This window comes from Lotus japonicus, chromosome 3 (assembly GCF_012489685.1).
Source record: "Lotus japonicus ecotype B-129 chromosome 3, LjGifu_v1.2".
In the NCBI taxonomy this organism is placed as follows: domain Eukaryota; kingdom Viridiplantae; phylum Streptophyta; class Magnoliopsida; order Fabales; family Fabaceae; genus Lotus; species Lotus japonicus.
In genome coordinates this window covers 53,470,914-53,543,002 of record NC_080043.1, presented here as the reverse complement: position 1 = coordinate 53,543,002, position 72,089 = coordinate 53,470,914, and the positions used below count along the sequence as shown (strand labels likewise).

The 72,089-nt window shown below is 39.3% G+C and overlaps 2 protein-coding genes across 2 annotated transcripts; both read right to left on the bottom strand.

Annotated features, from left to right (window-relative positions):
* Positions 1 to 30,304: 30,304 nt before the first annotated feature.
* On the bottom strand, positions 30,305 to 52,245 carry LOC130743297 (V-type proton ATPase subunit a1-like). The gene is made up of 18 exons (XM_057595477.1): positions 51,868 to 52,245; positions 49,871 to 49,915; positions 40,286 to 40,408; positions 39,976 to 40,083; positions 39,536 to 39,649; positions 39,248 to 39,421; positions 38,951 to 39,088; positions 38,407 to 38,514; positions 38,152 to 38,259; positions 37,908 to 38,056; positions 34,159 to 34,312; positions 33,629 to 33,789; positions 32,862 to 33,068; positions 32,593 to 32,776; positions 32,420 to 32,503; positions 31,644 to 31,837; positions 31,499 to 31,558; positions 30,305 to 31,017 (listed from the first exon to the last, which is right to left on the bottom strand). Exons 1-18 carry the CDS (start codon positions 52,027 to 52,029, stop codon positions 30,813 to 30,815), a joined length of 2,478 nt encoding a protein of 825 aa, XP_057451460.1. The 5' UTR covers positions 52,030 to 52,245; the 3' UTR covers positions 30,305 to 30,812.
* Positions 52,246 to 56,224: 3,979 nt separating this feature from the next.
* Positions 56,225 to 57,175, bottom strand: LOC130744311 (uncharacterized). Its single transcript, XM_057596500.1, has 2 exons — positions 56,890 to 57,175; positions 56,225 to 56,469 (listed from the first exon to the last, which is right to left on the bottom strand). Exons 1-2 carry the CDS (start codon positions 57,173 to 57,175, stop codon positions 56,225 to 56,227), a joined length of 531 nt encoding a protein of 176 aa, XP_057452483.1.
* Positions 57,176 to 72,089: the final 14,914 nt, after the last annotated feature.

Here is a 72,089-nt window from a genome sequence, read left to right as displayed (position 1 = left end):
TTTGGGCGGTCGGCCTGCTGCCAGATGTCGATGGTCGACTGGTTCTCGACGGTCTCTCCCTCGGGGGGGGATCAGATATGAGCTGCTGAATCGGGATGCCCCCACCGCTTGGGTGATCGATGTTGCTGGTCACCGGGCGACGTATCAGGGAAGGGTCATGGAGGACCGGACTGACGAGCGTGCACGTCTGACGAAAGGAGTTCTATGGCGCATGGAGTTGAGCTTCAACTTGCCGACTTCAGATCGTTGTGGGTTTGGCACTGGGAGGTTAGGTTTGGGCAGGCGTCATGTTTTGTGTAGAGCTCTGATTCGTTTTGCTTTTGGGATCGGGTAGGTTTCCGACACATGACTTTTCGTGTGGTTCTCTTACTGAGGGATCACAGTGAGTCAGTTGGACCATAGGGGTCTTTGCTTAGGCCATATTGAGGCCGACTTTCTCCTAGTGGTTTGTAATTATAATTTTCTCACTTACACTTCTGGGTCTGTATATATTTGCCTACGGGCACACTGCTTTGGAGTCACTGCGAGTGCGCGTGACATGGAGTGCAGCTGAGGCTGTACATGTATATATGTTGTATATCGGTTAGTTTAGTAGTTGGGTTTTGTCTTTACTTCCTTATCGTTTTGATTTAAAGGAAAGAAAAAAAAAATTACCTGTTTTCCGCGTAAGGATTATTTTTGGTTACTAAAGTGACACCTGGAAATCGGGGTGTTACATCATACTTGTAACTGAAACCAATGCCTTTCACACATCTTCCTTGCTTGCTAGTTTCTTCCAAGATCTCTTCTAGCATGTTGGATCCACTGTTCATCATACGCACTGATTTATATGTAGTTTCAAGTTTTCCTGTCAGAGTGGACACCTTTTCTTGAAGCTCAGCAATTGTTAGGAGAAGTTTGGCCTTTTCTACAGTTTCAACATCTTTCAGTTTTGTATTCCATTCCTTAAGATCATCCTCTAATTTATCAATGGTTCCCCTCAGGTTTTCATTTTCAGTCTTGAGTAGTTCTACCTCATCCCCTTGCTCCTTCAACCTCTTGCAATTTTCTTTCCATTTGATGTGCTTGTAGGTCTCCTCTAGCTCTTCATATGTCATCTCATCCCCACTGGAATCTGAGTCATTAACAGCTCTTGAAAAAGCATTTACTTTGTTGGCAGATAATTCTTCCTCATCCTTAGTATCCTCATCTGACCATGTAACAACCATGCCTTTCTTCTGTTTCTTCAAATAGGTTGCACACTCAGATCTAATGTGACCATACCCCCCTCACATTCATGACACTGAACACCCTTGCCTTGGCCTGATTTGTCTTCCTCTTTGGCCTTTCGCTGGGAATTGAAGGATTTGGAGTTGTCTGACTTAATGTCCTGGACATTAGGCTTATTTCTTCTGTCTATCTTCCTTAGAGCTCTATTGAATTTTCTAGCAAGAAGAGCCAAGGCCTCTGATAAATTCTCACTTTCACTGTCAGCATCATCTCCTTCAGCAGTGTTGGATACAAAGGCAATACTTTTGGTCTTCTTCTCAGGTTTCTCACCCACTTTCAACTCATACGTCTGCAAGGAACCAATCAGCTCATCCACTTTCAAACTGCTGATATCTTGAGCTTCTTCAATAGCAGTGACCTTCATTGCAAACTTGCTGGTTACAGACCTCAAGATTTTCATCACAAGCTTTTCATCTGACATGGGTTCTCCTAGAGCAAATGAAGCATTTGACAGATCACGAACACGCATGTGATATTCAGAAATTGTCTCATCTTCTGTCATTGCCAAGTTCTCAAATCGAGTGGTAAGCATCTGGAGTCTAGACATCCTTACCCTGGTTGTGCCTTCATGAGCAGTTTTCAAAATCTCCCAAGCATCTTTAGCCACAGTGCAAGTATTAATCAATCTAAACATGTTTTTGTCAACAGCATTAAAGATTGCATTCATTGCTTTTGAGTTTGCCAGAGAAGCTTCTTCTTCAGCACTTGTCCACTCATCCTTAGGTTTTTCTTCAGGAATAGATGTGCTTCCCACAGCTTGAGCTTTGATAGGATGTTTCCAACCTTTGACCACAACCTTCCAAGTTTTGTTGTCAATAGACTTGAGAAAAGCTGTCATGCGAACCTTCCAGTAATCATAATTGGAGTCATCCAAGATTGGTGGCCTGTTAATCGATCTTCCCTCCTTACTGTCCATGAGATCAAGAAAGTATCTGCCTGGAGCTCACCCAAACAGAACAGGGGTGCCTGCTCTGATGCCAATTGAAATTCTAGATCCCTTAGAACAGATGTCCTGCACGATGCTGGGACAATCGATTAGGACAATATGACTGAAAACGCACAAACACAGGTACAAATAAAAAGAACAAGTTGTTAACCCAGTTCGGTGAAACTTCACCTACGTCTGGTTAGCTTTCGCCCAAAGAATAGGAATTCCACTATCTCAAGATCTAGGTGTTACAGACACACATGAACACATTAAGTTCATTGTTCTTAACCTAATCTACCTAGTGGTCTTCTACTTAGAACCACAGCCTAAGTATGAGAGCCCCTCTCACTTTTCCTCAATCACTGCCTTAGTGAATGGTAACAACAATAACTCAAAGTTTGTTTGACACTAAAACGTAACACAGAACAAGGTCTTACTTTATAGAATCAATGAGCAAGACTTGTTCACAATCAACAATGACAAAGAACAACTTACACTCTCAAAAACACTCAATCTTCAATATAATTCTCTGCCACTTCAAGCTGAAGGTATGAAAAACGGTAGAAAGGGGGGGGGGTTTGAATAACGTTTTCAGAATAAAACTTCCACCTTAAAGATTTTAACAAATCTTTCGAGAACAAAGTGCTTAAAATAAGAGATAGAAAAGCACACAAGGATTTTATCCTGGTTCACTTGATGAATCACTCAAGCTAATCCAGTCCACCCGTTAAGGTGATTTCTTCCTTCTTAGAATGAAGGCAATCCACTAATCAGGTAAATGTTACAACTGCACTTGAAACCTACAAGTGACTAACAATACACTGACTTAGCTCACACTAAGATTCACTCTCTTAGTCTTCTCTAGGATCCGATCAAACTTGATTTCCTAAAGGTAACTAAACAACTGTTTAAGAAAGAATGTTTACAAAGAATTTGCTTCTGAAAAGCTAATAGTAAACACAATGGATTCAGATGAAAGAATGCTTAGATGGTTTTGAATATAGCTTGCGCGTGTGAGATTCTTTCAACCGCATCTTTCAATCTTCAGCCTCTATTTATACTCCAAGGATTAGGGTTTGAACGCTGCATGGAAATGCTACCGTTGGAGGGCAGTTCTGGAAATTCCAGCTTCTGCTGTGGCTGAGAATGTTAGGTAGGTCGTCAGGATAGTACATTTGCTTTTGTACTTGGATAGTGACTTGACCTTTAAACCTAGTAGACTTCTGATCAGGGGAATGCTTCATGTTGGAACTTGTGAAGCTAGTTGATCAGAGTCAGAGGGAAGCACAGATCCTCTGACCGTTGTATCTTCTGATTCTGAACTCAGAGGGAAGTACATGGTCTTCAGAGTCATCTTGCTTCTGGACATCAGATTTTCCACTTTTCAGCTTCTGGATCTTCAGAGTCTTCTACACCAGCAGAACATCTGAACCTTCCGAGTTTCTTGGTTGTCAGAACGTCTGGATCTTCAGAACTTCAAGTGACTGAGTCCATATCAGAGCTTGTATGACTTCAGATCTTCTGAAGCATTTCTACTGTTCAGAGTGAACATAGAAGTTGCGAAAGCGTTGCTTGGGTCACTCTTTATACACAGTGCTTCTGATTTGTGTGAGATTGAATTGAGGTCAGAGCCTGTAAATAGCACACTCAGAAAAACACGTTAGAGTACCATAATTGTTCATACTAAAATGCTAACTTGTAATCATCAAAACCTAGAGTTGTACTACTCGATCAAAACTTGATCTTACAATCTCCCCCTTTTTGATGATGACAAAACCAAGTATTTTGATGAACAATTCTTAAACAATAAACTGAATTCACTCAGAGTTTAGAGATATAGAGTAAGACTTATCCTGACGTGAATAGTTTATTTTGCTCATTCTGAATCCAAGTCACAGCTTGATTCTGAGCATAGCTCCCCCTGAATCTAAGACTTAATGAAAACGTTAGAAATGTCTAGATTCTGAGCTAAGTAAAGTAAGAGTTCAGAGTGAAGGCGCATGACATAGATGAAATAAAATAATCAGAGCGCATAAGTATTCAGAGTCAACAATAAGTGGTATCAGAGTCAAATAGAATCACTTCAGAAGAAGTGAAATGTATTCCTTGTATTTGCCCAGTGACACATCTATGGTCATAAAGGTGGAACTCTTAAATTCTCCAAAATAAATCACACTAACACAGCTTACACATCAAAAACTGGGTGTACTCCCCCCTTTTTGTCATAAGCAAAAAGTATGGGGTGTGAAAAACTCAGCATGAAGTACAAGGTACTCCCCCTTAGAGAAGGTCTGAGTGAAAAGATGGAGAAATAAACGATGTAGGAATGTGAGTTATGCGAATTAAAGAAGGGAGTTAATGCAAAAGAAGAACGTTTACCACCGGCCACGGGAGTAAAGAGAAGCTTCAGTTACCAAAGACTTAACCTCGAGAAACTGTAGGAGCAATAACTTCCAAGGAGAGAATGAAGCTTATATAAAGCGATTTAGAAGAGGGTAAGCTTCGTGGAGGAAATCCAGGAACTCAGCCAGCTTGAGCTGAATTTGCTAAAAGAGAAGGAGTCAGTTGAAGGAAGAATCAAAACTATAGAAGATAGTCTGGAGAAAACCGAGCTCAGCATCAAGCTTTGCAATATAGAGTATGCACTTGATCGGCTGGAGAAGGAAAGAGCAGAGCAACGCCGGGAGTGCAGAAGAATGAGGAAGGATCCTCCATTCTAGATGTAGGGAATAAATTGTATGATGTAATAAACATGAATTATCATGAATAAAGAAAAATTTTGCAAACACAATGTTATATATATATATATATATATATATATATATATATGTATGTATGTATATGCAATGATAAACGACAAGTAATCAAAATATAGCAAATAATGCAAAATAAAAGAAATAACATAGAAATAAAAATAAATTAAGTTAAGAAGGAAAAACGAAAGAAATCCTAAAACTAAGGCTTGTCAGAGCGACGCAGGAGTTCTTGAAGAACTTGCTTCATTTCCACCAGCAGAGTCTCATGAGAATTGAGACGTTGTTCCATGAGGTCAAGTCTGGAAGAACTTGGCTGTGCAGAGGTAGAGGGAACATTCTGAGCAGATGGAGGTGCTTGAGTGGAATCAGAAGCAGCAGGAGTGAAGACCACTGGTGCAAGAGCTTGACATCTAAGAGCTTCAGCTTCAGCTTCTAGTCTCTCAGCTTCTAATCTTGCATTTTCAGCTTGTGCAGCCGCTTGACGTGCAGCTTCTTCTGCTTGCTCTTTCTTTCTTCTGGCCTCTTCAACAGCTTCAAGTAACTTAGTTCTTTGCTGTTGTTCATGCAGAGCCACTCTTCTGTTAAACCGCTGCCTAGCAGCCTCAATCCTCTGATCCCTTTCTGCAGTGAGATGACTCATCATAACAGGAACCTGAGCAACTAACCAAGTACTCAGACGATTCCATTCTTCAGCAACAGAGTCAGAGTTCTCACTCAGATCAGTGTGACCTTGCACATTGCGTAGCATCAGTGAAGCTTCATGATTAAAAACACTGATGCACTCAGAGAGAGAGGTTGGCCTGAGGTATGTGTAGAGAACAATGGAGAGATTGGTTTCGGGAGAGGTTGGGTGGTTGCTGCTGTTTGCCTCAGAGACACCTTGAGGAGAACCAATATCAAAAGTTTGGACATTTGGTTCAGAGGTTCCAAGGTTTGGTTCAGAGGTTTCAACCTGAGGATGTGGTGATCTAACCGAAGAGTGGTTAGACACAGAGTTTTCTGGTTCTGGTTGAATGGGTTCTTGGTGAACTTGGTCTGGTTGGACTTGTTGGGCTAAAGGGTCAGCTTCATGCAAGGGGTCAGCCTGGATAGGATAATCTAGGCCAACTAGACGTTATGGTCTAGGTCTAGGGTATCTCCTAGGGCTTGGTACTGTGAGGTAGTACTCTGGAATGGCAGACACCTTTTCTTTCCTAACTTCGTTAAATTTACGAAGTGACTCAGAGTTGTTGGAAGGTGAGGAGTCAGCAACGTTGGTAGGAAAGGATACAGAAGTATAGGGAGTGGAAGAATCTGTATCAGCAGTTCTACGATCAGGACATTCTGATGCTCTGGGGACAGAGTGATCAGAAGTTATGGGTTCAGGTTCAGAAGGTTCAAGAATAATGGGTTCAGAGGTTAGTGGGTTGTATTGAATGGTAATGGGTGAGGTTGGTTCAGAGGGACGTGGAGTCTGAAGCATATTCCACAGAGGTGCTTCTTCTTGGGAAGGTTGGAAAAATGAAGACCTTGGTGAATTTGGTGGAGATGTGGTTTGGGCAGCTGGTTGAGACTCTGGGATAGGAGTGAGTTGGGTGGCGGTGCGGTTAAGAAGTGTAGAGATGGGGAGTGCATCAATTGAATTTAAATCATCATCAGATTCAGTGACAGCAGACTTACTTGATGAACGCACGGCAGACCGAGTCACTCTGGCAGAAGTCTCCATTCTGATGACTGCAGCAGCAGGTTCCATCATCATTATCACCATCATCACCATCATCAGGCTTGGTGGTTTCATCGTGCTTCCTCTTAGGCTTGTCAGCCTTCGTCTTCTTCTTCAGAGGAACATCAGACTCCTCAGAAGATTCCTCCAAGACCATTTTTCTCTGAACTTTCCTCTTGGGAGGAGAGTCAAACTCTGGAGCTGGTGGCAGTTTTCTGAAAAACTCGTCCACATCAATCTCATACCCTTGTTGCTTCAGATCATCAATGTAGCACAAAATAGCCTCTGGGTTATCTGCTTGGGACCACATAGGGTAATCATTCAGAGGCACCCTTCGTTGTCTTACTTCATCAGAAGTATCTTCATGAGCAGGGGCTACCTTCTTCTTGACCAATCCCATCTTCTTCAAAGATGTGGATGTGAAGACATCACTGACAATTGTTGACAGATCCTCTGTGCATCCTGCCTTGATCAGATCTTCTATGAATTTGCTCTCAATGAAGAGATCTGAGAGCAGTCTCCCAAAGGGGATGTACTTGATTGCAGACTTGATGGAGGCAGTGGTTCTGGACTTCCTGATGCATTCTTTCAGGTAAGAGAACAGGAAGAAGGGGAGGCAGATCTTCCTATGATCCTGAATGAAGAACAACATCGCCTTCTGGCAGAAGTTGATGTAATCAGGAGAGCTTCCCTTTGGCCTCTGGTTGATGCAGTGGAGCAGAATCTTGTGCCAGATCCTTAGCTTGGGATGAAGGTCCACCACTTTGTAGTCGCTCTTGCCCGGTTTGTAGGTGGTGTAAAGAGCCTTGTTGGTTTCATACTTGGTTCTGGGTTTCACCTTTGACTCCGTCAGTTGGAATCTATACCCAGTTCCAGTGTTTGCACCCAGAAGATTCACAATGGACTTCTTAGTGATGATTATTCTTCTTCCGGCAATGTAGGAAACCACTTGTGTGTCATCGCAGTCCGCATGTTTCCAGAATTCCTTGACCAATTTGTCATAGATTGGACCTCTAAGTCTGTTGAAGTACTCTTCCCATCCTTGAACATGAACTTCAGGACGAAGATCATACCCATTTGCAGCTATATTATCCAGGTCGAATCTCCATTCAACAAGCACCTGGAGTTCTTCCGGAGCAAAAACGCAGTGAACGGCACAACCCCGTTCTGCAATTGGAATCATCTTCTCTGAAGCCTGACCTTGACTTGGGGTTTCAGGACCCAATTGACCTGTAGCTTGGCCTACTACCATATGAGGAAAACTGGTTGCACCTGCAGCTTCGTTTCTGATTTGTCTCACCATCTTGAAGTCGGTTGAAGGTTTTGGGTAGAAGGAGAAGGATGAATAGAGAGAGAGAGATCGTGGGGATAAGTTTTTGAAAAACTGAAGAGAGAGAAGGTAAAACCGTAAGTGTAGGAGAACGTGTGTGTATAGTGGGTTTTGACAAATAACCGTTGTTGATCAAAAAGCAATTTAAAATCAACGGTTAAAAATTAAAGACATGATAGTAACAGTTAATACACCTATCACACGCAGGAGAGAAGCACATCAACACTCATTACAACAGACTGTCAGCACGGGCACAAGGAACTATGTATCAGAGATACTGACACACGTTTACTGTCTCAGCTTCAGAGTCAGTACCAATGGGTACATAAACTCTGATAGAGTTACCTTCTGGACTAGACATCTTCTGATAAAGAAGTATCATAGTCAGAGGTTCTGAACCATCTTCATGCTGGACAAAAGTCCATATTCAGATTTTTCAGAATGAAATTAAATCTATCTTCTGCTAAGGGCTTTGTAAAGATATCTGCCCATTGATGGTCAGTATCAACAAACTTCAGAAGAAGTACTCCCTTCTGTACATAATCTCTAATAAAGTGATACTTTACCTCAATGTGCCCTTGAATGTAAGATAGGATTCTTACTCAATGAAATTGCAGCAGTGTTATCACAATAGATTGGGATATTGCTCTCAAGGATTTGATAATCCTCCAGCTGATGTTTCATCCAGAGCATCTGAGTGCTGCATATTGCTGCTGAGATATATTCTGCCTCTACAGTAGATAGTGCAATGGTTGATTGCCTCTTGCTTGCCCATGAGACTAAGTTGCTTCCCAGAAATTGACAATTTCCAGAAGTGCTTTTTCTCTCTGTTCTATCTCCAGCATAATCAGCATCACAATAACCTGAAAGCTTATACTCTGATGTTTTCTTATACATCAAGCCAAGGTTAGTGGTACCTTTCAGATACCTTAGGATCCTCTTAACAGCAGTTAAGTGGGTTTCCCTTGGATCTGATTGGAAACGAGCACATAAGTGAACACTAAACAATATATCTGGCCTAGATGCAGTTAAGTATAGAAGTGATCCTACATACCACGATAGAGCTTCTGACAAACTTTACCACTTACATCTTCTTTCTCCAGAATGCATGTAGGATGCATTGGAGTCTTGGCAACTGTAGAATCCAGCATATTGAACTTCTTCAGAAGTTCTTTAGTGTACTTGCTCTGATGGATATATGTTCCTTCTGGTGTTTGATCAACTTGTATTCCCAGAAAGTACTTGAGTTCTCCCATCATACTCATCTCAAATTCAGCCTGCATCATCTCAGAAAATTCTTTGCATAGAGATTGATTAGCAGAACCAAATATAATATCATCAACATAAATTTGCACAATTAAGATATCATCTTTGTAAGTTTTGCAAAAGAGAGTTGTATCTACTCTACCCCTTACAAACTCATTCTCCAGAAGGAATGAGCTGAGTCTCTCATACCATGCTCTGGGAGCTTGCTTCAGACCATAGAGTGATTTCTTCAACTTGAAAACATGGTCTGGGTTCTTTTCATCCTCAAAACCTGGGGGTTGATGAACGTAGACTTCCTCTGATATGTATCCATTTAGGAAGGCACTCTTAACATCCATCTGATGTAGAATTATGTTGTGATTTACTGAGAAGGAGATCAACAGTCTGATTGCTTCTAGTCTTGCTACTTGAGCAAATGTTTCTGTGTAGTCTATTCCTTCCTGCTGGCTGTGTAGCCTTGAGCAACTAGCCTTGCCTTATTTCTGACTACATCTCCTTTCTCGTTCAACTTGTTTCTGAACACCCATTTTGTTCCAATTACATGGACACTTTGAGGCTTCTTCACTAGGGTCCAAACATCATTCTTGGAGAATTGATTCAACTCTTCTTCCATAGCCAGAATCCAGTCCTTGTCCTGAAGAGCTTCATCAATTGACTTGGGTTCAATTAAGGACACCAATCCTTTCAGACTAAGCAAGGTCTCTTCAAAGGGTCTGAAGGCTGATCTGGTTCTGACTGGTTCGTCTTTGTTGCCCAGAATCAATTCCTTAGGATGAGCTGCAGTGATTCTGCTCTTCTTCTGAGTTTGTGAATCAGAGGGACCACAGCTTCTTCTGGTTCAACTTCCTCTGGCTCAGCTTCCTCTGGAGCTTTGCCTTTGTCAGAAACACTTATACTTAAATCTGCAAATTTCTCAACTAGCTTTGACTGGTCAGAGTCAAGCTTATCGTCAAATCTAACATGAATAGATTCTTCAATTGTTTTAGCATCAGTATTATAGAATCTAAAACCTTTAGATCTCTCAGAGTAACTAAGTAATAGACATTTAGAAGACTTAGCATCAAATTTATGCAATCTATCCTTAGTATTAAGAACATAACAAACACAGCCAAAAGGATGAAAGTAAGAAATGTTGGGTTTTATATTTTTCCACAATTCATAGGGAGTCTTATTCAGAATTAGTCTCACAGAGATTCTGTTCTGAATGTAACATGCTGTGTTTACTGCCTCTGCCCTTAGCCATGCCAGTTTCTTGGAGCATGGTTCTTGCCATCTCCTGAAGAGTTCCGTTCTTCCTCTCAACAACACCATTTTGGTGAGGAGTTCTGGGACAAGAGAAATCATGTGCAATTCCATAGGAATCAAACAGACTCTCAAACTTGTCATTCTCAAACTCTCCACCATGGTCACTTATGACACGCACAATCCTACAAGCCTTCTCGTTTTACACTTGGGCTATGAAGGTAGAGAACACAGCATGAGACTCATCCTTGCGGGTTAGAAATTTTACCCATGTCCAGCGGCTGTAGTCGTCAACAATGACCATCCCATATCTCTTGCCACCTATAGACTCAGTTTTCACTGGTCCAAATAGGTCGATATGCAGAAGTTCCAACGACCTTGAGGTTGAGACAACATTCTTTGCCTTGAAATGGACTTTTGTGAATTTTCCTTTCTGACATGCTTCACAAAGAGCGTTTGAAGAGAACTTCAGAGTGGGTAAGCCCCTGACAAGGTTTAGCTTGCTCAGCTGAGAAATCTTTCTCATACTAGCATGCCCTAACCGTCTATGCCATACCCATTGCTCTTCATTAACAGACAGAAGGCACTTCACATTCTGAGCCTCCAACTCAGATAATCTCATCTTATAAATGTTGTACTTCCTCTTGCTGTTAAACAAAACAGAGCCATCGATCTGACTTACAGCCCGGCAGGACTTTTGATTGAAGATAACATCATAACCCTTGTCAGCTAGTTGACTTATAGACAATAAGTTATGAGTTAAGCCGTCTACCAATAAAACATTGTCAATGCATGGACTACTATCTACACAAATAGTACCAATACCAACAATTTTACCCTTTTCGTTGCCACGAAAGCCAATTTCACCTCCAAGCTTAAGTTTTAGCTCTTGGAACATACGCCTTTCTCCCGTCATGTGACGCGAGCATCCACTGTCCAGATACCATGATTGGTGTTTCAGTGCAGCTATCAAGGATATCTGCAACATAGATAATCTTATCCTTAGGTACCCATTTTCTGGGTCCTCTCTTGTTAGTTACCCCAGAGGTTCTGATCACCTTGGGTTTCTCAACATGGTAATGTAAAGGAATTTTTGCATTATATTTAGACATGGAGAAAGATCCCTTTTTAAGAGGAGGTTTAGCAACTTCAGCAGGTAAAGGATCAGGAAATATGGTAGCAGAGGGAACAAAGCATTCATACAAAGATTTAGCTTTAGGCATAGAAGGCTCATTTCTAATTGGTTTAGAATAGTCAATGCCATGCATTCCATTTCTGCTTACGCCATAGATCATTGAAGCCATTAAGCTTCTATCTACGCTTTTAGCCAGGAATCTTTGAAAGGATTTTTCATATTTAGATTCATGCTTACTATTAGAGGCATCGCAGGCAATAACTTCTTCTAACTTAGCAATTTGATTCTTAAGCACAGAGTTAGAGTTCACTAAAGCATGGTTATCATTTTTCAAATCAGAAATGATTTTCTCATGTTCAGAAGGAGTCTTAGAAGCAGCAGATAAGTTCTTTTTCAACTTTTTATGCTTAGACAATAAACAGTTATACTTATCCATGATATCAGACAAAGCATGTTTCAGTTCAGAGGTTGAGAAAGAAGCGAATACCTCATTTTCATCGTCTGAGTTAGGATCTCCTTCTGATTCTGAGTCAGAGTCAACATCCTCTGACTCTGATTCATCAAAAGTCACCATCAGACTTTTCTTGGTCTTGAAGTGCTTCTTTGGCCTCTTGTTCTTCTTCAACTTTGGACAGTCACTTTTGTAGTGCCCTGATTCTTTGCTCTCAAAGCATGTGACTTCCTTAATTGAGAACTTCTTCTGACCTGAGGATTCAGACTTTCCTTTGGCCTTTCTAGAGCCTTTGTACTTGCTCTGCCTGTGCTTCCAGATACGGTTGAGTCTTTTAGAGATCAGAGTCAGCTCATCTTCATCAGAATCTTCTGATGCTTCTTCAGATTCTTCTGCTTCAGCTTGGAGAGCTTTTGACTTCTCAGCTTTAGCCTTCTCAGATTTGGATTTCAAGGCTATTGACTTCTTCCTCAGATCTTGCATCTCTGAGTGCTTTAGCTCATGGCACTTCAGTATGCTGATGAGTTCTTCTAAACTCATACGCTCAACATCTCTCGTAAACTCTATTGAAGTCACCAAGGGCATCCAGCTTTCAGGAATACTTCTGATGACCCTTATGACATGATCTTTTGTTGTGTAGCTCTTGTTGAGAGGTCGTATTCCAGCTACAAGCAACTGAAATCTGGAAAACATTTCTTCAATGGACTCGTTTGGCTCCATGATGAAGGATTCATACTTTTGGATCAAAGACAATGCCTTTGATTCTTTGACTTTCTTGTTTCCTTCATGAGACATCTTCAAGGATTCAAAGATGCCCTTTGCATACTCACGATCTGTAATCTTCTGGTACTCTTCATAAGAGATAGCACTTAGAAGAATTGCTCTAGCTTTGTGATGTTGTGAGTAGAGCTTCTTTTGATCTGCAGTCATCTCTAACCTTGGGATCTTCTTGCCTTCTTCATCAACTGGACGCTCATAGCCATCCACAATAATATCCCAGAGATCTGCATCAAAACCCAGAAAGAAACTTTCAAGTCTATCTGTGAGACCCAAGTTTTTAAGTTTGGAATAAACCGAATAAAATTCCTTTTCACGATTAATTTAATGTAACGTGAAGGAAAAACCTGAACAAGTGTTTATTGAATGGAATAAAGTTGTGAAGGAGAAAGTTCAGGAAAAAGCTAAGGATTACATCAAAGTCGATAAAGGTTATAGCACGGTTAGTATTCGCTTTAACCTAGGTCAAAAACGCTAGTAAATAGCTAATTTACGTTTTAGGACACGATGGGACTTAATTCCAAAAGTCTTTAGAGGAATGTTAGAATTTCTCTTATTCCTTTCCATGACAAGCGTTTCGATACGAAACCCTGGAATGTAAGAACGTCAAATTCCAATACTCGGAAGTTTGCCGAAACCGAAACCCTGATAGTTCAGAAACCCTAAAATCAACAGATGATGAAGACTTTTTCTATTCGGAGCTTCAAATAAAGATTTCATCCGCGTGTGCTCACTCTAATCGACGTTCCGAATCTTTCTTCAGAAGGAAGTTTCTGCATCCGAGGTCAAAATCATAAAGTGCATAAAGTGCATTTTGAGCCGGTACACATTAAAAACAAGCCTCGAAAACCAAAAATCATACTGATATTTCTTTGAAGAATTAGAAGATTCAGCGGGAAGATTATCGTGTCTAAAATACGTTGGAATCAGTAGGAAAAATCGGAATCGCGAAATTTTCATTTTTCCGCATTTTCCATTTCCTATATATAGTATGAAAAATGAAAAAAAAACAAAAAAATTCACAAACACACACACACGGCCGAGGGGTGCAAGGAGGAAAAAGGAAGAAAAGTGATTTTGCCAATTCTTGACCGATCGTCGTTCCGTTCGTTGCTACGCGTAGACCTCGAGGTACTGATGCTTTTCCCTACTTCTGATCGTTAGATCTGTCGACTTTTTCTATGTCTTTCTGTGCTCAAAGTTTTGAGCTTTTTGTAAAACTGTCCAAATAAGCTGATTTTGGTGTCTAAACTTATTGCCTACGTGTTCTAGAGCGTGAATATCCGGTTGTTTTCTGCTGAATGTCGCCGAAATGCCGCCGGGATCAATTTCTGTTGGAAAAACCCATTTCCGGGTAAAGTTCCGTTCTTTAAGCTGAAAGTTCACGACTGAGCTTAGCTTTAGTAGGATTAGTTGTTATAAATGTCGTTAGGATCGATCCCATCCAATTTGTTTTTCGAAATTCCAATTTTGAAATTCTGAGTTGAAAATAATGACCAAAATACCCCTGCGACAGTTTTCGACCCGATAATTTTTCTGAGAGTTTCCCTGGCCTAGATATCGCCTAAGAATACCTTGGAATTGATTTAGATCGAAGAAAAAGTTCGAAAACCCTATTTTCTATAGTGGCCGAAACCTATTTGGTTGGGTACCGTGTCCAAAAATAATTTTCGGGTCTCTATGACCTGAGCCATTGCGTAGCTCTTTCAATTGTCGAAATTTTGGCGCCGGTTTCGTGTCATTCCGAGTTCTGTAGCTCGAGTTATGCACGTTTTAGCGAATAAAGTGTTTTTGTACAAAACTTGAATCGAGTCAAAACTCATCCATTCGGGGAAAGCCCTTCCATTCGTGCCTAAATGTTGTACTCTGAAGCTTCTTGAGCTTCGTCGAACATTAGTTAGGATTGTTTCGACTGTATCGACTTGTTTTGATTCATTATTGCTTTGCTTGCTCAAAGGTTCAATTGTGGAAACTTTGGGATTGGCTGAACTAGCTTGTGAGCGAGACCTACACCGCGAGACTGGAACAACTCGAGGTTAGGGCAACTTACTTACTAGCTATTTGTATTGTAGGCGTCGATAACTTCGACTTGAGTATTGCTTGATATTGAATATTGCTTGGATATTGTTTATCGCTTTGAATTGGAAAATGTTTTCTGGAGGCTTCGGCCGGGTGAACTTATATGAGACGTGTGTCTCCGTTTTCTGAGAGGCTTCGGCCGTTTACTGGTTTCTGTCTTATCGCTTTCTAGTGGATATGACAAGGTTATGTTTACAGCACTGCCATATTGATTCATCGCTCGATAGAGCTTGATGTATTTGCGTTTATGATTAAATTGTGCTGACTATATTCGTGCATTTTGATGCCACTTTTGGAGTGTAGAATACACTTACCTTCGTCATGACAAGGACGGGTTTGTTTTGGGAACGTTTGTTAGGTCGGACCAAGGTTCGAACCTTCATTGTTCTAGGGGATCTAGTGTTTTCTGGGGGAGTTGTTTGGGTTTGATGGAAACTTTGAACTTATAGAGTTTTGGACTGAAAATAATCATAATCTGTTTTATGTAAATAAATCCATAATATATTTATTAAGAATATAATGTTTTTAATTAATGACGATGATTCAACGGAAAAGACTTAGGAATGAAAGTGAGTTGGAAAACGGGAATGGGTCGGTGATCCTAGCTTTGGGAACTTTATTTTGAAAGGTGTTGGAAATGAAAAACTGAACTTTGGAATTAACGACATAATGGACTAATTCACGATGGAACATTTTACCTAATAAGAGAACTATTGTTTTAAGGGAACTCATTTTATGGGGAAGAATTTGAAGACGGGCTTTAGCCAAGGGTCTGGGCGTTAGTAAGGTACCTAGTAGAGTACACTTGGCACAACAGGTAGTGACGGTCAACCGTGTAGAGTTGTATCGTGCCTGTTGATGTCTGGCGTAGCAAGCAGAATGGTTAAACCCGTGGGGTCACAACCGACTTGACTATAGCCTAGGTTTCTCGTTGTAGAAGCCTTTGGTCAATGAACCAATTTTTACCTGTGAGGACGAATCGTTGTTTTGCTAATCATATTGCACCCATGCATACACGCGATGAAGTGCCAAGTGGAGTACTTCGGTATAGCAGGAAGCAACGATCAGCCGTGTAGAGTTGAATCGGTCCTGATTATACCTGGCACAACAGGAGGTAACGATCATCCATGTAGAGTTGTATCGTGCCTGTTGATGTCCGGCATAGCAAGCAGAAATGGTCGAACCATGTAGAGTTTGTACCGTCTTGACTATAGCCAAAGGTGATAAGTGACGCCCGAGCAGAAATGGTTAAACACGAGGCCAGTGTTACGACCGTCTCGAGGTGCCCAGCCTTTAAGTGGCAATACCACTGGTTTGTCCCGTCGCCAAGCAGAGTGACGTTATTCGGGTTTGTGTCAGCATATTCTGCATTGGCACACCATGCATCTTATTATGATTACCGTTGTATGACATATCATGCACTCTAACTATAATTGTTGAGACTTGATGATTTGATGTTGATAAACATCGTTATGTGTTTTGATGATTGAATTGTGTAAGAGATTTGATAACATGTCATGTATATACCTTAGGGTAGGCAACGCATAACTTATATGTATAAATACAACATATATATACCCCCTTTATCGCATGTTGGTTGTATATCTATTGTATTCTGAAAGTTGACCCTAGCGCCTTGGCTTTGTTTGTATGTTTGTGTTTGGGCGGTCGGCCTGCTGCCAGGCGTCCGTCAGCCGATTCGTGATGACTCGTCACTCGAGGAGGACCAGGAGCGTAATGACTATTACTGAAGCTTTCGACGAGGACCCGGACTTCAGGCCTGATCGAGGAAGGGTCGATGAAAGTAGTGTGGGATATGGGTGGTTAGAGTCTTTGAGTTGGTTGTTAGAGTCATAGCTCTGATTGTCATTCCTTATTTTGGGGCAGGGCAGGTCCCCGACTATTAGCTTTTCGTGTGATTCCCTTCCATGAGGATCACAGGGAGTTTGTCGGACGTAGGAAGTCTTTTGAGGCCAATTTGGGCCGACTTACTTTCGTTGGAGGACTGTATTCAGAATACTTGACCTTTTGTTTTAGTTTGTACATAATTGCCCACGGGCACTACCTTTCCGTCACTGGAGGTCACTCGTGACGATGTTTTTAGTTGCAGCGAGGGCTGTGCTTGTATTGTATATTAATCGCTGTTAATCGCGATTGGGTTGAGTCTTTATTTCGACAAGTCTTTTTATTTAAACAAAACGAAAAAAAATACCTGCTTTTCCGCTTTATTTTATTCTTGAGTTACTAAAGTGACGCCACCGAAATCGGGGTGTTACACTATCTTTCCAATATTCGAACCTTTGACCGTCGAACATGGGAGGCTTTGCATTATAACCAACTTTTTGCGTTTCACTGGTGGTAGCCATTGTTTTTCACACCGGCCCGGATCACTGAACACTGTTAGGTGTGGTAATCAGAACTTGCGCTCTGATACCAATTGAAGGTATGAAAAACGGTAGAAAGGGGGGGGTTGAATAACGTTTTTAGAATAAAACTTCCACCTTAAAGATTTTAACAAATCTTTCGAGAACAAAGTGCTTAAGATAAGAGATAGAAAAGCACACAAGGATTTTATCCTGGTTCACTTGATGAATCACTCAAGCTAATCCAGTCCACCCGTTAAGGTGATTTCTTCCTTCTTAGAATGAAGGCAATCCACTAATCAGGTAAATGTTACAACTGCACTTGAAACCTACAAGTGACTAACAATACACTGACTTAGCTCACACTAAGATTCACTCTCTTAGTCTTCTCTAGGATCCGATCAAACTTGATCTCCTAAAGGTAACTAAACAACTGTTTAAGAAAGAATGTTTACAAAGAATTTGCTTCTGAAAAGCTAATAGTAAACACAATGAATTCAGATGAAATAATGCTTAGATGGTTTTGAATATAGCTTGCGCGTGTGAGATTCTTTCAACCGCATCTTTCAATCTTCAGCCTCTATTTATACTCCAAGGATTAGGGTTTAAACGCAGCATGGAAATGCTACCGTTGGAGGGCAGTTCTGGAAATTCCAGCTTCTGCTGTGGCTGAGAATGTTAGGTAGGTCGTCAGGATAGTACATTTGCTTTTGTACTTGGATAGTGACTTGACCTTTAAACCTAGTAGACTTCTGATCAGGGGAATGCTTCATGTTGGAACTTGTGAAGCTAGTTGATCAGAGTCAGAGGGAAGCACAGATCCTCTGACTGTTGTATCTTCTGATTCTGAACTCAGAGGGAAGTACATGGTCTTCAGAGTCATCTTGCTTCTGGACATCAGATTTTCCACTTTTCAGCTTCTGGATCTTCAGAGTCTTCTACACCATCAGAACATCTGAACCTTCAGAGTTTCTTGGTTGTCAGAACGTCTGGATCTTCAGAACTTCAAGTGGCTGAGTCCATATCAGAGCTTGTATGACTTGAATCTTCTGAAGCATTTCTACTGTTCAGCATGAACATAGAAGTTGTGAAAGCGTTGCTTGGGTCACTCTTTATACACTGTGCTTCTGATTTGTGTGAGATTGAATTGAGGTCAGAGCCTGTAAATAGCACACTCAGAAAAACACGTTAGAGTACCATAATTGTTCATACTAAAATGTTAACTTGTAATCATCAAAACATAGAGTTGTACTACTCGATCAAAACTTGATCTTACACAAGCTTCAGTTCTTTGTCCTTTTATACTTCAGCAGAGGCGGCACTAGGGTTTCTTGGGCTGAAGAACAAATCTAATCCAACTCATATCAGCACAGAATCTTCCAAGATATGATATGAGTGATTAACGACTTAAGAATAGAAACAAATCTCTAATCACTGATTTGTTCCAACAATAAACAACCCGCGTATATCTCCCTTTAATAAGTTACTTGAATCTCAAGTAATAACAAATCACATCCTCTAAACTAATAATAAAGGGACCCACATTGCACGCCAGTAAGGACAAATGTCCTGGCCTTCACAAAAGCAGATGTCACAACATCGGCTAGGACATCAGGTTGTTTTTAACAAAATGTATGACAACAAAGGAACAACAGGTTCCATTTGTTGTCTTTCTTTGATGGACCTTTTCCTCTTTGCTGTTTAATCTACATTCTCTTGAAACTTCTGTTGATAAAGGCTTGCTCATCATCTGATATTTCTTCTGAGGTCTCTTCTTCATCAGACGGTTCCTTAGCTTGAACAACTTTGGAACTTTTGGCCTTGAATGCAACGTTCTTCTGCTTCTTCAGTCCTTCATCATAGGTAAGTTCTATTTCATGAAATTTTAGTGATTCGAGGAGATCTTCAAGCTTCAAGGTGCTAAGATTCTTAGCCTCTTGAGTAGCAGTAACTTTAGGTCTCCATTTTCTGGGAGGACATCTTAGAATCTTTGTGATCTGATCAATGTTCTCATATTTGCGATCAAGATTCTTAAGACTATTAACAACGGTTTGGAATCTTCCAAACATGTCATCAATGCTTTCATTCTCTTTCATCTTGAAGGTTTCATATTCAGCCACAAGCAAACTGACTTTGGCTTGTCTTACATTTGCAGTACCTTCATATGCAACTCTGAGAGCATCCCATACTTCTTTAGCTGTTGTTAGCTCATCAACTTTGTCCAGTTGAGCTTTACTCAATGCACATAGGAGAAATAGCTTTGCTTGGGCATTGAGTTGGTATTCTTTGCATTGTGCTTCCGTTAGCTGATCTTTCTTGATAGGTTCTCCAACGTCATCTTTGTGGACAATGTTGCCATTTTCAATGATGTCCCATAACTTATAGTTTGAGGACTCAATGAATAGTTGCATATGAGTTCTCCAGTAAGGATATTAAGTTCCATCAAATAAGGGAGGTTTGTTGGTGGATGAGCCCGTAGCGATAGCTAGATCTTCTACCATAGATCTTTACTCTACACCAGTTTAAGATGTTAGTTCTAGAGACTAAGCTCTGATACCAATTGAGATGCAATTAAATAACACAAGAAAGGGGGTTTGAATTGTGTACTTGAAAATTACTTTTTTAAAACTTAGGTTTTTGAAAAGAATATTAGTTCTTGAAAATGTTTAGTAAAACTTTTCGTTTAAAACTTAGGTTTTTGAAAAGAATACTAGTTCTTGAAAATGTTTAGTAAAACTTTTCGTAAACCGTTTAGTGCAGCGGAAATATAAGCAATGTAAAGCAGACGATCAGCACACATATATTTATTCTGGTTCGCCCTAAACGATTGGCTACGTCCAGTACTTGGCCACCACCAAGATTTTCACTAGAAAGTTTCAAGGACTTCTCCAATAAAAGTATTCTCAAGGACTTCTCCCACAAGTATTATCACGGACTCCTCCTATATTCTATAGGACTCTTCCTACAAGTATTGTTCAGGACTTCTCCTATAATCTATTCAAGATCGTTTAGCTCTACAGGGTTTCTCTTCGTGCAAGAGTAGAGGTGGAGAATTTAAAGCACTGGAACTCTAAGTGTTTGGGTTCAGATTTGACTTTGGATCACTCAAGAGTTCTAGATCTAAGAGAGAAATGAATGAAGATTTTTGACTCTTTTAAGGTACGAGGTTCTCTCTTTTACTTTGCAGAAGTAGTGGCTGGGATTTGACACTTATGCAATTTTCTGCTTTGAGCTTTGAATGCTTTGAAGAATGTTGAAATGAATCCTTTGAGTTCTTGTGCATGCAGCGTTAATTCTCTTAGTCTTCATTCTTCATGAATGTCTTAAATACTCGTTTGCTAGTGTTGTAGCCGTTCTGAGACATGATCTAATCGTTGTTCTAGCCGTTGAGAGATAAGATTTTTCCGTTGATTCAAATGACTTTTGTTGGTAGCTTCATTGAATGCATGCTCAGAATCAAGTCTATCCTTTAGCCAAAAAGGTGATGTTTGACAGCTAGTTGGAGGCAATAGACTTGGCCTACTTTTCAGACATGAGACAATTGGGAAATTTGATGTTGACAACTTGTCCTTTTCCCTTGTTGGTCAGCGCATCTTTAACAAAAGCTACATAGTCTTGACGTGATCTCTTTTGAAAGAAAGTCAATTGGTTGCAATCTGACTTTGTCTTTGGCGCCTAAAATTTGTCTTCAATTTTTCTAACTGATGAGTTGACATTGGACGGTCAGAATAAATGTGCCTTGACTTGAGTTCGTTTGCTTGCCAAACAGTCTTGTGAATTCTGAAGCTTTTTCTTTTTGTGGTGATTGAAAGTTGAAGCATTTCGCGCAAATTGAATTTCTCCTAAAATTCGAATTAATTAAGAAGCTTAGTTGACACTGAGAGTGCTTCTATAAAAAATTTATAATCAAAATTAGATTTTAAAAACGTTATGATGTGTTTGAACTTAACAAGTACAATGTCATGACATCTTGTTCGACATTGTATTCTTTCAACATCTGCTTCATCCATAACATTTGAGTACATCCACTTACAACAGCTATATATCCAGCTTCAACAATTGATAAAGAGACAATTTTTCTTCTTTCTGAATCAAGATATAAGATTATTCCCCAAAAAGAAACATCCTCTAGAAGTTCTTTTTTTGTCATCTGCATTTCCTACCCAATCTGCATCACAATACCCTATCAACTTTGAATTAATGTTGTGAGCATAAAAGATACCATAGTCACCAGTTCCACTAATATACCTGATGATCCTCTTGACTTGCGTGAGATGACTCTCTTTAGGTGCAGCTTGATACCTAGCACACACACAAACTTCAAAGGCAATATTTGGTCTGCTTGCAGTGAGATATAATAGGCTTCCAATCATGCTTCTATATAAGCTTTGATCAACATCACTCCTCTATCATCCTTGGTCAGTTTGATATGAGTGGCTTCAGGAGTACTTTTATGAGCAACATTTTCAAGACCAAACTTTTTTACTAACTCTTAGCATACTTGCTTTGAGAGATAAAAATTGAATCCTCCATTTGCTTTACTTGTAGCCCCAAGAAGTAATTCAGTTCACCAACCATACTCATTTCAAACTCAGATTTCATATGATTGACAAATGTTCTACCATCTGGTCTGACATCCCACCAAAAACAATGTCATCAACATATATTTGAGCAATCATAAGCTTTCCCTTGGCATTCTTCACAAAAATAGTCTTGTCAATTCCACTTTTGTTGTACCCATTATTTGTCAGAAATTTAGTGAGTCTTTCATACCAAGCTCTTGGTGCTTGTATCAACCTGTAGAGTGCCTTCTTTAACTTGTACACATGTTCTGGATTGGATGAATCAACGAACCCTTTTGGTTGTTCAACATACACTTCTTCACTCAGATATTCATTCAAGAAAGCACTTTTAACATCCATTTGATACAGTTTGAACTTCAATAGACATGCCACTCCCAGCAAAAGTCTGATTGATTCAAATCTAGCAACTGGAGCGAAAGTTTCATCAAAATTCACTCCTTCAATCTGGGTGTATCCTTGAGCTACCAATCTGGCCTTGTTTTTTGTAACAGTGTCATTCTCATCAGACTTGTTCCTGAAAATCAACTTAGTGCCTATGACATTTACTCCATCTGGCATGGGAACTAAGTTCCATACCTAATTCCTCTTGAACTGAGCTAGTTCCTCTTGCATAGCATTGATCCAGTATTCATCTATCAAAGCCTCCTTGATGTTTTTAGGTTCAATTTTGGAGTTAAAACAACCATTGGAAATGAATTATCTGGATCTAGTAATAACACCTTCATTAAGATCCCCTATAATGTTTTCCTTAGGATGAATCTTCTATATTCTAATAGAGGGTCATTTATTCTGAGGGGTCAAGCTTTCAATCTCTTATTCATATTCATGGTCTGACCAGATGTCTAGACATGTGGTCTGTCAACAGTTGGCTGAGGTAAAGGATCATCTAGAACCCAATTCTGCATTTCTCTCAATTAGATAGATGAGATCATCACTATAAGAGAGAAGTAAATTCACTTGAGCTAGAGTAAGTCATTCCTGTGATATGGACACGATATGACCCAATTAAGTGATGAGGGAAAAAAAATGTCTGAAGCAGTCGGTATGATTTTAATGCTAAATCCCTCCACTGGCATCTCCGTATGTAGTAAAGGCGCGCATATTCAGCAGATCCACAAAAAACAATGTAATATGGATTTCTAGGGTCAATCGCGATGGAGTTCAACTCTATTATACTTGGAACAATCAGATGCAAATAAACATATGGTCAAGAAAAAAACCTCAGATTTTAAATTTTCAAATTAGCCAAAATTTTCTCAAGATTTACATTATTAAATTAGCCAAGATTGTTTCTGCAATAAAAGTCAGGTGTAAGGAGTAATCTAGGTAAATCTTAGATAATTATGATAAATCATTTAAAATACGGTTTCAAGATTTGTTGATAGTAGTTGTTCTTTTCTAGTATAAAAAAATATAAAATAAGATTATAAGTACTTGTACGCAAAATACTTTCTTTACCATTATAAAAAATTCAAAAAATATATAAAGTATTAATAAGGTTAAAGGTGCAAGCTTTAATGATGAAGTAGAGCTCCCAGTTCGTTCTCTTCACGTGAACAGAATGAACATCAAATTCTTAATAAATTTCAGCAATTAAATTTTTTAGCCTTCTACTTTTTCCTCTACACTACATTTTCGCAATTTACATTAAGTTGTTATGGCCAAAGTGGTGTTGTGCACCCATTCTTTGGTTGACTTTGGCTCCTTTGGGAATTTAGTTAATTTGTGCTCATTGAGCAATTTTGATATGACTTGGATATTTAGTCTTTGTGGTTGAATAAAGCGTTCTTATCCTCTTTGTGATTGATTTTAAATAGAAGATTTTGGTTGCTGAAAATCTTTAAAAAAAACACGTGGACTAATAATATTTAAAAAAAAGAACTTGACCAATATATTGCAATAGACCATGACTCCAAGCTAATATTTTCATGGATTCAAAAATTCTGATTTCGATCAAAACTAATATTTTCTAAAGAGTGCATGTTTTAAGGAACGAACTTTCTATCTCAGTGGTTTGAAAAAATAGTCACTTTTAACCACTGTGATCGGCACCGCTTGAATTTAATAATGAACTATTTATTATTTTAATTAACTTTAAATTTACTTTTCCAACGTAGCAAACAACCTAATGTTAGTGTAAAAATTTTATATTGCGGATACATTAAATCCAAAATCTCTAACTATATCAATGTATAATAATTTACAATTATATTATTTTGCAGTACCAATGGTTAAATCCAGAAAATATTCGGAAACAAATAATCAGTCATAATCTTATTCCTCTTACCTAAAAGAAAAACAAATTCTCCTGTATTGATTTAATAGGCCATTTATAAGCTCTTTATTATTTTAAAGAGACACAACCCTCCTTTCTATCAGGGCTTGATCGTGTTATTTAACATAAATAAATATAGACTATAAATGTATTAATATTTTTTAATTCCCGTACAACATATTTTGGCTATCAAATTATTGTACTTTTATACATATTTACTCCTAAAATTTATCTAAAAAATTTAATATAATTAATTTTAGTATTTTTTCATAATTTCCTTTAAAAAAATTAACTCATCGAATCTTGTAGATGGAAAAAACTCCGTTTGGAGAGTTAGCCCCACCATGATGTGGATTTTCCCGGCTCAAACAGAATTGTCTTCGAAGAAGGACACCTATCTTACACCAGGAGTAAAATAATAATCAATTTATTCCTTTTTGTTACTCTGCTTATTTCTCCCACTATTTCTCTTTGTTCATCAACCCATGTAAATTACGTTCTATGTAAGTTATTTTTACCATGTCTACTAATTTATTTTAGACATAGTTCTCATGGAAGTATAGTTTCAAATGAAGAAATGCCGTAAAACACAACCTACTAAAAAAGTACGTAAAAAAATTCATGCATACTTTGATTAGGCCAATGGTAAAGATGTGCAAGAATATCGCCACTAGAAAAAGTAAATTTAGTGGCTTTATTTTTGTTTTTGAGAACAAAGAAATTGTATTGATGAATGAGTAAAAAACTCATGAGAACATTCCTCTCATGTAGAATGAAAAAAAAACCCACAAAAACTTGGTGCCAAAAGCAACTCATGAGAGAGCCTCATTAAAACCCCCCTAGGAAAAATCCAGTGAGAAAAACCCTAGGGGAGGAAAAATATCACTAAAACAAAAGCCAAGCACCAAATATACCTCAAAAAAAGCTAAACAAAACCACCCCCTACAAAAAACATTAGCAGCAAACAATAAATAAATAGAAAGATCAGCTCCAATGGCATGTAGTTCCTGCAAGCTGACAAAACTGCACGAAGTCTCAAGCTTGATTATAATAGCCAATAAATCTCCACCTCCAAAAATAAGCATGGCATTTCACTTTCCAGTGGCGGAGCCAGAATTTTTGTGGAGCCTGGGCAAGGTAAGACCTAAACCTAACTGTCCACACCCGACGTCCGACTCAGGATTTTAAATTTAAATTTCGGTTGCGGTTGCACGTGTTATAATTGCGGGTATTGTAGTGTTACGGCTGTGTGGTGTGGCTCAAGCTTGCTTTTGTTACTTTGTTGATTGCTGGAAAGTCTCAAGGGATTTTGAATGTGGTTTAGATCACACGCAATAGAAGTTTATTTTTCCAATTCCCCTATATATTTACCTCAAATTGTTTAACATTCTATACTTCACATTCCCTCCTTCATATACTGATATACTGATTAGATTCCTCTCAAAACTTCTTCCTATTTAGATTCAAGAAACATAAATTAAAATCCTTTACCATTAACATCTCATAATAATTTCCAATTTAATTTTAATTAGGAAAAAAAATCAGAAAAGTATATAACATGGTAAAGCCTTAAACATAAATCACTCTGCTAAAGTTACATAGATAAAATCAAGCAATAAGAAATGTACCAATGTCACAAAAGGCAACCAGTTGTTTGGTTCCGTCGTGTGCTACGTATCTCCACTGTAGTGTACACCTCCCTACCCAAAGTAGACACAAAACATATACATTGTACTTTAATTATTTTATTACATGAATTAACAATAGCAACACAAAAGTATTTCACACAAATCAAAACAATTTTTAGATAGGGGTAGGGGGTGTTAAACTGTTGATTTATCATCACACACGGTCACACACAGTGTGGTGGAGGCTTGGTGAGTAACTTGAATAGGTAACATTAGAACCCAGAACCACCGGCTTGAACTCAAAACTGAAAGTATGATCATATCTTAATACAAAATTTGGCTTATCTAAAAAAACATTTTAAGAAGAATTCCACCTGCACATCAGCACCACCAGATTCTTCACTGGACATTGTTTGTTATCAACCATGGGCTCCTCCGTCTCACGCCACTTAGACCAGTAAAAAAAATCAAATAATTAATTGTCCATTGTTGCCTTTCTCTTGACTATGCTCAAGTCCCACATCGGGCAAATTCTCAATTTTGCTTCCCCAAAATACAACCTTTGCTCCTTCTCCATTATCCCTCATAGTGGCCGACCATCAACTGCTTAATTCACCGAACACAGATCTATACATGCAAGAAGAAGATTAAGATTTTGCAGAGATCTATATGCAACTGAGTTTTTTCAAGGATGAACAAAGGGCTTTAGATCAGAATGCCCCTGCGGCTCTAAAATTGCCCATGCGACCCTCAATTCTGCTCTTGGGGGCTGCTCACATCACTTTGTAGCTTCTTGTTATATGAGAGTAACCAAATGCGCTATAAACAAATTGGCAAGTGGTACTTCCAAACCCTTACTTTCATGGCATACCATTTATTTTCCCTTTATACTTCATATTGCATCACTGCATGCTAAGAACTGTATAAACTCGCAGAACATAACACCCCTTCCCCTTCTTAGTTTTAATTGCTAGTTTACGCTTATATCCAAAAAAAATTGCTGGTTAACTAATTCATACAGTTTCAGCAGAAGTCAGTTTTCAAGGGAGAGTGATTAAGTCAAGATGCCATTGTATGCCACTTTAATTTTGCAGCAACAAACTCTACCTTCTCAATTCTCAACTACATTATTCAACAAACCAACACCAGCCATGTGCAGCATTATGAGTTGATCAAAGAATGAATAAAATTGACCCCCTTCACTTGCTACCAAACCATTGCAGACACTGACATAAAACAATTGTAATGTTTCGTCTGATATCCACCACAGGGCCGTGGGGGTATTTTTTGGCAGCAAGTATGTCACTACTCACTATAATGAGGATTTGGAAGTGGTATATCCGAAGCCTACAACACCATTAGATTCGACTGGACATCATATGTAGTGAGCAGAATTTCAAAGCTTCATGAATCGCCATCACCTCTGTTTCAAAAGCAAAACTCACCCCCAGGATCCTAAATAAAAACCTTTTACCTCATTATTGCAATTACGGACAAAGCCTCCAAACCCACACTCTCCATGGCAACCTTTGGTAACCCCATTAGTGGCTTTATATGCAACTTCTATATGCTTTCTCAATCTTAGATAATTAGGGCAAATATTTTAAAATTTTAATATTTTATAAAAAAGTTTCTCAGATTTAAAATTACCTTTACAAAATCATTTCAAGATTTGTTATGGAAATAAATTTTAGGTGAAGAAAAAGTTTATTTTTAGAGTATTAATTAAATTTTATGGTATTTTTATTGAATTTTCGGATTTTTATTTAATTTACGGTATTTTTATGAGTTTTTATTGTGATTTGATAGTTTTTATTAATTAATTTTTATGATAATTTTATTGAATTTTTAGTTTTTTATTTAATCTAGGTAAATCTTAGATGATTAAGACAAATCTTTTAAAATTTTAATATTTTATGAAAAAGTTTCTCGGATTTAAAATTACCTTTAAAAAATCGGTTTCAAGATTTGTTATGGAAATAAATTTTAGGTGAAGAAAAAGTTTATTTTTAGGTTCATATATGCTTTTTTTTTAATATTTTTAATATCAAATGAAAACTAATCTGTGAGTGACACCTTATCAAATTGGTCTGAGAATTAATCTGGGAGCGACACGTCATTAACTTGGCCTGTGGGAGTGACACGTCATCAAATCAGCCTTAGAGAAGTTCTTCTTTTCTAATATATATTGATTGATGCAAATCAGACATTTTTCAACAATAGTGTATAATTAATTATTTGCCCTATACATGGATCTGTACCTAGTACGCAACCTGTACCTAATACAACACACGTATCTAATATCTATGCAACACAATTCAAAAGAAAAATAATCATACACAATAAAAAATTGGCGTTACAAAATCTTAGAGATATTCAAGAACATGCAATCACGCAAATCATAACTGATTCAGACACAGTACACAAAATCTTAAAGTAGCAATTTTCACTGAAATAAAATCATTTGGTGGTGATCAATCAGAGGATTTGGCAAAAGGGGAAATATGAAAAGCACAAAAGAGAGGGAAAATGGGAAAACCTCTGAAGCTGAAAATCGACGAGCAAAACTGGTGAGACGAGATGAGCCAACCTCTCTATTGGAGATATCTGTGAAGCCAGGTAGAGGTCGAGATCGAGTACCAGTAATTTCATTATTACGGTTACGAGAATTCACCACTTCTATGGATTTTCAGAATTTAATGCGTCTACTTGCAGTTGCAGTCGCAAAGGTGGTGGAAATGTTGAATGGTAGTGAATTGAGTCAAGAATGCCGCTGGTTTTATAGTTTGTTTTGCCGTTTCAAACGATGTGTCGTTTGTTGTATGTTTGGTTATAACAATGATTGGGTTTTGAATTTAGGGTTTACGTACATGTTTTTTTTTCTGTATTGAATTAAACAAAAGCACATTTTTGTTATATCATTGACTAACCCAGAGATTAAAGAAATTTTCGTTTTCTTCTCCACCTTTTTTCCCTCTGACAATCATGTTCTTGTTGAAATGAAAAGTAAAAAATCTCAATTCATAAAAGAAAAAATCCCAACTTTGATCAACCCATATTAAGTTGGGGGTTTCGATTTTCTCCGCTCAACACATCAAGACTAAATATTCACGATAGTCAATTATAAACTCATGAAAACAATATGGAAACAAGATCACATCAAATAATACATCCTTAGTGAATAAAAGTTAAGTTTGCAGAAGATTCAATTAGAACTCGTAAAATACAACAAAATCAGGAAACACAAGCAACTTCTGCAAAATGATATGTAGATATTTAGAGAAAATTGGGAAGAATGTACAACTTACCCTAATCAATGAAATCACACTCGTTGAAAGATCTCTTCTAAAATATAGCAAACCCCAACCCATGGTCACCGAAGAAACTTAAACCATTATTCTCTTACTGATAGATCTAAGGAAATCAGATAGAACAACAAACTTGAGTAAGAGATCAAAAGAACTTAACCAAAGAAGAAAAATTAAATAAATGATTAAATAACAAGAGGAATCATAGAAATATATGTGATGAACAAGTAAAGTTGCTTATTAAGATACATGAGAAAACACGTGCTTAAATCAAGTAAGCTCTCTAGCATCACGGCTTTATGAGCGATTGGATGGAGAGTGGAATGAATCTCTTCACTAGCGGTGCTGGAGAAGAAATCAACTAGAAATCCTATTGAAACACTTAGAGGTAAGAAAATTTATACGAGAAATTTATAGGCGAATGGTGGACTTTGTTTGTGACCCATGACACGACATTGAGATTAATGTGTGTTTCTTACTCTTGATACAAGCACCCCGGTCTAAATTTTTTATCTATGCATCAATATATTAATTAATTTGATAGAGAAAAAAATAGTATTTTTAGATGGATTAGTTAAAATTAGAACAAAATTATCAACCATCCACCGCAGGATTTGCTGTAAGTCTGTAACAAACCAATAAGCAATCAACAAAGTCAAGGATATGCAAGTCTACACCTTTTCAAAATGATACGAAAATGGATATCAAAATATTAGAAATTCATATGGCTTCGACATGGTGTCCACTTCTGCTTGTACCGTTATTTTTTTTGATAGGCAGCTTGTACCGTAATGTATTAACTAACAAGTTAGACTGTGTTTGAAAACTCATCCAGTTAAACTAAACGGACACTGCATAGCTTTGACCTTTGGGGCATCGGAATGTGACATTTACCATTCCAATGAACATAAAACTATGTTTTTTCCTGATCCAAACATACTCTTAAAGTCATTAATCCAGTTGACAAGAAAATAGATCAACTCAGTTAATTACAGAACTCAGAATAATCCATGGTAAACCTGCAAACTTACAGAACTCTAACCTATATAAACTTCATTACACAGTTTCATACAAATGGCATACAAATGGCATCATTCAGCTTACAATTTTCAACATTTTACTTCGAAAAACCCATACTTTCAGATTTGAACATTTTACTTTGATAAACTCATGCTTTCAGGTTTCAACATTTTACTTTGATAAACCCATACAGAAAAAATTATGGCACTATCTTCTCATTTATTAATACAAGAAAATTTCAGAGACATTTGTTATTTCCAGGCAAAACCTCCGCTACATGATGTATATTTATGTAACCCCAAAGAACCAAAATCCAATAGCTACACTATATGATGGATCCCAGCTCCTCTTTACAAAAAATTTAGTCAGAACAGTTCCTTCCCTTCGCCTATCTCTTCCTGTTTCCTATTCTAAAAAGAAGGGAAAAAAAACTATAAGGTAAATATTCAGTTACACGATGCAAATGCTTTCCATGACCATTGGCAGAGAACTGCTATAGACTTATAGTTATACCACCGTAGCCATAGGAAAATATGCAAGAATTTCTTTCTTTTGTTGGTTGCTAGGTCAATATAAAGCACCATTCTATCAAGCAAACCTAAATTTCTGAACCATCGAGGTTCCAACAAATTCTCATCTTGTGCTCCTTTCAATTGTGTCTTCCTCCGTGTATTTGCCAAAAAAGCGAGATAAGAATGGATCAATCGTCTTCCTCTGTTAAGGCGGCAAATGAAAAGGGCTTGAACTTGAAGCCATCACCATGGTAGAATTTATTTTGAAATTCAACCCAGTGAAGCCGCAGAGCATGAAGAAAAGCACTAAGACTCTCCATCATAAGTAGTATAAAGGCAGTTGCGAAGGTAAAAACAGCTAGCCCCACCAACCGAATGACAAGGTTGTCATACCTATTTTAATTGGAACCAGGAATGGCATTAATAATAAAAGAATAAAGATCAAAAAAACTATGAATGCAACAATGGAGGCTTCTCCTTAATTCTTTGAATCTTATAAAGGTTTGTTATAGTCACAAATCCAAGCATATCAAAACAATAGTTTAAAATAACAGAGAAGTGAGGAAATTTGATTGATAAACTGGCATGTCAATGGTGTAAAATTGGCCCTTCCTATTAATGTTAACATTAGTGAAATATCCCAACATTCTGACACTATACATATCCAAAAGTTTAAGTGCACACTGTGGACTATGAAAACAATCCTTTAGAATTATGTGATTTTGTGGTTCACAGATTACTGTTATTCACATCAATCATAAAGAGTCTCATTTCATCCAAGTTCAGCTATGAATTTTTGTTTCGTCTATTGAGGGAGGCACGTAGAAGATTGAAATGTTGAGAGTATAAAAGACAGGTTATATATCAAACTCACCCCCAAGCAAGAAGCAGGACTTTCTCATAGAAAACAGTAGAAAGTTCTGAGTGAGCCAAACTGCAAGTGGTAAGAAAAGTCAACCAAGGAACAAGAATCTATAAAATAGAAATTCATGGAGATGGAGGATAATGGCAGAGCAAACCTTAATGCCCAAAGTCGAAGATATGATGCTGTATTCGAAACTGAACCTAGAATAAACTCAATGGAGTGGATCATTTGGTGAACAAAAACTTCACTAAAATTGAATTCTTCATGATGTTGCCTGGCAGAATCTGGTTCTACCTCAAGATCCATCTCAGAAGTATTCAAAAGACCATAACTACGACCTTGAAATCTCTGTATAATGTCAGAAGAATAAAAGATTAATAATCTTGGCCTTCACATCAGTTTAATTTCTAGTGCAACAGAAGTAAAGAATAAAGAAAACTAAAGCCAGAAAATGTGTTTGCATTGCCCGCAGGAGTCATAAGTATATTACTACTTCAACATATTTGCTAAAGTCCCACATTAACTAGAGACACGGCGAAAACAGTTCTTATAAAGGGTATAAAAATTCTTATCCCTGAGCTAGCTTTTAGGGTAGAGTTAGGCTTAACCCAAATCCTAAGATGGTATTAGAGGTGCCACATTGACTAGAGATATGGCTAAGATAGTCCTTATAAAGGGTAGAGTATTCATCATCCTAAGCTAGCTTTTGTGGTAGAGTTAGGCTTAACCCAAACTCTAAGAATATTCATTCCAAAGAAAATGTATCATTGTAACTGTTCTGACTTCTTAAAGACAATCGATGGTGATCAACCTTTAGCAGAAATTCGGAGTCAAAAAAGGAAGCATATGTACACAAATGCTAACGTAAACAGAGCTTGGTTGAATAAAATAAACTTGCTAAATCATATACAAGGCAGGTAAAAGTGGCACCTCAGTGTGCCGCTTCTTTAGTATAAAAGGTTTTGGAAAGAGCATCCACGGAACTGCAACTATGGCCAAAAGCAATAATACAATCTGCACATCAAGACCAGTAATACAGGATGAGACCAGGAAACAGAACACAATTGTATAAAGTAAAAATAAACAAGGAACTAGATTCATACTTGAAGTGGTCTTTGGCCCCAGAACAACTGATTCTCACCAAGATCGTCTGTGGGGCTTAAAAACATATATATCATTACATGATAAAGGTCCGCTTGAGAGCCAGTACACCACTTAACAATAATGAGAAGGGAAAGATACCCAAATAGACTGTTAAGGAAAATCATCTGTGGCACAAACTGGTACCTGGGGACCACATATAGAGTAGGTTAAAACATTCTACTAAAAGATAACATAATAACTGCACGGACCAGACAGAAGAGTGAGACACCTTATATCCAGTGAGCATCCAAAGAAACGAGCATTGAAATAACTTAATAAAATTCCTAAGTTCATATGGGTCACACCAAACAGAATGGACATCTTCATCTTCAGAGAGTTAAGAAAAGACAATTCCGAACGACTTCCACGCCAGCTGGGATCCACACCAAACGGGTATGGATCTCGGTATTTGATTAAGCCAACAGTATGTGCATCCCTGATAAAAGACGAAGAATGATAAAAAAAATCACTCAGAATCAAAGTCAAAGGATTGGTGCTAACCAAAAAGTATGGCCTTGCAAAATAAGTTCTAAGTTGACCACATTCTCAGCTAACATAAATAAATAAAAAATAGAACAATTCAAATGAGAAAAAAATTTAAATAAACCAAAAAAAAACCCCAAAACTCCACATGATCTAAAGCCTAGATGACATATTTAAGCAAATAACTTAACTCGTTTCCCAACCCCAATGCTGCTCAAAATGCACAGATGCAAGTGGAGATGCTTAGGTCATGTCAACACCAAATAGGATACATAAGAGCAGCCATTTAAGTTCGAAAATTGTTCTAACCATTTAATTTTAAAACGAAAAGGAAAAAAATTGTAACATTAGTTGAAAAATGTTGAATGCACAAGGTAACTCAGAAAAATACTAAACGGGGAAAGGGGAACATTCTGCAGCAACAAGTAAGGCATCACATTTCTACAGAATAAAACAAAAAGACATTTAACCGGTACATAAATCAGAGGCTCTAAGAGACATAATAATACACACCTGCATGAACTATCACGGCATTGATAGGCTGATGCACCAAATATGTGAAAAGGAACAGAAAAGAATTCATTGTAGATTAACCCACAATAGATTGAAAATAGTGCCATCATAAGAAGAATATAGCGCCCACCAAATAGCATCTCCATAAAACTTCCAAGTTTCTGGAAGAATTTAAATAGAACTGTTAGGTATTAATTGTAATGCAAGTAGCAAAACAAAAAGTAAAGTGTTGATTCTCTGCTTGCACTTGGATATACTACAATATATTAATTTAAAATGACATTTAGAATTTCAAGATATTTATGGACAAAAAGAAAACATAATTTTGTGGGAAAAAATGACACTTCATAGACAAATTCTGCTAAACACTGAATGATCGGTAGCTAATGATTAAAAGCTTAGTTGGCATAATTATCAACCATGATGAAGTTCAAGTAAGAAGGAAAAGGAAGGATGTGCAAGTTCGATATATCTCAAACCATTTTTGTATTCATGAGAGATGGTTTACATGTATAACATAGAATGTTTACCTGCGTGCTGAGCTTGTTTTCACGTACTATAAGAACTAACGCTCCCAGTAACAGGCAAATTCCATGTCCCCAGTCCCCAAACATCAAAGCAAATAGGAAGGGGAATATAACAGTCGTGTAAACTGCAGGATTTGCTTCTTGGTATCTAGCAACACTGCCAAGTAAAAGGTCTTATTAGGAATCTAATCAGTTATCATGGATTATAAACCTAGGAAGTAGTGGCTAGTAAGCTAGATAGTTTGTATCTGCCACAGTACATACCTAGAATCAATCCAGAAATAAAATCCTCAAAAAAAGATGACATATGCTAGTAATACCATATCAAATGATCTCATTACTCAGGAAATTTTACAACCTTTTGGAAGGCATTCATATCAACAAACAAGTTTAGGAATAGAAAAGGGGTGGGAAAGGTTTATTCATGCAAGTTTAGATACATTTTTAAAGTACCGTTGCAGTTAAAATTTTAAAATTGTCCCCTCTAATCCCCAGTATACCAACATTTAGTATCCTTCAATTATCTAATTAGTCAAATACACCACAAGACAATTCCAGTTGTTGACTTCATCAGGAGATAAGTAGGAAACTAAGTGTAAAATATTTTATCAAGAATGTATAAATTTAGTTTCACTTTATTGAAAAGTAATCTATTCAAAATATAAGCTCTGCACGTTAAACGTAGAATATACACTATTTAGAAAATTGGCTATACCATTTGCAAGGTAAAAAGTGTATAATCAATTAAATTTATCCAATTCTACATACACTAATCAGACATCCTGTTAGGATCTGAAAATCCTAATGTGGAGAAACGAAAGAGAAAGGAAGATAAATAATAATATTTTTGGTATTTTATTATATTAAACTGGAAAATAAAAGATAGATTAGAACTAAGAGGCTAGTTCCTCTTAGAACCAAGAGGTTGGTTTCTCTTCAAGGGCTGGTTCCCTTTACAAAATCAAATACTTAATCCATGATTCTAACCTAAGGAGGGTACTTCTATTTATAATAACCATAGTAGTCAATCGCGGCAAATAGCGGCGCTATCGCGCCGTCGCGTCGCGTCGCGGCCCTTCCCCGCGATTCTGAATCGATCGCGTCGCGGAACGCCGTCGCGGCTGTCGCGCCGCGAATCGCGGCCAAATCGCGTTCAAATTGCGTTCAATCGCAGCAAATCGCGGTGCTCCAGGTTGAAGATGGGTCGGGTCCAAGGAAAATCCCCAAATTGCCCTCAAAATTTCAAAATTAGGTTAAAATTTGAGGGTACTTTTGGGATTTCGCTCTTATAAGTGAAACGGTGCGTTTCACTCGTCTTCTTCAACGCGTTTCTTCTTCTTCTTCTTCAACGCGTTTCTTCTTCTTCATACGCGTTTCCTCTGCAATCTCCGGTGTCGTTCCTTCAGCTCAGCCCCTTCGACCAGAAGTCCAGAACCCATGGCCACGGCGCAATCTGACAAGCACCTTCCAGGCTCCGGCGACCACCACCCCTGTTTCTCTTGGGCCTTTGTTCTGTTCTGAGTTGCTCTGATTTTTATCTTCTATTCCTCTATTTTTCTTTCCTTTCTTTTCCTTCTTATTTATTATTCTGTTCTCAAAAATACTTCTCCAGTTCTTCTCCTTTAGTATTCCTCTCTTCTCTATCACTTCATCATGTTATGAATTTTAATTTTGAAGTTATATTTATCACTTTTTAGTAATTATATGTATATATTAATTATATAATATTATATGTGAAAAATCAAAATAGCGGTCATCCCGCTATCCGCTATCCCGCTATCCCACTTTTGGGGTCGGCCGCTACGCGCCGCGATCCGGGATTGACTACTATGATAATAACCTAATCCTAATAAGATAACTTAGCCTCTAAGAAATAAAGAAGATATCCTAACCGAATAAAAGATAACATCCTAAAATACAATATTAGTAGATCCAATCTTCTCCCCCCGGTCCCATTGTAGGGGGCAAATTGAGTGAAGCGCCAAAATAGCAACTATCCAAGTGTCCATATCTGGCGGCATTGGAGGAGGTTGCTTGGACAACACATTGAGGACCCATAGTTGCATCTGAATTGAGGGCTCGCCGGCTCGCCCCTCCGCGTCGAGTGGTCAACATTGTCCACAGAGCCCATAGTTAATTGTGTACCCGGATGTTTAGGAACGCCTACATTGCCAAACTTTTCGATCATAACAGCATTCACAATCAATGACAATGGAACATCTACCATAGAGATTGTGCTTCCCAAAAGTTGAATACTAGAGATGTGGGGCATATTGGCGCATCTTCTGTGAGACCTTCCAACGGCAAGGTAGTGTCCTGCTTGGATTCATTATAAATCTCAGAAGTGAGCGTAGCATGTTGGCTGCTTGAGTCCTCCTTGAGTATGTCTTCTTCCACTGGAATACCAGCAACGCTTTCCCCTGCGCTGTGAGAAGGAGGAGGAAAATAAACCATGAGATCCAGAAGTTGTCCATGAGCAAGGCGGAATTCGACATCTCGTGCAAGCTCTATGGCGTGCGACACATTGGCAGGGCGTAAAGAACGCACCCGAGAACTAATCTCGAGTTCGAGGCCACTCAGAAAATATCTTAACAACTGTAATTCAGAAAGATTATGAATTCGAACCACTAGAGCTTCAAATTCTCGCATGTAAGTGTCAACATTGCCACTCTGTCTATGAAATTGCAGCCTCTCGGAGACGGTTCCAAAACGTTGAAGCAAGAGGGAGAGAAATGAATTCCAAGTAAGGTTGAGATTGTGATAACAACAAAAATAGAACCAATGAGCGGCTGCCCCATCTATGCTAACAAATGTCAGTTGCACCTTATCTTGGTCCCTCAAACGGTGTATCCGGAAGATTTTTTGGGCCCGAATGATCCAAGACACCGGATCCACTCCATCAAACTTGGGAAACTCCTCCACAATAGTATTCCATTCTTCCATAGAAAGGACCATGATGACAAGTTCCTGAAAAAAAAACAAGGAAAGCAAAACCCCAGAACCAAGGTGCTGTTCAAAACAGGGTGTGTGGAACTGTACGCCACTGTGCGCAGTACTGTAGCGAAGTACTGTACGCGATTACTGTGCGGATTACTGTAGCGAAGTACTGTGACGGCTGTTTTTTTTGGAAGAGAAAGGAGATGGTAGAGGAAAGAGGACCGTGAGGGTGTTAGGGGCACTGGGTTTTGACGGATCCAGTAGGTCGGACCAATTGTTACTTGTTAGGATCTGAAAATCCTAACGTGGAGAAACGAAAGAGAAAGTAAGATAAATGATAATATTTTTGGTATTTTATTATATTAAACTGGAAAATAAAAGAAAGATTAGAACTAAGAGGCTGGTTCCTCTTAGAACCAAGAGGCTGGTTCCTCTTCAAGGGCTGGTTCCCTTTACAAAATCAAATACTTAATCCACGATTCTAACCTAAGGAGGGTACTCCTATTTATAATAACCTAATCCTAATAAGATGACTTACCCTCTAAGAAATAAAGAAGATATCCTAACCAAAATAAAAGATAACATCCTAAAATACAATATTAGTTCCTAAAACAAAAGATAGAATCCTATATTAAATCCTAATATAATTGATCCTAACACATCCCTTAATCTATTGACAGAGGTTTAGCATATTGGCACTTGATTCTCTAACTTCAAGGGAAAAAATGCGCTATAAAAACACTCCAGAAAAGTTACTTCACATTCAACTACTCATGTTGTTGCTACTGAATTCAACCAATATTAATTAGGCTCACCCATATGCATCAACAATTTCCTGATATGGGCTTGTGAAAGTGTTGGTCCTAAAGTATGTAGGAGGTGATTCCACTGCATCCATCGGATGGAAGATTATGCCAACTTGAGAATTACTATCAAAAGTTGCACGTTGCAGCGCCTCCTGCATCTGGAAAATCATTAGACGTAAGTTCTTTTTATCAGAAAATATATATCAAAGATGTTTTCAAAATTTGCAAATAAATATTAGGAAATAAAAAATACCTGTGTTTTAGCAAACATAGGGCACCAGCCCTCTCCAACAAGGCATTTTTTTGTGACATCAAAATTTAACATGTTCAGTGTATCATACACGGCCTTCTCTCTTCTTACCTAGGACAAGGTGATAAGGATGAGATTTATTGATTGAATACTGACAGCCATTACTTGCACAATTCATTGGATATTAGAATTGCTTTGCAGTTAAAACAAAGAATCAAAATATCTCAGGCAATAAGACATGCAGAAGCCAACTCTTACCATGTTCATCCAGTTTGCTAGATGGTCGGTGATAGAAGCTAGAGCTTTGTTCCGGTGCCTAATCCCAGCATCCAAAGTTGCCTCTAAGTCAGTAAGACGTGAAGAAACCTGTACCCAAAAATAAAAATTTAAACCATAAACCACACATTTCTAACTTTTCAATTGAATGTAAGAACTAATTTTCCCAAGACATACTACTTGATAACCCTGAATGGTACTGCCACAAAAGACCGCTGAAAACTGTTCACATTACATACAGAAAAACTTGAAGAGCATCAAAACAACCCCCATTTTGGATTACAAAACCAGATCCCTGTATACTTTGGTATAGGTTCATAATAAATAAGGACGCGGTCCAACAGCAAAGATATGCGAAATTCTCTAGTAGTTAGCTTAAAAAACTACAAAAATATTATCTCACTTATACTTTAATAGAAAATATCCCAATTTTATCCAGGGCACACTTTATCCAAATGTCATAATGGAAAAATATACATAACTGAGGAGGCAAAAAATTAACACCATCCTAACTGAGCACACTTACCTCCCTAGTTATTTGCCTCTGCTTACTTATATCTTCTGGAACAGGATAACAATTGGCACCAAATGCCTCACAAATCTTCAGAATCTTTGTTCTTGCCTGATCCCCAGAGAAAAACACAACGAACACTGTTTTCTCAATCTGAAAAGAAAATTACAGGACTGTCATTGAAAGGACAGACATCAACGGAAATATATACAAACTGGGAACACGATAGATAAAATGATAAATACAGATTGAAAAGGGGAAGAAAAGAGTCCAATTATCAATCTTCTTAAAAATAATAAGAAGGAAGAGAACCATCTCAGTTGAAACAGGATCCATGATTTGTTCACCAGCTGGTGCTTGATTAAAAAGCATATTTCCCCTTGTAGCTCGAAACAACATTCTCTCAAACCTAAGAACCTTGGATTTACAGATTATCCCGCAGATAAATCTTAAACCAGATGGATTTGATGGTTGAGGCACCATATCCTGTAAAATAAGTAATTTATCAGCATAAAATTAATGTAAAAACTAATGAAATATTTGTACTTTTAAAGCTAAAAAAAGCTATATCAAGGACGATAAAGGATGTTTACAAGGAACCTGTTCAAGCAAAGATGCTGTCTCAACATAGTCATCATTTGAGTATATATTCTCCTGTAATTCTCTCTCGTCCGAGACAGCATGGCCATTACTTGAAACAAGAAAACCGCATGCCTGAATTTTACCGACAAAATTATACCACATTAAAAGACAGAAAGCATAGAGGAAACATTTTAATCATCAAATTAACAGATGAATTCATGAGTAGAGAACAACATAATAGAATTTCAAAGAATATATTAAAAAAGAAGATCAAATAATATTAAAAAATAGTATCTGATGATAAATTACGATCAGAATGAGCATCATTGGCTAACTGAACTTGAACAGGAAATAACTAATGTAACCAAAACGACAGGGAACATGTAGATACACCTTCAGTAATTTAATATTAACCTGAGAGTATGCTAAGAATAAAATATCCTAGTGGCAAAAAATACCTTCTGCAATACAATCTTGAATTCCAGAAGTTCATTATATGATTGTCGAAGTTTGTCACTATTAGAGTTCATTTCAATCAGCTCATGTTCATGCTCAGCAAGTTGTACCTGGTATAAGACAACCCAATAGAACATATAAAGTCAGATTCAAGGGTGAAAACCCTGAAGCAAACAGGAAAGCTAAAGCGTGTCGGCCACCAATTTAAGTTACAGTCTCATATAATTGTTGGAAGCAAGAAAACAGTAACTTGAATGCAAACCCTAAGACAATTATCATATCTGATGGAGAAACTCAAAAATAGAAAGAGACCTCCAAATCCTCTAAGTCAATGTCCCGTTGCAATACAATACGAGTAGAAGAGATTAGACCAGCTTTATTGATTTGATCCTTGAAGAATCGTAGCTTTCTTGACATTTCTGCACACCTCTTGACCTGCAAAAATGAAGTGCAGTAAATGTAATAAGAAAGAAAACATTATCATAATCAAAACTTCTAAATATATCTAGTCCAAAAATTAACTTAAAAAGACAGGAAAAATCGCAGGAGACACAAAATCTATTAAATGATGACCCCCACCCCCCAACCACCATCACACCCAAAAACAAACTGTCAAAGTGGACCTATATCTTCAGTGCTTTAGAATCAAATTATGTGGATAACCGTATGATGATAGTTCTATCCCTAAAATACCTAAGTCTAGGTTTACAAAGGTATATACTAGGAAACATAAGGGAAGTAAGCCTTAGAAGGTTACTTCTAATATAGCTGCTTAGCTGTTATGCTGATGTCAGCAATACAATTCTGTTAGACAGCTAGCAATTAGTATAAATAGGGATTGGGTCATTCAGTTGAGGCAGTTATCGAGTTGGTTAGGATTTGGGAGATTCTGGATCTCGAATTCCAGAGGCTAGGGTTTGTGTTGCATTCCAGTTTCCATCGTTGTAATCTCGAGTTCAACCTCAATTCTTGAGTGTTGATACTCTGTTTTCTCAATAATACCTGTAGTTGATTCTTGAGTTCATCATTGTTGGTATCAGAGCTCCATCCAGGAGCTGTGGTACCATTCTATGGTTGCTAGTAGAATGGAGTCTCGTGTTGATGCAATCGAGAGACTCATCGAGTTGATGAGTCGCGACAGAGAAGAGGATCGTCGAATTCGAGAGGAAGAGCGCCGGGAGCGCGCGATTGAGCGCGAGAGAACTGAGGAGCGGTTTCGCGCATTGGAGAAGATTGTGGAGAATCTTGCTGCGAAGAGTGACGGTGAGAAAGGGAGCGAAGAACGCACAGGGAAATTTCATCGCAGAACAGGGGAGGAGAAAACGATCGAAGGAACAGAGAGTGAAGGTGATGTTCAAGGAGATACAGTGAATGAGTTGCGTTCTGAGGTTTCTCACACTGAGCGATGGAGGAAATTGGAGATTCCAGTTTTCCAAGGAGATGAAGATGCCTATAGTTGGATTCAGAAATTGGAAAGGTACTTCAAGCTTAAGGGAGCTACTGAAGAAGAAAAGGTCCAAGCAATTATGGTTGCATTGGATGGAAAAGCACTTAGCTAGTATCAATGGTGGGAAACCAGCAACACTGCCACAACTTGGGACAAGTTCAAGGAAGCACTGCTAGCCAGGTTCCAACTTGCAGCAGCTTCAAATCCTTTTGCAGCAATCTTGGCACTCAAGCAAGAAGGGAGTGTATGATAGGAACCCAATTATTAGGAATAGGCCCAATACTACTAGAGTCCATGAAAGTAAGAGGAAGAGGTGCAATGCACCAAATCATTTCCCTTGAGAGGAGTAACCGCCTGCTGAGGTGGCATGAGCTGTGCAGGAAGAGAGAGAGAGAGATTGGAGATTATATAAGCATGTATTGTGTGAGAGAGAGAGGTAGGCTTGAATTGGGTTTAGGCTTGGGACTTGGGAGAGAATAGAGGCACTCTCTAATTTGCCTCTGCTGTCTTTTCATTTATTCTTCTATCTGTAACTGCTACACTGATTCTTGGTGATTTCACCAGAATCTCAGTAAATAATACCAGTTTATTTCAGTCTATTTCTTCCATTTTTCTGGGCCCTAACATTGGTATCAGAGCACCGATCTAGGTGCTGTGGTAGCCATTGATTCCAGATGATGTTTCCAGAATTCGATGGTAGATGGGCTTATGGATGGATCATCACAGTGGAGCAACACTGTGAGCTCAAAGGAGTATCTGAAGAGAAGAAATTCTCAGAGGCTGAGAAGGCTTTGACGCGTGATGCTTTCTTTTGGTGGTACCTCTGGAAAAAACGAAATCCGAGAGCAACGTGGTGGGATTTTGTGATTGCTTTGCTGAGAGAATTTGAACCAAACTCGGAAACGTACCTACCAGAACCAATCCAAGAAGCGACGGAGCAGAAGGATGAAGCCAGAAATGCCAAGGAAGCAAACTTGGAAATCAGAAGAAACTGGTGTGCAGAATGGATCCACTCCAATGGCTACGGGGGTGATCAGTGCGAAGTCGTTCCAACGGAGAACGGCGAAACTGCAGCAGAAGAGAAACCGATGGATGCACAACTTCAAATCGGTGACGCTCCTGAGGAATCAAGAAGAGCGGCAGCAGTATTAACAAAGCAGGTAACGTTGGGGAAGACGAATCCAGAAGGTAAGATAGAGCTGATGCTACCGGCGCAAACGGATTGTGGCGCTGCTACAGCGACGCAAACTTTGCCGACGGCAGCGGAGAAGACGGTGGACCAAGCACCGAATGTGCAAACGAGAGCGCTGGTGATTGAGCGACCACCTCCAAAACCGCCGTACTATGGCAGTCATTGTTACATCCGAGACGGAGCCGGCGGAAAGTTCGGAGCTACTACAGCGTTGGTGAAAAACGAGATGGTTAAGCGGCGGCCACCACCTAAGCCACCAGAATCCATGGACAGTGGTGTTTGTCCGGCGGCGCTCACCCCACCGACGGCGGCGTCGGGGTCAGAGAATCAAGCTACACCGGCAACGAGAATGAGAGAGGAGGTAGCAGAAGTCTCTAGACGTCTGAAGGCAAGTGTATGGGCAAAATGGAGACCAAACGAATTGGGTCCTTCTCTCAGCCTAATGGGCCAAGCCCAAGAGGTAAGTGGCTGGCTTAAAACCCAAAAATTATTTACCCAATTTTTACCTGCGGTTGGAAGTAAAGGGAGAAACGTGTTAGTCTTTGGGAATAATACTAGTTTTAAAGCTCTATTTTCTGAAGTGGGACATGTGAAGAAAGCAAACAAGCCACATGTGGAACTACAAGAAACACACCAGTATTTTCTTCTAACGGGCCTCACTAAAAATTTCATGGGCCCAATAGTTCAGAATCTAGACATGGGTCGGGTCTTTTCTCAGGAACCCAAAGTTTTCAACCAGCCAAGTTGGACCCATGTTACTGGAGGAGTAAACGCTGGATTTGCACAAGGAGAGACCCAAGTTCAAAGGCACCCTGATCTGGGTGCAGGGAGTGCACGCGGTTCTAGTAAAATGTTTTCAGCAGTGTTCAAAAGAAGACAATCTTCGAATATCTTATCCTCAGAAATAATGGGAACTCTAAGCTCCAAGCGATGGGACCCGAGTAGGAGTTTGAAACTTTATCAGGTTCTGGAACATCTGGCACAAGAGCAAACAGGTAGTATATCGAACTGGCTTAGTTCTTCCAATGAATTAGATGCTCAATTTCATAACTTGAGGCACCAAAAGCTTGAGTTCTATACTCTGAAGTGGAGACATGCACAACTAAATTCTTCTGTGAGGGAAATTGAATTCGTTGATAAATGTATGTGGGTAATTCATAAGAATTTCTCATGCACCTTTGGGAAAACCCACCAGAATCTGAAAGTTGTTCATGAAGATATCAGGTCGTCCCAGAAAGAGAATGGGAACTTAATTCTTGTGCTGCTACTGAGAAAACTACTAATCACACTTAGAAGTGTGAAGCTGGGAATTATATTATGGTCTCAACCTGCTGTTCCTAATGCATTTGAGTTAAGAAGGTGGGATTTCAATGATACCTAGATCAATTGGCCAAGGTGGCAATATGAACTGAATTGGATGCATTTCCTTGTCATATACACACATCGGGAGTCAAGCTGTAGATTGCAGTTCTTCCCAATTCCAAGACTTCTAATCTACGGGTCAGCAAGCGTTGCCTCATGTTGGTTCATTGTCTCTGCTGGATTAGAATTTGGATTTCACAACCGGGATTCACAAGTTACTGACTTCAACAAATTAAGGGGAAGACAAGAACATACTGCGTGGCATCAACCTTCTGGGAGCACTTTGAATTCTTGCCACTTTTGTTCACATGGAAGTAGAGGGGTGATTGTTTGTGGTGACTCTACTGCTGGTCGAGTCAAGGACTTGTGGGCTCATTATATGGATAGTCAAAGGGGATACTATTGCATGCTATTTGCATCATGGTTAGAAGGTGAGAAAGTACCTGAATTGCTGAGTAATTTGTTGAAAGCTCAAGATCTACTCAGTGCTCAAGACAAAAAGCTGCAAAGACAACTTGACTTGCTGACTAGAAATTGGCTAAATTCTCTGTCACAACTTCATAAATCAAGATTACTAGCTGTGGGACCCTATCAGGGATTCAAGGTTGATTCTCATGGAAATCTTAAGGAGATATTGAGCATGGGAGTGGAGGAGTATGAGCTGGAGAAGGTTTTGGAAATTCCACAGCAAAACCAATTCTCTTTCCAAGTGGGTAGTAGCAACATTCAAGGTTGGCTGCATTATAATGTTAGGAACTACACTGTCCTGCCAGAGGTTGTGGAAACATCTCTTAGCCCACATAGGCAGAACATACCTCACCTAAGAGATGCAAATGCTGCTGATCCAAATGAACCTCATGCAACAACTTGGTCCACATCTTTTCAACAATGGGATCCAGGTGGTGGATTCTTTGGGGGCAGCAACATACATTCAAGGAGGATTCTCTACATCCATCCTTGAGGACAAGGATGTTTTGAGGGGGGGAGTGATGATAGGAACCCAATTATTAGGAATAGGCCCAATACTACTAGAGTCCATGAAAGTAAGAGGAAGAGGTGCAATGCACCAAATCATTTCCCTTGAGAGGAGTAACCGCCTGCTGAGGTGGCATGAGCTGTGCAGGAAGAGAGAGAGAGAGATTGGAGATTATATAAGCATGTATTGTGTGAGAGAGAGAGGTAGGCTTGAATTGGGTTTAGGCTTGGGACTTGGGAGAGAATAGAGGCACTCTCTAATTTGCCTCTGCTGTCTTTTCATTTATTCTTCTATCTGTAACTGCTACACTGATTCTTGGTGATTTCACCAGAATCTCAGTAAATAATACCAGTTTATTTCAGTCTATTTCTTCCATTTTTCTGGGCCCTAACAGTGTAGAGGAGTTTGTGGAGCAGTTTGAAAGGTTTGCAGGAATGCTGAGAGGAGTGGGTGAAGAAAACTTCATGAACATATTTGTCAATGGCTTAAAGGAGGAGATTTCAGCAGAAATCAAGCTCTATGAACCTGACACACTAGCTGCTATGGTAAGGAAGGCTTTGATGGTGGAAAAGAAGAATATGGCAGTGAGCAAAGCTGGAACCAATGGTTCTGCCAGGTATAATAACTCCTACAAGTCCAATTTTAAACCTTCAACTTATCATAAAACTGTTACAGTTGAATCTGGTGTGAAGAGTGGAGGAAATTCAGTAACACAGGGATCAAATTCCTCTAGTGGAAGTGTTAATGACAAGTCTGTTAATAAAACACCTAGAGGCAACCCATTTAGGAGGCTAACAAGTGAGGAGATGAGGGAAAAGATTAGGAAAGGAGAATGTTTCAGGTGTGAGGAGAAGTTTGGTCAGAATCATGTGTGCAAAAACAAGCAATTTAGAGTCATGTTGCTGGCTGAGGAGGAAGAGGGAGCTGATATGGAGGAATATGAGTTGTTGCTCGAAAATTCAGAAGAAGTGTTGGAGTACAAGCGTCTCTCATTGCTCAGTATACAGGGAATTTCCACAAGAAAGTCCCTCAAGGTGTGGGGAGGGTTGTTGGGAACCAGAATTATAGTTCTTGTAGATTGTGGGGCAACTCATAACTTCATTTCAGGAGCTATGGCTAGGAAATTGGGACTTGTTGTCACAACTACTTCCACATACACTGTAGAGGTTGGGGATGGGCATAAGGTGGAGGGAAAAGGAGTTTGCAAACAGGTAAGAATTCAGATACAAGGCATAGAAGTGGTTCAGGACTTCTATCTTTTTTATTTGAAAGGAGTAGATGTGGTTTTGGGGCTGGAATGGCTCGCTGGGTTGGGAGATATTAAGGCCAACTTTGAGAAGCTCACCCTGCAATTCAAGTTAGGAAACCAGAAAGTGAAGTTAAGAGGGGAACCTGAGCTTTTGAAGAAAAAGGTATCCATGAACTCTTTTGTCAAAACAATACAGCAGCAAGGGGAGGGATATATGTTACATTACCAGCTGCTAGAGAAAGAAGAAGCAGTTGCTGAGGAGACACCAGCTGAATTAAAGACAGTTTTGCGGCAATTCCCTACTTTGTTTGCCTCTCCTACAGAGTTACCTCCTAATAGAAGGCATGATCATGCCATACACCTGAAGGAGGGGGCTCAAATTCCTAATATCAGGCCTTATAGATATCCCCATTATCAAAAGAATGAGATAGAAAAGCTTGTAGCTGAGATGTTGAATGCAGGCATAATAAGGCCTAGCATTAGTCCTTATTCCAGCCCGGTGATCTTGGTTCAGAAGAAAGATGGAAGCTGGAGATTTTGTGTGGATTACAGGGCATTAAATAAGGTGACAGTGCCCAATAAATTTCCTATTCCTGTGATAGATGAGCTGTTGGATGAGATTGGCCCAGCTAGGGTGTTTTCCAAGATAGACCTGAAATCTGGTTACCACCAAATCATGATGAAGGCTGAGGATGTAGAGAAGACAGCATTTAGGACTCATGAAGGGCATTATGAATTCATAGTAATGCCTTTTGGACTTACTAATGCTCCTTCCACTTTCCAAGCACTAATGAATGAGGTTCTGAGGCCAGTCTTAAGGAAGTATGCTTTGGTCTTCTTTGATGACATATTGGTTTACAGCCTCACTATGGAAGAACATGTTTTTCACCTCACTCAAGTACTACAATTGATGGAGCAGCAAGATCTAAAGATCAATGGAAAGAAAAGTGTGTGTGGCAGGCAACAAATTGAGTATTTGGGCCATATACTCTCTGCTGGAACAGTAGCTGCTGACCCAAAGAAACTTGAGGCAATGTGGATGTGGCCAGTGCCTAAGGATTTGAAGAGTTTAAGAGGCTTCCTAGGACTCACTGGATATTACAGGAGATTTGTAAGGGATTATGGCAAAATTGCCAGGCCATTGACTCAGTTACTCAAGAAAGACAGCTTCTTATGGGGAGCAGAACCACAAAAGGCTTTTGAAGCCTTGAAGCAAGCTCTCACTGAATTACCTTCCCTTGCTGTTCCAGATTTTTCCAAGGTATTTGTCCTGGAAACTGATGCATCTGGAACTGGTTTAGGGGCAGTTTTATCTCAAGAAGGCAAATCTTTGGCTTTTTGGAGTGCAACCTTATCTGATAGGAGTCAGGCCAAGTCAGTTTATGTGAGAGAATTGATGGCTGTGGTGAGAGCTGTTCAGAGATGGAGGCATTATCTCATGGGTAGGCATTTTATAATCAGAACTGATCAAAAGAGTCTTAAGTTCCTTACTGAACAACAAGTGCTGGGGGAGGAACAGTTTAAATGGATTTCCAAACTGGCTGGTTATGATTTTGAGATTCAATACAAGCCTGGGAAGGACAATTCAGCAGCAGATGCAATGTCCAGGAGAAGTTCTTATTGCGCACTATCAGTCATTAAGGTTAATGATCTAGAGGAATGGCAAGCTGAACTCATGCAAGATGATAAATTACAGGCTATTATGCAGGATTTGATTGTGGATCCTGATTCTCATAGGGGATACACCTTGAGAGACCACAGATTGTATTACAAAGGCAAGTTGGTTTTGCCTAAACTCTCTAACAAGATTCCTATCTTGTGCAAGGAATTCCATGCTTCTTTGGTTGGAGGACATTCTGGTTTTTTCAGAACTTATAGGAGGTTGGCTGCAGTGGTTTATTGGGAGGGAATGAAGGGGGACATCAAGGATTTTGTGGCTCAATGTGAAGTTTGTCAGCAGAACAAGGTTGATAACTTGTCTCCTGCAGGATTACTTCAACCCTTGCCTATTCCCACTCAAGTGTGGACTGATGTGTCCATGGACTTCATTGGTGGGCTTCCTAAGTCTAAAGGGAAGGACACTATCTTAGTGGTGGTGGATAGGTTGACAAAGTATGCACATTTTGTTCCTCTCAGTCACCCCTACACAGCTCCTGATGTAGCTGCTGCCTTCTTACAAGAAGTGGTGAGACTTCATGGTTTTCCTAATACTATTGTTTCTGATAGGGATTCAGTTTTCCTGAGTAGCTTCTGGAAAGAATTGTTTAGACTTTCAGGGACTAAACTGAAGTATAGCTCTGCCTATCATCCCCAAACTGATGGCCAGACAGAAGTTGTGAATAGATGCCTTGAAGTTTATCTTAGATGCTTGACTGGCTCTAGACCAAAACAGTGGGTTACTTGCTTACCTTGGGCTGAGTTTTGGTTTAATAGCAACTACAATAGATCTACAAAAATGTCTCCTTTTCAGGCTCTTTATGGGAGGGACCCTCCTTTGCTACTCCATGGCACTACAATTCCTTCTAAGTTGGAGGCTGTGAATGTGTTACAAGCTGACAGGGATGAACTATTAGGGGATTTGAGAGCTAATCTTTTGAAGTCCCAAGACATGATGAGGAAATATGCTAACAAATCAAGGAGGGATGTTGAATATCAAGTGGGGGACTTGGTTTATCTCAAGCTTCAGCCCTATAGAAGAAGATCCCTAGCTAAGAAGCTTAATGAGAAGCTCAGTCCTAGGTTTTATGGCCCTTTTCCTGTGGCTGCTAGGATTGGTACTGTTGCTTATAGATTGGATTTGCCTCCTACCAGTCGCATACATCCAGTTTTCCATGTCTCCTTACTCAAGAAAGCAATTGGTACTGGTTTCCAAGTTCAGGACTTGCCTCCTGTTTTGACCGAGGACCATGAGCTGCTGGTTGAACCGGAGGAAGTGCTTGCTGTCAGAGAATTAACCCAGGGAGTTGTGGAAGTGCTTATTCAGTGGCAGTCCCTTCCTGCTTGTGAGAATAGCTGGGAATCAGCTGAGAAGATTCATGAAGCTTTTCCCACCTTTCCCCTTGAGGACAAGGTGGTACTTCTGGGGGGGGTATTGATGATAGTTCTATCCCTAAAATACCTAAGTCTAGGTTTACAAAGGTATATACTAGGAAACATAAGGGAAGTAAGCCTTAGAAGGTTACTTCTAATATAGCTGCTTAGCTGTTATGCTGATGTCAGCAATACAATTCTGTTAGACAGCTAGCAATTAGTATAAATAGGGATTGGGTCATTCAGTTGAGGCAGTTATCGAGTTGGTTAGGATTTGGGAGATTCTGGATCTCGAATTCCAGAGGCTAGGGTTTGTGTTGCATTCCAGTTTCCATCGTTGTAATCTCGAGTTCAACCTCAATTCTTGAGTGTTGATACTCTGTTTTCTCAATAATACCAGTAGTTGATTCTTGAGTTCATCACCGTAACTATGATATGATTCACATGAAGCAACCTACTTTATTGATCACGCCTTCTTAGATTTTTTGAACACGCAAATCACGTTGTAAATGCAAGAAAATGGTGTAAGCACTGCCCACATACAAGAAGATACTATTATACAAATTAGCTATATTTCAAAAAGCTGCCAGCATTTAGGGAACACAAAATGCAATAGGAATTCACATTATTGTGAAGATTACCTGATTAACAAACGTTCTCTGGAAAGGGCTTTTTTCAGCATTTAACTGCAGACAAGAAAACAATGTCCATAAGAATTGCAATAACTAGCAAATGATCATGTGCATATCATGAGTGATTTTATAAAAATATAAAATTAACCTAAATAAGAGAGTGGCTTGATTTTAAAACTGTAATTTATTATATCCTAAAAATTCAAATTCAAATTGTGAAATTAATATAATCTTTTTCTCTATCCAATTCTTTTCTTCTACTTGAACGGAACATTCACGTTTTTTAGTCTCTCCAAGTGCAAGTACATGAGAAATAGACCATAATCAGAAAATAAGCAAACATTTGCGTAAGTCCAACATATCCACTATCCATATATCCACTGTCCAACATATCCAGTATCCACTACCACAGCCTGGTCCTGAACTCACAAGTGCTACAATTCTCAAGAGTATAGCAATTCTCCACTAGTTTAGGCAACTAATGAGGACTTTTCTATTATGACATTCTAAAAATGATGCTAATGACATGTGCTACGTTTGGATACCTGATTGCACCAATGCAAACGCACGTTAGCACTCACTTCTAGACAAAAAGTGAACAAAATTCTTCTACTGTATTGAGATAAAAGCCTGTTTATGTTCCACGCAACTAGTATTAAAACAAACACATAGTGTGATTTGTATAAATGTAGGCGCGTGTTCTAAAGACATTAATGCCTGCTCATGTCTTTGCTTCCTTTTATATTAACAGACATTTTGCCTTCGATAACGTAAAAATAGACAAGCAGACAATAATATAACAACAACTCTAAACAAAAATAGCGCTATAAGCCTATAACACAATAAAACATGACTGGTGAAAGTTAGTCAACTATAACTGAAACCAGTCTGTCCTGAATTATCAGTAGAATTTACCATCGATACAATCTAACAGTTAAGCAAAACTGATTAAAAATGTTTCAACAGAGAGCAGTGATCTAAAAGCTGGCTGCCAGTTGGAACCGAAACTGCAGGCATCATCTCTCAACCAATGAGTCAAGGTTATAACCAACCACCTTCAACAATAATGACAAAGCACCATAGCTCCAGCAACTAATTATCAAATTCCAACACAGAAGGAAATTATTTTTCCTTTCCGCAGGAACCAGGAGATTGGATCAAGCCATAAGAAGAATAAATTCAATAGAATACTTAGCTGATATATAACTCACTTCTTAGTCTTCAACCCCCTCAGTCACTACAAACGCCCTCGATTAGTGCAATACTGCAATGGGAATATGGGATGGTCTACTTATCTATTTCTTTAACATCAAAATCCCTGAAGGTATAGTTCACTAATAGACCGAGGGTAAGGAATTCGAGTCATTTACATCCAGATCATGAATGTTTGAAGTCCATATTATGCAAGGAGACATTGTTTTTGCTAATTTGAATTGAAGGCTGATTAAAAATCTGTGTATTTTCGGCATCATATCCATAGTTAGCGTATTCGTCATAGTTAGCAACTCCAGCTCCTTATCAAGGTCACTGTCAATATAGTCACTATCATCAGTCTTCTTGTCTGCACTTCACTTGCTCTATAACCCGTAATGCAACTAAAACCACACCTCTCAAGTCTCAAACCACAATTAGATTCAGCATCTCAAGAATATTCTATAAAATACACACTCAAACATTAGATCAGTTCGCATAAACTCTTCAGCGAGCCAAATCAACCACGCTAACTCATCAACAAATCCACGCACAAGAACTAGATTCAGACAAGTTTGCATTCAGCAAATAATCTTACAGTGCCGCATTTTTCATAATTTCTAGAGGCTCGCAGTCAATTCAACTAACAATTCAACAAAAAAAAAAACTAACACTAGTTACGCAACCATGCACAAAAGGAAACTCGAAAAACTCCAGAGCTAACTTGAACAACACCTCAAAACACGAAAATAGTGAAGAAAACAGGATGGTTCTGAATCTGGAAGAAGTGAGGTCGGATCTGGAAGAGAACTTACATCTCGGAATTGGAGGAGGCCGAGTTCGCCCAAATAGGAGATGGCTCGGTGAGCGGACTCGGCGGGGATGATGAGTTGAACGAAGGTCATCTTCTCCGATCGCATCAGATCCATCGGCGGCAAGTTGTCGATGAACTGGTCCATTTTCTCGGAGAAAACCATCGAGAAAATGGATCTGAATCTTCTCTAGATCTAGTATCGTGTGTGCTCTGACTCTGCGCTTGAAGACTTAGCGTTCAATTTGCCATTCGAAGCTGCAATTTAGAATCCAAAAGCCTCGCTCGCACAGAATCAAATTCCTCGGGCTATTTATACAAAGAACGGTGTTCAGTGTGAAATTCCCAAACCTTGTCCGGTACGCATGCACATGGACATGGTGACGGTGCGGTCATATATCATAATCTAACACACTGTAATTTTAGCCGTAAAAGATGGCTCCATGCGTTAGTGCACGGTTTTACTTTCTGTATTTTATTAGAGGATCCATGAGATGGGAGGATCCATTCCCATTTTATTATCATCGTAATTTTTTTAAGTTAAATAGTTTTTTTTTAGGCAAATTTTACCACACTCCCGTCTAATTACCGGGTGTGAAACCCGAATACGTTGGTCCAATGGTACAGTGACATGTGTCATGTTTTTTTATTTTCTTAAATCATTTAATAATAAAAGCTGAGGGACCATTTTAGGCCCCGTTTGGAAAAACAGCTTAATTAAGCACTTATGGTCATAAGCGCTTATGACATAAGCGCTTATTCATAAGCTATTTTTGAAAATTTATTGAAATAACTTAATAATAAGTTGTATATAAGCATAAGCTGTTTTTCATAAGCTATCCTGAGTAGCTTATGAAAATAAGCTGAAAATAGTTTATGGCAGGTCATAAGCTATTTGCATAAGCCCTTCCAAACACTGACATAAGAGCTTATGCTGTCAGATAAGCTCAAATAAGCTCTTCCAAACTGGGCCTTAATGGGATTTCATTTTAAGGGACCATGTTAAATAGATTTAATATCGAGGGATTGAAAATGTAAAAGCAATTGTTTTACCCAAATTAAACCATGGTTAGACTATGTCGATGGGTGATTAGGGTTTTAGGAGGGAGAATTCAAAAAAGAATCATTGAGCAGCAATTTGATTTGGGTTTTCTTGTGACCAGAATCCAAAGGACGTTTAAGTATCAGATTGCTTGCTCGTTAACCATTTCGAGCAGCGGTAGTAAGGAAGGAAATCACAATTTTTTGTTCGTATTCTTTCTTTGTAGCATCTACTGCGAAAATCATTTGGTTGTGGTGTTGGTTGCGTTCTCCCTTCCATTTTAAGGTGCCTATTTTAATCGTATACTTAGCTGATTTCGAAGCCAATTTGAAATGGTCAAATATTCGGTTAATCGTATACTTAGCTCATAATGGAGATAAGGACAACATCCATGGAGGGGGAAACAAATCCGTTAATGGAGAAGATGATAGCAACAGTGTAGATAGCAGTGATGATGAGGAAACCGAAGAGTTTTTGAAATCATTTACAGAGCTAACAACTGATGATATTAGGGAGATGTCGTTTAATACAATGGAAGATGCAGTTATGTTTTATGAAAAATATGCCTAGTGTAAAGGGTTTACTTAAAGGAAGGATGATATTCGTCGTGATAGTAATAAGAACGTTATTAGTCGTGATCTAGTTTGCAGTAAACAGGGGAGCATGCATAAAAAGTTCTTGAATCAGAAGGATCGGGTTAGAGAAGCAAAACCAATTACACGGATAGCATGTCCAGCCAGATTTCTTGTGCGTTTTGAGTGGCCTGTGGAAAGTTGTGTTTTTTTAGGAGACTCACACTCATGCATTTGAACCCCTTGATAAAGTTGGTTTGGTAGCTGCATACAGAAAAATGAGTGATGTTGACAAGGTACAAATTGATAGTCTTGTGTTTAATGGTGTTAGGCCTTGCAAGGTAATGGAATTGATTAGGGGTCAAAAGGGTGGTTCTGAGGCAACCCCCTTTCAGAAAGCAGATGTATATAATTATGTTGCAAATAAAAGGAGGGATAGGGTTAAAGGCAGCGATGCAGTTGCTGCATTGTCATATCTGCAGTCTAAGTCTGAGAGTGATCCTCTTTTTTATACAAGTATAAAAAAAACAGTGAATGAAATCTTGAACACTTATTTTGGTCTGATGGAGTTAGTAGGGTGGATTATCATGTGTTTGGTGACGTGGTTGTTTTTTATATAAGAAGAACATGTATAAGAAACATGTTGTCATAATTTGTGGATACAACCATCATGGGCAAACTACAATTTTTTGTTGTGCATTGGTTGAAAAGGAGACAATAGAGGCATATAGGTGGGTTTTAGAAACCTTTGCTGAATGCATGTTTGAAAAATATCCTAAAGCATTTGTGACAGATGGTGATGCTTCCAGAAAGTAGCAATTAGGATTGTGTTTCCTAAATCGAGACACAGACTGTGTTCATAGCATATACATTAAAAACTATGTTCAGTGTAAAAAACAGTCTGCTTGATTTCATATGCAATTTTGAGTGGGCTGTGAAATCGTACAGACACAATGAGCTGGTAGCTGATTTTAAGACAGGGTACTCAGAACCTGTGATGACAACTCCATTGTCTGTAATTGAGGCTGGTTTCTTTAAGCACCTCACAAGGAACATGTTTTGTGAAGAGAAAGAGATTGAAGATGTTGGGGGATTGACTGTTCATGAAAGGACTGAGGCGAATGAGGTTGTGATGTTTAAGATGAGTAAATTTCTACATGAAAGGAAAATGTATTATGTTTTGTATGATAAGACTGTTGGAAAATTTGTTTGTGACTGCGGTCATTTTGAACATTGTGGCATCCAATGTTCTCACATCATTTGTGAAATGAGGGAAGAGGTGGACAAGGACAGCTAAAGTGGAATACATGCACCAAATACACGATGAAGGCAATGATTCTAAAACCGCAATCATGCTAAGGAAGGAAGGGTGCAGTCTGCAGCGTAAGACCCACATTTTTTGAATTAGAATAATTAATTAATTTCCGACTCACGCCTAGGTTGCCGTGTAAGCGTGAGAGGAACCTGAACAAATGTTTGACGAATTGGATAACTTAATGAAGAAGAAAGTTCATAAAATGACTAAGGATAGTACTGTAGTCAGTTTAAGTGATAGCACGAGTAATTTTCACACCCGACTAAGGTCGAGAATGTCCGAAATAGGTTATTTCCGCTCCTAGAGCACTATTTAAGAGAATTTTAGAATTGAAGGAAAAATAAGAACTTCTTAGTATTTTTCCCATGACCCGTATTCTGATACGGAACTATAGATTGTACACACGATAGATTTGCTTTCCGGCAGTTCGTCGAAGCTAAACTTAATCTTCCCGGGGACTTTAATTAAGACCCTGAATGAAGAGTTTTTCTATTCGGAGCTTCTAACGAAGTTCCCATCCTCGTTGCCTTATTTCTTTCAAGGTTTGTGATCTTTTTCTAGAAGGAAGTTGCTTCATCCGACGTCAATTGCAAAAAGTAGTTTTGCGGCGTATCTTGACCCACACTGCGTTTGAATCGTTTTCTCAAATTAAAAGAGCCTCGAAATAAGTTCTGGTATTCTGTCGCCAAATATTTACTTAAAATCATCAGATGAACGTACTCAGGGAAAAGATAGGGTAGGGTACAAAATCAATTTTTTTTAATATTGGAACAACCGTGATGTATTGCATCCTTACGCTGGTGAATTTTTTATTTCAGGTTGTGAACGATGAAGGGTTTGTAGTAGAGGTAGATTATGTCGGCAATAATCAGTTTGTTACCTATTCTGGGACGAACATGTTCAATGGATATTCAATGTTCCCCCAGTTTCCACAAAGGCAAGGATCTTGTAATCAGTTCATGGCTATCCTAGATGAGGTTGAAAGGATGGCTAAGAGATCAAAGGATGAATGGTAGTTGGTTAATTGTAGTTGGTTAAGACTTATGAGGGATTTTCTTCCAGGCTGGAAAAAGTGTTGTAATATTTTGTGATAATTTGAGCCTTGAGCACTTTGGTATTTATCTTAGTCCAGATGGTTATGTATGAAAATGAAAATAAAGCTTCAAAATGACCAATTTTATAAGACAAAGCATGGTGTGTGTTATGTGTTTTTCGGCTATCAAAATTAATATGACTAAGCATAAATTGATCAAGTGGTCAAGCTATCTATATGTCTATAGATTAAGGATATGTTTCAATTGATGGAACATAATGAAGCAGAGCGGAATGGAACATAATCGGATCAAATTGTCATAAAAAATCAAAACCCAATTGTCATACATTGCCATGACCATACCAAATTACATCTTCATAAAAGAAAACAAATAAATTTTCAAAAAGATGAGGTAGGTGATCCAGACCCTGTTCCCTTCTTCTTCCTGTCCAGTAACGCAAATAGTTCATTTGTGGACATGGAGGAGGTGGAGTCAGAAGTAGTGTCGGAAGCAGGGTCAGAAAGCTCATTTCTCCCTGTAGCACCTTGAGTCCCTTCAGTCCTCATCTTCTTTTGGGTTGGAGCATCATCATCATCATCATCATCTTCATCATCACTATCCCCAGATTCAGAATCACCATAACCTAAACCAATTCCATGAGTCTCTAGAAACCTAATTTTTATGAGAACCGAGTCCTAGTGCTCAAATTTGTACCAACTTGTAAATGGTTTGACACCAAAATTTTGCAGAAGCAATGTGGTCAAAAACCCATAAGGAATAGATAAGTAGGTGTTTGAAACTATAGTCCTGAGATGATCATAGACAAGATGAATAGAATCCCGTTTAAGTTTCTTCAGGATGTGATACATTATAAACACATCCTTATCACGCACAAATTCTTGTTGCGTTCCTCTTGGACAAAATATGTTGGCAATCATAACATGAATGAGCTTGGTAGCGGGAGTTAGAAAGCATGGTATAGAGGCATGTTCATTGGAGATGTCTTGTTTGCCATACACTGTTTGGGATATCCCAGAGGGTTCAAATTCAAGTCTTCAATGACGTTGATATTGTGCTCCACCAATTGGCACTTTGAGCAACACAGATGGGGTATTCATGTCAAAGCAAAAGTCATAGTCAATCGTCTCACCGATGAACCCTGTTGCCTCAGAAAAAGTGACATTGCCCCAAATTTTTTCAGAATTTAATTTGGGGTAAATTGAAGCATAGGATGCCTCATTGATGCATAACAGAGATGATGATGCTAATTGCTTAGATCCTGGGACATTCAAGTGAAGGATATCTTCCATATCAACGCAAATGGGATTGCATATAGGTCTGGGTGCCATTTCGAAGGATTGAAGATCTGACAATATCTGCAAGTAGAGTTGAATAATTCATATATAGGAGGGGGAGAGGCGCCATGATTGTGAAACGACGAGTTGAAGCAGGTGGGTTCAAATCGCACCTGTTGATGTTCACGATGCCTTCTTGAATGAGGCCACCTTAGATTCACTCATGCGCAATCCTAGGGCACAGTGCGCTATGCACGACTTTGTTGATTTTCAACGCAATAATGATAGTAGTGGCAGTTTATTTTGTTCGAAGGTGTCTCAGCACCATCTTTTTTTAAACGATAATGAGAGCAAGGTGAAGAGTTTAGTGTGTGTTCTGCTGGTGAGGAAAGAATTTTTTAATAAATTAAAATATTAGTTTGTAATGAATTTAATTTAAAATTTATGACTAAATAAAGTAATATATAAATTAATATATAATTTTTTCCAATGCATCAAGTAAATATTTATGAAATTTAAAAAAATTATTCAAATTAGTTGTTCGAATTTATGAATGAATTAAATAATATATTCATAAATAAAAATTTTCCACTGTATCAAGTAAGTTTTTTTTTTTCCGTTATATATAACTAAAACTTTGTGCGTTTGAGAGAATTCAAGGTTCCAGGCACCATGATTCAGTTAGCGAATTAGTTGTAAATGACTGTAAGCTTTGGCACAACGTTAGTTTGAAGAAACCCTAACTCATGTAAGGATTGACTAATAAAAAATAAAGTAACCTTATTTCGGATGGGTCATTAGTCATTATTGTGTCAGAACCCTAGTTCAAGCGTGCAAACAATCATATTAGGGTTGTAAGATCAAGTTTTGATCTAGTAGTACAACTCTATGTTTTGATGATTACAAGTTAACCTTTTGATATGAACAATTGTGGTACTCTAACGTGTTTTTCTGAGTGTGCTATTTACAGGCTCTGACCTCAACTCAATCTCACACAAATCAGAAGCACTGTGTATAAAGGGTAACCCAAGCAACGCTTTCGCATTCACCATGTTCAGTATGAACAGTGGAAAAGCTTCAGAAGTTCTGAAGCCATACAAACTCTGATGTGGACTCAGTCGCTAGAAGCTCTGAAGATCCAGAAGTTCTGATAACCAAGAAACACTGAAGGTTCAGATGTTCTGATGGTGTAGAAGACTCTGAAGATCCAGAAGCTGAATAGTGGAAACTCTGAAGTCCAGAAGCAAGAAACTCTGAAGGCCATGTTCTTCCCTCTGAGTTCAGAATCAGAAGATACAATGGTCAGAGGATCTGTGCTTTCCCTCTGACTCTGATCAACCGGCTTCACAAGTTCCAATATGAAGTATTCCCCTGATCAGAAGTCTCCTAGGTTAAAAGGTCAAGTCGCTATCCAAGTACAAAAGCAAGTGTACCTTCCTGACGACCTACCTAACGTTCTCAGCCACAGCAGAAGCTGGATTTTCCAGAACTGCCCTCCAACGGTAGCATTTCCCATGCAACGCTCAACCCTAATCCTTGGAGTATATATAGAGGCTGAAGATTGAAAGAATCGGCTAGAACACTAGAAGCAACACACACCCGCAAGACATATTCAAAATATTCTAAGCTTTCTTTCATCTGAAATTCATTGTGTTTACTATCAGCTTTTTAGAAGCAAATCTCTTGTAAACATTTCTTTGATAAACAGTTTGTTTAGTTCCTTTAGGAGATCAAGGTTGATCGGATCCTAGAGAAGACTATGAGAGTGAATCTTAGTGTGAGCTAAGTCAGTGTAATTGTTAGTCACTTGTAGGTTTCAAGTGCAGTTGTAACTCTTACCTGATTAGTGGATTGCCTTCATTCTAAGAAGGAAGAAATCACCTTAACGGGTGGACTGGAGTAGCTTGAGGGATTTATCAAGTGAACCAGGATAAAATCCTTGTGTGCTTTTCTATCTTTTATCTTTAGCACTTAAGTTCTCGAAAGATTTGTCTAAATCTTTAAGGTGGTAGTTTTGTACTGAAAACGTTATTCAAACCCCCCCTTTCTACCGTTTTTCATACCTTCAATTGGTATCAGAGCGCAAGTTCTGATTACCACACCTAACAGTGTTCAGTGATCCGGGCCGGTGTGAAAAACAATGGCTGCCACCACCAGTGAAACTCAAAGAGATGGTTACAATGCAAAGCCTCCTATGTTCGACGGTCAAAGGTTCGAATATTGGAAAGATAGACTGGAAAGTTTCTTTCTGGGTTTCGATGCAGATCTCTGGGATATTATTGTGGATGGCTACGAGCGTCCAGTTGATGCAGATGGCAAGAAGATCCCAAGGTCAGAGATGACTGCAGATCAAAAGAAGCTGTACTCACAACATCACAAAGCAAGAGCAATTCTTCTAAGTGCTATTTCCTATGAGGAGTACCAGAAGATTACAGATCGTGAGTTTGCTAAAGGCATTTTTGATTCTCTGAAGATGTCTCATGAAGGAAACAAGAAAGTCAAAGAATCAAAGGCATTGTCTTTGATCCAAAAGTATGAATCCTTCATCATGGAGCCAAATGAGTCCATTGAAGAAATGTTCTCCAGATTTCAACTGCTTGTAGCTGGCATACGTCCTCTCAACAAGAGCTACACAACAAAAGATCATGTCATAAGGGTCATCAGGTGTCTTCCTGAAAGTTGGATGCCTTTGGTGACTTCAATAGAGCTCACAAGAGACGTTGAGAATATGAGTTTAGAAGAACTCATCAGCATTTTGAAATGCCATGAGCTGAAACGCTCAGAGATGCAAGATCTGAGGAAAAAGTCCATAGCCTTGAAATCCAAATCTGAAAAGGCTAAGGTTGAGAAGTCAAAGGCTCTTCAAGCTGAAGAAGAAGAATCTGAAGAAGCATCAGAAGATTCTGATGAAGATGAGCTGACTCTGATCTCCAAGAGACTCAACCGCATCTGGAAGCACAGGCAGAGCAAGTTCAAAGGCTCTGGAAAGGCAAGAGGAAAGTCTGAATCCTCAGGTCAGAAGAAGTCATCAATCAAGGAAGTCACTTGCTTTGAGTGCAAAGAATCAGGGCACTACAAAAGTGACTGTCCAAAATTGAAGAAGGACAAGAAGCCAAAGAAGCACTTCAAGACCAAGAAGAGTCTGATGGTGACATTTGATGAATCAGAGTCAGAGGATGTTGACTCTGATGGTGAAGTCCAAGGACTCATGGCAATTGTCAAAGACAAGGAAGCAGAGTCAAAGGAAGCTGTTGACTCTGACTCAGAATCAGAAGGAGATCCTAACTCAGACGATGAAAATGAGGTATTTGCTTCTTTCTCTACCTCTGAACTGAAACATGCTTTGTCTGATATCATGGATAAGTATAACTCTTTATTGTCTAAGCATAAAAAGTTGAAAAAGAACTTATCTGCTGTCTCCAAGACTCCTTCTGAACATGAGAAAATTATTTCTGATTTGAAAAATGAAAATCATGCTTTGGTAAATTCTAACTCTGTGCTTAAGAACCAGATTGCTAAGTTAGAAGAAATTGTTGCCTCTGATGCCTCTGATTGTAGAAATGAATCTAAGTATGAAAAGTCTTTTCAAAGATTCCTAGCTAAAAGCGTGGATAGAAGCTTAATGGCTTCAATGATCTATGGCGTAAGCAGAAATGGAATGCATGGCATTGGCTATTCTAAACCAATTAGAAATGAGCCTTCTGTGTCTAAAGCTAAATCTTTATATGAATGCTTTGTTCCCTCTGGTACCATATTGCCTGATCCTGTACCTGCTAAAGTTGCTAAAAACCCTCTTAAAAAGGGATCTTTCTCTATGACTAAATATCATGCAAATATTCCTTTAAAATATTATGTTGAGACACCCAAGGTGATCAGAACCTCTGGGGTAACTAACAAAAGAGGACCCAGAAAGTGGGTACCTAAGGACAAGATTATCTATGTTGCAGATATCCTTGATAGCTCCAGTGAAACACCAATCATGGTATCTGGACAGTGGATGCTCGCGTCACATGACGGGAGAAAAGCGTATGTTCCGAGAGCTGAAACTTAAGCCTGGAGGCGAAGTTGGCTTCGGAGGAAATGAAAAGGGTAAAATTATTGGTACTGGCACTATTTGTGTAGATAGTAGTCCATGCATTGATAATGTTTTATTGGTAGACGGCTTAACACATAACTTATTGTCTATAAGTCAATTAGCTGACAAGGGTTATGATGTTATATTCAATCAAAAGTCCTGCCGGGCTGTAAGTCAGATCGATGGCTATGTTCTGTTTAACAGCAAGAGGAAGAACAACATTTATAAGATCAGATTATCTGAGTTGGAGGCTCAGAATGTGAAGTGTCTTCTGTCTGTTAATGAAGAGCAGTGGGTATGGCATAGACGGTTAGGGCATGCCAGTATGAGAAAGATTTCTCAGCTGAGCAAGCTAAACCTTGTCAGGGGCTTACCCAATCTGAAGTTCGCTTCAGACGCTCTTTGTGAAGCATGTCAGAAAGGCAAATTCACAAAAGTCCCTTTCAAGGCAAAGAATGTTGTCTCAACCTCAAGGCCGTTAGAACTTCTGCATATCGACCTGTTTGGACCAGTGAAAACTGAGTCTATAGGTGGCAAGAGATATGGGATGGTTATCGTTGATGACTATAGCCGCTGGACATGGGTAAAGTTTCTAACCCGCAAGGATGAGTCTCATGCTGTGTTCTCAACCTTCATTGCTCAAGTGCAAAACGAGAAGGCTTGTAGGATTGTGCGTGTCAGAAGTGACCATGGTGGAGAGTTTGAAAATGACAAGTTTGAGAGTCTGTTTGATTCCTATGGAATTGCACATGATTTCTCTTGTCCCAGAACTCCTCAACAAAATGGTGTTGTTGAGAGGAAGAACAGAACTCTTCAGGAGATGGCTAGAACCATGCTCCAAGAAACTGGCATGGCTAAGCACTTTTGGGCAGAGGCAGTAAATACAGCATGTTACATTCAGAACAGAATCTCTGTGAGACCAATTCTGAATAAGACTCCTTATGAATTGTGGAAGAACATAAAACCCAACATTTCTTATTTTCATCCTTTTGGCTGTGTTTGTTATGTTCTCAATACTAAGGATATATTGCATAAATTTGATGCTAAGTCTTCTAAGTGTCTATTACTTGGTTATTCTGATAGATCTAAAGGTTTTAGATTTTATAATACTGATGCTAAGACTATTGAAGAATCTATTCATGTTAGATTTGATGATAAGCTTGACTCTGACCAGTCAAAGCTAGTTGAAAAGTTTGCAGATTTAAGCATTAATGTTTCTGACAAAGGCAAAGCTCCAGAGGAAGTTGAGCCAGAGGAAGATGAACCAGAGGAAGAAGCTGGTCCCTCTAACTCACAAACTCTGAAGAAGAGCAGAATCACTGCAGCTCATCCTAAGGAATTGATTCTGGGCAACAAAGATGAACCAGTCAGAACCAGATCTGCCTTCAGACCCTCTGAAGAGACCTTGCTGAGTCTGAAAGGATTGGTGTCCTTAATTGAACCCAAGTCCATAGATGAAGCTCTTCAGGACAAGGATTGGATTCTGGCCATGGAAGAAGAATTGAATCAATTTTCCAAGAACGACGTTTGGAGCTTAGTGAAGAAGCCTGAGAATGTCCATGTTATTGGAACGAAATGGGTATTCAGAAACAAGCTAAATGAGAAAGGAGATGTAGTCAGAAACAAGGCAAGGCTAGTTGCTCAAGGCTACAGCCAGCAGGAAGGAATAGACTACACTGAAACATTTGCTCCGGTAGCAAGACTGGAGGCAATCAGACTGTTGATCTCTTTCTCAGTAAATCACAACATAGTTCTACATCAGATGGACGTAAAGAGTGCCTTCCTAAATGGTTATATCTCAGAGGAAGTCTATGTTCATCAACCCCCAGGTTTTGAAGATGAAAAGAAACCAGACCATGTGTTCAAATTGAAGAAATCACTCTACGGTCTGAAGCAAGCTCCCAGAGCATGGTATGAGAGACTTAGCTCATTCCTTCTGGAGAATGAGTTTGTAAGGGGTAAAGTAGATACAACTCTCTTTTGCAAGACTTATAAAGATGATATCTTAATTGTGCAAATTTATGTTGATGATATTATATTTGGTTCTGCTAATCAATCTCTATGCAAAGAATTTTCTGAGATGATGCAGGCTGAATTTGAGATGAGTATGATGGGAGAATTAAAGTACTTTCTGGGAATACAAGTTGATCAAACACCAGAAGGAACATATATCCATCAGAGCAAGTATACTAAAGAACTTCTGAAGAAGTTCAATATGCTGGAATCTACAGTGGCCAAGACTCCAATGCATCCTACATGCATTCTGGAGAAAGAAGATAAAAGTGGTAAAGTATGTCAGAAGCTCTATCGTGGAATGATAGGTTCACTTCTATACTTAACTGCATCTAGGCCAGACATATTATTTAGTGTTCACTTATGTGCTCGTTTCCAATCAGATCTAAGGGAAACCCACTTAACTGCTGTTAAGAGGATCCTAAGGTATCTGAAAGGCACCACTAACCTTGGCTTGATGTATAAGAAAACATCAGAGTATAAGCTTTCAGGTTATTGTGATGCTGATTATGCTGGAGATAGAACAGAGAGAAAAAGTACTTCTGGAAATTGTCAATTTCTGGGAAGCAAATTAGTCTCATGGGCAAGCAAGAGGCAATCAACCATTGCACTATCAACTGCAGAGGCAGAATATATCTCAGCAGCAATATGCAGCACTCAGATGCTCTGGATGAAACATCAGCTGGAGGATTATCAGATCCTTGAGAGCAATATCCCAATCTATTGTGATAACACTGCTGCAATCTCATTGAGTAAGAATCCTATCTTGCATTCAAGGGCAAAGCACATTGAGGTAAAGTATCATTTTATTAGAGATTATGTACAGAAGGGCGTACTTCTTCTGAAGTTTGTTGATACTGACCATCAATGGGCAGATATCTTTACAAAGCCCTTAGCTGAAGATAGATTTAATTTTATTCTGAAAAATCTAAACATGGACTTTTGTCCAGAGTGAAGATGGATCAGAACCTCTGACTATGATACTTCTTGATCAGAAGATGTCTAGTCCAGAAGGTAACTCAATCAGAGTGTGTGTGCCCACTGGTACTGACTCTGAAGCTGAGACAACAACACGTGCGTCAGAATTTCTGATGCATAGTTCCTTGTGCCCGTGTGACAGTCTGTTATGATTGCGTGTAGATATGCTTATCTCCTGTGTGTGATTGTGTATTTTACTGTTACTATCTATCTTTAATTTTAAACCGTTGATCTTAAAGTGCTTTTTGAATCAACAACGGTTATTTGATAAAACCCACTATACACACACGTTCTCGTTCACTTCCGGTTTTCACTCTCGCACTCTCTGCTTTTCAAAACCGCCTTTTTCTCGAATTCTCTCTCGATCTCTCTTCATCCTTCAAACTTCATCTTCTACCTCAAACCTTCAACCTCTTCAAAATGGTGAGACAAACCAGAAGATCTACTGCAGATGCACCTCAGTTCCCTCACATGGTAGTCGGTTTGGCAACGGGTCAAAGGGGCTCTGAGAACCCAGCACAAGAACAAGCTCAAGCTCAAGAGGAGATTGTTCCTATTGCAGAACGGGGCTGTGCCGTTCACTGCGTATTTCCTCCCGAGGAACTCCAAGTCCTGGCAGAATGGAGATTCAACCTCGATAACTTGGCTGCAAATGGGTTTGATCTTCGTCCTGAAGTCCAAGCTCAAGGTTGGGGAAACTACTTCAATCGACTTCGAGGACCGGTGTATGAGAAATTGGTAAAGGAATTCTGGAAGCACGCAGACTGCGATGACACTCAGGTGATCTCTCATATTCTTGGCAGGAAGATCATCATCACGGAGAAGTCATTCGTGAATCTGCTAGGAGCAGAAACTGCTTATGGGTATCGGTTCCAACTGACGGAATCCAAGCTGAAACCCAGCACCAAGGACATCGTCAACAAGGCCCTGTACACCACCTTCAAACCGGGCAAGACGAGTTACAAGGTGATGGACCTTCACCCCAAACTCAGGATCTGGCACAAGATCCTGCTCAACTGCATCAATCAGAGACCGAAGGGCAGTTCTCCAGATTACATCAACTTCAACCAGAAGGCGATGCTGTTTTTCATTCAAGACAAGGAGAAGATCTGCCTTCCCTACTTCCTGTTCTCCTATTTGAAGGAATGCATCCGGAAGTCTCGCACCACCGCCTCCATCAAGTCTGCAATCAAATATATCCCTTTTGGGAGGCTGCTCTCAGACTTTCTCATTGAAAGCAACTTGGTGCAAGATTTGATCAATGCTGGTTGCACAGAGGACTTGAGCACAATTGTCAGTGATGTCTTCACTGCCAACTCTCTGAAGAAAATGGGCTTAATCCAGAAGAAGATTGCTCCTGCTCATGAAGACACATCTTCTGAGATCAGAGGAAGAAGAATGCCTCTGAATGACTACCCTCTGTGGACTCAAGCAGACCATCTTGACGCCATCAGATGCTATGTTGAAGACCTCAGGGCTCAAGGATTCGAGATTGACCTTGATGATTTTGTCAGCAGACTTCCACCAGCACCAGAGTTTCCTTCTCCTCCCAAGAAGAAAACCAAGAGGAAGATGGTTCTGGAAGAATCCTCAGAGGAATCTGATGTCCCTCTGGTCAAGAAGCCGAAGAGCAAGCCTGATGATGATGATGGTGATGATAGTGAGGATGGTCCTCCAAAGAAGAAGCAGAAGAAAGTCAGAATTGTGGTGAAGCCTACTCGGGTGGAACCAGCTGCTACAGTGGTCAGAAGGACTGAAGCTCCTGCCAGAGTGACTCGATCATCAGCACATTCAAGTAAGCCTGCACTTGCTTCTGATGATGATTTGAATTTATTTGATGCACTTCCTATTTCTGCCTTGCTTCAACACTCCTCAAATCCCCTCACTCCTATTCCTGAATCCCAGCCAGCCGCACAAACCACCACTCCACCACATTCTCCAAGATCTTCCTTCTTTCAACCTTCTCCTACTGAAGCACCTCTCTGGAATTTGCTTCAGACCCAAACCTCTAGGTCAGAAGATCCAACCTCTCTCCTTACCATTCCATATGACCCATTATCTTCTGAACCCATCATCCATGACCAACCCGAGCCCAACCAAACAGAACCACAACCCAGAACGTCTGATCACTCTGCTCCCAGAGCATCAGCACGTCCTGCTGCCAGACCCACGGATACAGACTCTTCAACAGCCTTCACCCCTGTATCCTTTCCAATCAATGTTGCTGATTCTTCTCCCTCCAATAACTCTGAATCTAATAGAAAATTCATGGAGGTTAGAAAAGAAAAGGTGTCTACCTTGGAAGAATATTACCTTACCTGTCCAAGCCCTAGGCAATATCCTGGCCCTAGACCTGAACGTCTAGTTGACCCAGATGAACCTATCTTGGCCAATCCTATCCAAGAGGCAGACCCCTTAGTTCAAACAGCTCACCCTGTCCTTGACCAACAAGAGCCAATTCAACCAGACCCTGAACCCGAACAATCAGTGTCTAACCAATCCTCGGTTAGATCACCTCACCCTCTGGTTGAAACTTCAGACCCTCACCGTGGAACCTCTGAACCCAATGCTCCCATAATTAACATTGGTTCTCCACAAGGGGCCTCTGAAGCTCATAGCAGCAATCACCCAGCCTCTCCTGAAACCAACCTCTCCATCATTCCCTATACTCACCTCCAACCCACATCTCTCTCTGAGTGCATCAATATTTTCTATCATGAAGCCTCCTTGAGGCTCCGCAATGTGCACGGTCAGACTGACCTCAGTGAGAATGCTGAAAGTGTGGCTGATGAGTGGAACAATTTGAGCACTTGGCTAGTGGCTCAGTTTCCAGTTATGATGCAGCTCCTGCATGCAGAGGGAAGTCAGAGGATTGAGGCTGCAAAGCAAAGGTTTGCCAGAAGGGTGGCTCTTCATGAACTAGAACAGAGAAATAAGCTTCTTGAAGCTATTGAAGAAGCCAAGAGACAGAAAGATCAAGCAGAAGAAGCTGCACGTCAAGTAGCAGCTCAGGCTGAACAAGCCAGACTTGAGGCAGAGCGTCTTGAAGCTGAGGCTGAGGCAGAGCGACTTGCACCAGTTATGTTTACTCCTGCTGCTTCTGCTTCCATTCCAGAACCTCAAGCTGCTCAGAATGTTCCTTCCAGCTCTACTCAGACAAGCTCATCCAGACTCGACATCATGGAACAACGTCTTGACACTCATGAATCCATGCTGATTGAGATGAAGCAAATGATGATGGAACTTCTGCGACGCACTGACAAACCTTAGTCTTAGGATCTCTTCTTTTTCTTCTTTCGTTTACTTTGTTTTCCTTTTTGTTAAACTCTGTTTCTTGTTTATTTACTTATTTTCATTTGTTCGTTTGTGATTCTATATGTATATATATATATATATATCTTTGTGTCACATATGTTTGCAAAACTTGTTTTATTCATAATTGTTCTATGTTTACATCACATTCTTTACATCATATAACTCTAGAATGGAGGATCCTTCCTCATTCTTCTGCACTCCTGGCGCTGCTCTGACCTATTCTTCTCCAGACGCTCCAGTACATGCTGGATGTTGTTGAGTCTGACCTCTAGCTCATCTTTCTCCAGAATCTCTTCTGAAGTCCTGAGCTTCTCTTCCAAGATTTCTTTTTCTTCCAGCAGCTTGAGTTCAAGCCGGCTGAGTTCTTGCACCTCCTCCACGAAGGCAAGAAATTCCTTCAGGTCCCTCTCCAACTCTGGACGCAGGTCCTCTTCCAGCAGTGTCCGTGTCAGCTCCGCGATGGTAGTTTCACCCTCTGGATGCCTGATGTTCAGGAACAAGTCCTCTTCAAAGGCCTTCTTCCTCAGTTCTTCTAGTGCTACGTTGTATGATGCCATTTTTTTTCTTCTGAAAATTATTCGCGGTGTGAAGCTTACCTTTCTCTCCAACGCTTTTTATAGGCTTCACTTTCTCTCTGAAAGTTAATGCTCTTACAGTTTCTCGAGGTTAAGTTCTTGGTAACTGACCCTTCTATTTACTCACTTGACCGGTGGTAAACGCTCATCCCTTGCATTAACTCTTCTATTTATTTTCGCCTAACTCTGATTCTTACATCGTTTTCTTTTTCTTTTAAACTTAGACCTTCTCTAAGGGGGAGTACCTTGTACTTCAAGCTAAGTTTTTCACACCCCAAGCTTTTTGCTTATGACAAAAAGGGGGAGTACACCCAGTTTTTGATGTGTAAGATGTGTTAGTGTGATTTATTTTTCTTTTGGAGATTTTAAGAGTTCCACCTTCATGACCATAGATGTGTCACTGGGCAAATACAAGGAATACATTTCACTTCTTCTGAAGTGATTCTAAGTAGACTCTGATACCCAAGACTCTGATACCTTGTCCATGACTCTGATCACTTATGCGCTCTGATTATTCGTTTTTCATCTATGTCATAAGCTTTTCACTCTGAACTCTTATATGTTTTAGCTCAGAATCTAGACTTTACTAACGTTTTCATCAAGTATTAGATTCAGGGGGAGCTAAGCTCAGAATCAAGCAGTGACTTGAATTCAGAATGAGCAAGATAAACTATTCACATCAGGATAAGTCTTATTCTATATCTCTAAACTCTGAGTGAATTCAGTTTAATGTTTAAGAATTGTTCATCAAAAATCTTAGTTTTGTCATCATCAAAAAGGGGGAGATTGTAAGATCAAGTTTTGATCTAGTAGTACAACTCTATGTTTTGATGATTACAAGTTAACCTTTTGATATGAACAATTGTGGTACTCTAACGTGTTTTTCTGAGTGTGCTATTTACAGGCTCTGACCTCAACTCAATCTCACACAAATCAGAAGCACTGTGTATAAAGGGTAACCCAAGCAACGCTTTCGCATTCACCATGTTCAGTATGAACAGTGGAAAAGCTTCAGAAGTTCTGAAGCCATACAAACTCTGATGTGGACTCAGTCGCTAGAAGCTCTGAAGATCCAGAAGTTCTGATAACCAAGAAACACTGAAGGTTCAGATGTTCTGATGGTGTAGAAGACTCTGAAGATCCAGAAGCTGAATAGTGGAAACTCTGAAGTCCAGAAGCAAGAAACTCTGAAGGCCATGTTCTTCCCTCTGAGTTCAGAATCAGAAGATACAATGGTCAGAGGATCTGTGCTTTCCCTCTGACTCTGATCAACCGGCTTCACAAGTTCCAATATGAAGTATTCCCCTGATCAGAAGTCTCCTAGGTTAAAAGGTCAAGTCGCTATCCAAGTACAAAAGCAAGTGTACCTTCCTGACGACCTACCTAACGTTCTCAGCCACAGCAGAAGCTGGATTTTCCAGAACTGCCCTCCAACGGTAGCATTTCCCATGCAACGCTCAACCCTAATCCTTGGAGTATATATAGAGGCTGAAGATTGAAAGAATCGGCTAGAACACTAGAAGCAACACACACCCGCAAGACATATTCAAAATATTCTAAGCTTTCTTTCATCTGAAATTCATTGTGTTTACTATCAGCTTTTTAGAAGCAAATCTCTTGTAAACATTTCTTTGATAAACAGTTTGTTTAGTTCCTTTAGGAGATCAAGGTTGATCGGATCCTAGAGAAGACTAAGAGAGTGAATCTTAGTGTGAGCTAAGTCAGTGTAATTGTTAGTCACTTGTAGGTTTCAAGTGCAGTTGTAACTCTTACCTGATTAGTGGATTGCCTTCATTCTAAGAAGGAAGAAATCACCTTAACGGGTGGACTGGAGTAGCTTGAGGGATTTATCAAGTGAACCAGGATAAAATCCTTGTGTGCTTTTCTATCTTTTATCTTTAGCACTTAAGTTCTCGAAAGATTTGTCTAAATCTTTAAGGTGGTAGTTTTGTACTGAAAACGTTATTCAAACCCCCCCTTTCTACCGTTTTTCATACCTTCAAGGGTGTGCAAACACTAACATGAGTGCCAACGATCATATTAATTCTTGGCTTATAAAAAAAAACTATCATATTAGTGGTTGAGAACCCTAACTCCAGATGAACTATAGTCAATCGTGTGTGAGAATCCTAATATGAGCGTCACAATAATCATTTTAGTGCGTGAGAACCCTGACTCAAGTGTGCCAACAATCATATTAGGGTGTGGGAACCCTAACATGAGAGGAACTTTAGTCAATCATGTATGAGAACCCTAACAATAGAGGAACTTTAGTAAATCGTGTGTGAGAACCCTAATTAGATTATTCCGACAACAATCATATTAGTGCGTGAGAACCCTAACTCAAGTGTGCCAACAATCATATTAAGGTGAGGGAACCCTAACACGAGAGGAACTCTAGTCTATCACGTATGAGAACCTTAACATGAGAGGAACTTTAGTCAATCGTGTGTGAGAACCCTAATTAGATTATGCCGGCAACAATCATATTAGTGCGTGAGAACCCTAATTCGCGAGTGACCACAATCATATTAGTGCGTGAGAACCCTAACTCAATCGTGCCAACAATCATATTAGGGTGTAGGAACCCTAACACGAGAGGAAATCTAGTCAATCGTGTGTGAGAACCTTAACATGAGAGGAACTTTAGTCAATCGTGTATGAGAACTCTAACAAGAGAGGAACTTTAGTCAACTGTGTGTGAGAGCTAATTTGAGCGTCACAACAATCATATTATTGCGTGAGAACCCTAATTCGAGGGTGACCACAATCATATTAGTGCGTGCGTACCTTAACTCAAGCATGCCAACAATCATATTAGTGTAAGAAGAATGTGCTTATAAAAAAATAAAGGCTTAATGGGTCCAAAGGCCCCTGAGATTACAAAGGGAATCAGTTCCAGGACCTAGAAATTTATTTCATCAAATTGGGTCCCTAAAAAATTATTTTTAATTCAATTAAGGCCAAATGTTGCCACAGCTCAATTTTGTCCTAGTCACCAATTCCACTTGGCATTTTTTATTTTTTTAATTAAAAAATAATAAAACTTTATTTTTTTATTCCAACTCAGTTATTTAAGCATAAAAAAAATTAAAAAACTTAATAAAATCCCTAATCTAATTCCAAAACTTAATCTAATCCCTAATCTACTTCTTCGTTTCTTTTCCCAGAAGAACACAGCGCCAACATCACCCACTTTCCTTCTTCCTTTCAACGTGAATTACCATCACCACACTTTCCTCTCCTTCTCATGAAGGCTGTCACCACCACCGTCCCTCTTGCTTCCTCTGTCGCAACTCGCAAGCCACACCATCATCACCGCGTCTTCTTCTTCCCATGAGAGCCACCATGAACGAACCAGCACCACCTTGAAAACCACGACCGCAAGCTCCTCTCCCCTGTCCCCAGCGAGCACCGCCGCACCACCACCGCTTCCAGAAACGACAAAGAACAGAGGAAAAAATTGAACCCTAACCACCGTCCGTCACCATCTTCTCCAATGCCGCTCCAACATACTCTGACGGCGATCTGATTTGAGAGTCATCGAGAGTGAGGAGGTCGAACCTTCCTTCTTCGATCCAGATCTGTCTGTCCTTCCTTCGTCAGATCCAAATCGGGGTTTTGGGACTCATGGAGGTTGAGATTTTCTTTCTCTCTCTCGATCACTCCTTCTCCTTGCATCGCCTGGTGGTGGATTTGGGGATTTGGGGTTTTGGTTTCGGGTGGGGGTGGGGGTGGAGGTTTCAGTTGCAGGTGGGGGTGGGGATGGGGTTTCGGTTGCTGGTGGAGTTGGGGGTTGGGTGGAGTTTTGGTTTGGCCGTTTGGGGGTGGGGGTTGGAGGTTAAGGTTTGGGGATGGTGTTGGAGGTGGATGTTGAGGTTGCAGGTGGGGTGGATGTTGCTGGGTTTAGAAGATGAAGGTGCTGGGTGTTGAAGATGAGAATGATGAAGATGATGGTGTTGAAGATTAGATTTTTAAATTAGGTTTATTAGATTATTAGGTTGTTTAGTTT

Bases quoted from the DNA above. Each gene is read 5' to 3' on its own strand.
- LOC130743297 (XM_057595477.1), bottom strand. From the start codon at position 52,029: ATGGTTTTCTCCGAGAAAATGGACCAGTTCATCGACAACTTGCCGCCG. The intron at 33,790-34,158 runs GTAAACATTCTA...AAATTCTTCCAG, and splicing joins AAAACAAGCTCAGCACGCAG to AAACTTGGAAGTTTTATGGA. The intron at 32,777-32,861 runs GTGTCTCACTCT...TGTGGTCCCCAG, and splicing joins GGATGCTCACTGGATATAAG to GTACCAGTTTGTGCCACAGA.
- LOC130744311 (XM_057596500.1), bottom strand. From the start codon at position 57,175: ATGGCACCCAGACCTATATGCAATCCCATTTGCGTTGATATGGAAGAT. The intron at 56,470-56,889 runs GTCATTGAAGAC...GAATTGGTTTAG, and splicing joins TGGTGGAGCACAATATCAAC to GTTATGGTGATTCTGAATCT.